At 38.7% G+C, this 72089-nt stretch overlaps 2 protein-coding genes and 2 pseudogenes across 2 annotated transcripts; all 4 read right to left on the reverse strand.

Moving 5' to 3' along the window:
* Window positions 1-6710: 6710 nt before the first annotated feature.
* On the reverse strand, window positions 6711-10280 carry LOC142440380 (olfactory receptor 14C36-like; annotated as a pseudogene).
* Window positions 10281-26508: 16228 nt separating this feature from the next.
* LOC142440381 (olfactory receptor 14I1-like) lies at window positions 26509-27473 on the reverse strand (annotated as a pseudogene).
* A 5302-nt stretch (window positions 27474-32775) lies between these two features.
* On the reverse strand, window positions 32776-36799 carry LOC142440382 (uncharacterized). The gene is made up of 2 exons (XM_075542834.1): window positions 36788-36799; window positions 32776-33618 (listed from the first exon to the last, which is right to left on the reverse strand). Exons 1-2 carry the CDS (start codon window positions 36797-36799, stop codon window positions 32776-32778), a joined length of 855 nt encoding a protein of 284 aa, XP_075398949.1.
* Window positions 36800-37885: 1086 nt separating this feature from the next.
* LOC142441198 (olfactory receptor 14C36-like) lies at window positions 37886-41412 on the reverse strand. The gene is made up of 2 exons (XM_075543249.1): window positions 40505-41412; window positions 37886-37925 (listed from the first exon to the last, which is right to left on the reverse strand). Exons 1-2 carry the CDS (start codon window positions 41410-41412, stop codon window positions 37886-37888), a joined length of 948 nt encoding a protein of 315 aa, XP_075399364.1.
* Window positions 41413-72089: the final 30677 nt, after the last annotated feature.

Raw genomic sequence — 72089 nt, forward strand, 5'->3', positions numbered from 1 at the left:
TGCCCTGTCACTCGCCCTGGAATACACTCCTGCTCCCACTTTGAAAACCAGAAACCAATGAATTTAGCCCAGGACCTCAGGGAACTCAATGCCCAGTTAGTCACTTTTCACTCAGTGGTGCCTAACCCCTACACCTTGCTTAGCCTTTTGCCCCCTAGGCTTACTTGTTATTCAGTGTTCGATTTAAAGGATGCTTTCTTTTCCATTCCTTTGTCTCCCCTTAGTCAGCCCATTTTTGCCTTTGAATGGGTTGATCCACTAGGAGATTTCACTGTGCAATTAACCTGGACTCGGTTTGTCCAAGGGTTCAACAATTCTCCAGGCCTCTTTGGGGAGGCACTAAATCAGGACCTCCAGGAATTCAGAATCAACAATCCCCAAGTGACCTTGATACAGTATGTAGATGACCTTCTGCTAGCAGCTGCAGAAAGAAAGAGTTTCCAGGAAGCAAGCAAGAACCTACTTCAGCACCTGACCCTCCTGAGGTACTGGGTATACAACTATGCATCACAACAGTCAGGTACTTGGGTTATCAGCCCCAGCTGGACAAAGAAAATTGCCAGCACAATCAATGCAGTCCTGCAAATACCCTTCCCAGAGACTAAACGCAAGGTATGTGAATTCTTGGTGTGGTAGGATATTGTGGATACTTGATTTTGCAGAGAGCACCAAACCCCTGTATGAAAGCACCAGAGGAGAAGGGCAGGAAGTAACAAAACCCCCTGAGTGGGAGGCTGCCTTTGAAAAGCTGAAAGGGGCCCTCTTGTGAGCCCCAGCCTTGACTCTTGTAGACCTGGAGAAGTCGTTTGAACTCTATGTGGCAGAAGGTAAAGGGGTAGCCAAGGGAGTCCTTACACAATGCATAGGACCATGGAGAAGACCCATCGCCTACCTATTTAAAGAGCTGGACCAGTTGCTGCTGGCTGGCTAGGAGGTATGCTTGCCATAGCGACCACTGCAGTGCTGGTAAAAGATGCTTCAGCGTTCACTCTGGGCCAAGACATTACAATCACAGGAGGGCACTCAGTCTAGAGCCTGCTAAAAAGCCCTCCTGACTGCTAGATGACAAATGCCAGCGTGCTCCAGTACCAGGTACTATTCCTCAATCCACCCAGTGTCCAGTTTTCCAAAACAGCTATACTCAACCCCACAATCCTGCTGCCGGTAGAGTCTGGGGAGTAGCCAATCCACAACTGTGTGGGGAACTTGGAAACCATATCCAACATCCGGCCAGACTTAACTGATAAACCTTTGACGTCTGCAGACCTGGAGCACTTCTCAGATGGCAGCAGCTTCATAACGGATGGCATCCGGCAGGCAGGAGATGCGGTCACCATGGAAACTGAGGTACTGTGGTCCACCGCCCTGCCCCCAGGGACCTCAGCCCAAAAGACAGAACTTATCGCCCTGACACAGGGATTCAAGTTGGAAAAGGAAAGTCCGTCAAAATATGGGCAGATCGCCATGATTCTTTAGCTACTGCGCACTTACACGGAGCCTTTATCAAGACAGGGCGCTGCTAACCTCCGCAGGAGAAGACACTAAGCACAAGGCTGAAATACAAGACCTCCTTCTAGCCTCTTGGGAGCCTCAGCGTCTCACTATAATCCACTGCAAGGCCCATCAAAGAGGACACTCAAAGGGGATCAGAGGCAACAACCTGACTGACCAGGCAGCCAAGAAGGCAGCATTGGCATCACCAAGGCCAGGAATGGGACTGGCACAAGCAGAAGGTAAGCGGCCTCTTACCTTGTTACAGCCAAACCTGCCTACTCGCCCCTGCTACTCAAATCAGGAATGGAAACTAACAGAGCAGCGAGGAAAAAAGGCTGGTCAAAAAGCTTGTGTTGAATCCCTGATGGGTGGCTGATTCTCTGTGATCACCTCAAGTTGGATCAGTAGCATCAGACTGCCCTTTTGGGAGGAACCAAACTGTACTTGTACCTGTCTAAATGATAAAGAATTCCAACTATTCTAAGTGGACACAGGCAATGACTATAAAATGCCTCACCTGCCCCCACCCCCCCAACAGAACATGCCAGTCACCCCAGCCACGAGTGCAAGCATGTTCCTGTAGTCAATACTGGAAAGTGGACTTTACGGTAAAGTCAAGACTGTATGGTTATAAATATTTGCTGGTCTTTGTAGATACCTTCTCTTGTTGAACCGAGGCTTTCCCAACCAAGGCAGGAACGGCCACCGTGATTTGCAAATTGCTGTTAACTGAGATCCTCCCTAGATTGGGCATTCCCTGCTCCGTTGGCTCTGATAATGGCCCTGCCTTCGTGGCATAAATTTCTAAAATTATAAGCAAAAATTTATGTATTAACTGGAAGCTCCATTGAGATAATCAGCCTCAAAGCTCAGGTCAAGTGGAGAGATTGAATAGAATCTTAAGGAAGTATTAGTTCAATTATACACAGAAACTGGGGAGAACTGGGTAAGACTTTTGCCTTTTGCTTTAAAGCCTGTCCGTTGCACCCCTGACCTTGAAAACCTTGCACCTTATGAGATTATGTATGGTAGACTCCCCCCCTATACTAGCTAGGGTTGGAATGGAGCAGTTGGATCACCTTATTAATATTGAACTATTAAGTCGATACAGGCTGTGCAGGAAATCGCAACACTAACAATGCCTTGTTGCACCACCTCCACCATCCAGACACCGCAGGATATCCCAGATCCGAGCGGTCACAAGGATCGAGTCCCTAACATGACCTGACCCCAGGCGACTGGGGCTGCGTCAAGCAGTGCAAGACCTCTGCACTCAAGCCAAGGTGGACTGGGCCATACCAGGTAATTCTTACCACTTCCATTGTGGTAAAGGATGCAGGCAAGTTGCCGTGGATCCACTACACCGAAGTGAAGAAAACCATGGTGGGGCATGTTCCCAAGCAATGGACCATACAGAAAACAGAAAACCCACTGAAGGTAAAGCTGTGGAAGCTTTCCTATTTGAACTAATCCTGTTGTGTAGTATCTGGATCAACGCCAACCCCAATCGACCACAATCATACATTTGGACCCTGACATACTTTACTACTGTCACTGTCTTAAGCACCAGCACTCCTACTGTGCTTGCCCCACATTTGAATTTGATTTATGTACCCTGCTCAAGCAAAAAATAGCAATTGAACCCACTTCACATTATGGCTATGGGGTTGGGAGGGGTTGTTCTTTACAAGGGTTTATGGGTGCTGTGTGGATTCAGGGGTAGAATGGTCGCTGCAAACAACATATACACCATATACACGTGCCCAGCCAACGGTGGCCCTTCATGCCAGCCTAACACCAAGTTGTATTGTGCCAAGTAGGGATGAGAAATTATGGTGGCTGGGATCTGGGAGCCTATCCACAAAGATACTTATTCCCATTTTTTTCAGAAAAGGACATTATCACTGGTCTGTATGCCATGTAGGGGCTCACAACCCCATAAAGTGGCAAGTTAAAAACCACCAGTCACCAGAATGGGTAACTGGAAAAACCTGGGGAGTTAGATTATATGTCAGTGGACCAGATCCTGGTGTTATAGCTATGATTCAAAAGCGGCTTGCTCCTACGAAACCTGCCCAGCCTATTAGACCCAACAAGGTTCTAAATCCTCCTCCTGAAAAACCCAGGCCCACGCCGCTCCCTCATGTTACCAGGACTTATACTTCCGAAGCAACCTCCACTCATAACCCAGAGCCTGAGGAAGCAAAAGTAACCCCCACCCCCACACCGTGTCAGCAGAAGTAAAACCCTATAAACGTTTTTTGCTTTCCTATTTGCTACTAACCCAAACTTCACTGGTGATTGTTGGCTATGTCTTAACCCAGCACCACCTTACTTTGTAGGAATTGGATCTAAGGATACCTCCCCAGTAGCCAGCATCACACTGTCCAATTACAATAATAACAGTAGTGTGTGCAGGTGAAAGATAGTCTGGGAAAAGTCTACTTTAACCCTGGAAGAGTTAAAAGGGAAAGGACACTGTTACCAATCTAGGTGGATAACCCAAAGGTAAGGTCAGAATTGTGCCTGTGTTTCTGTTATACCCAGTTCCAAGGAACCCTTTCTGTTAGTTGCCCCACTAGGGATGCGGTTTGCTTGTTCTACTGGAATTACTCCCGCTTGTTGTCTACAAACTTACTCGCCTCTAACCACACTGGACTTTGTATATTAGTGCATATTTTACTCCCAAGTGTTTCTGTATTCCTGGGTAGCTGGGTAGCAGCATTTTAACACTTATTCCAGAGTCAAAAGAACCCCCCTATTGGTCCCTTTACTTGTGGGACTATGTGTAGCCAGGTCAGCATCTGTAGACATGGCGGCCTTAATACAAAGAAATGAAATTATAAAATTCAAAGTCAGCAAATTGATAATGAATTACTGGATTTAGAGATGTTTTTGAGTTATTGAGAAAAATCCCATAATTCCCTTGCTGAATTAGTATTACAAAACAGGTGAGGATTAGACCCTTTATTTCTTAAGCAAGGCAGCCTTTGCATGGCTCTGGGTGAAACTTGTTGCTTCTATGCCAACCATTCAGGGATAAACAAAAATAGCTTAGCTTTAGTCAGAAAAGCATTAAGTGAGCAAGAAGAAAACAGAAAAAGCCAAGAAGTTGGTACCAGCAAATATTATCACCACCCTAATCCCCAGCCTAACAGGCCATCTGCTTTTGCTTTTAACAGGACTAACTTGTGGCCGAATAACCATCCATAACTTAGTGCAGGTTGTACAAGACCAAGTACAATCTGTCAAGTTGTTGGTACTTAGTAAATCATTTAAGTGGTTAGCCCAGAGTGAGCCTCTGCCACAGCCCTTCAAACGCTTGCACCTGGAAGATTCGCAGGTGTAACAACCACAGGGAGGAATGTGATAGTTAGCCGGAGTTGAACCATTTTGTAGCAGTCTCCATTTTGTGTCAAGCTATGGAAATTCTTTGAGGTTAAGGACAAGCAAACATTTGCCAAAAATAGCAGCTGCTAGAAAAGGCCACTCATCTATCTCAAAGGGAAAAAAAGTTTTAAAATGTCAAAGCCAACTGCAAAATCTGCTTCTGTTCTTGCTTGCTTGCTCGCACAGCTGAAAAGCCCCCATTGTTTACCGCACAATATAAAAACCCAAGTCTGTGAACGATGGAGACCAGCCATTCTCCCCCTCTGGGGGGGAGGGGGGGTGGGGCGTGGCCCTGTGTAGGTTCTTTTCTCTCTTTTTGTTGCCCTTAAATAAACTATTTTGCTTCTTACCAGAAACTGAGTTTTTTTTAAATCTGGTTCATGTACAACACCACCTTCATTGAAAGGTAACATTCTACAAGTGAATAAAACAAAAATAATGTATGCCTAACAATTGCAGTAAATAAACTCCTACTACCTAATCCGATAACCCTATGAATACATTCTCTGACCTATGAGAGTTTGTAATCCAGTCATTTAATACCTTTATAATCTCAATTTTGGGTGTCCAATTTCTATACTGAGCACGTACATAAACCCATAACTCTGAGGGGAAAATCATATTCTCTGATGTGAAGTCTTCTTTCCAGGTAGAATCTTCTGAGTCCACATGCAGAAGCAAGGTCAAACCAAGACAGGCTGTCCATAAAATCTGCAGCATTATGCACTAGTTCACAGGCTCAACAAGCTTCTCTTCATCTGGTCAGATTCTGGTCCACTCAATGTGTGCTGCCTCACCTAGCCTCACCAGGGTTTCCGTAGGTCACCTAGACTTTAGACCATGGTCCCATCACAAATTCTCAACAAACCTAGCCCCCTGTGCTAGGTCATGGACTTCATCTTATGCTCTAATTCCAGTAAACCAGGCCATGCATGCCAGTGGCCAGACTCAACCAGTCTCTTTATTGCTGCATTTCTCCCACTTCCACACAATGAGTGGATCTAGGTAGGCACTTAGCAAGCATTCCAGCCTGCCCACAGGTCCCTTTAACATTCAGAGGAGTTTTCTTCATGGCTTCAGAGTTTCTCCAGATGATGACAAAACCAATAGTTCAATATTCAGAAATAGAAAGAATTCCTTTTTTCCCCTTCATGCTTTCAACAGTCCCCTAGACAAGGGTCTTGGAATGCAAATGTCCTGAGTACCCTAAAACACTGGGTGGGGCTTATCTTTTCAGAACCTTCTTTGCAGACATGTCCTAAACCCATTTAACAATTTGATTTTAATGGCTGAAAACAAATGAGCTTACAAGCTCTCTGTTTTCATACCCCCATAATCATTTGCATCAATCCTTAAATAAATAATAATAAGCAGAAAAAATCCTTATTTAGCTTTTCTTAATCCTTATCTAAGCTATTCTATTAATACAAAATATGGGATTAGGCCTCTGATGGCCTCAAGCCAGGTCCAGGACTTCTGTTAGCCATTTTGACCTTCTGTCAGCCATTTTCACTAGGAATCTCTCAGAAATTCAAGAGGTATTTTTGTCCCCCACGCTACACGTATACATCAATCACATTCATTGTCACCATTTCACGCAAGAATAAACCAAAGACTACAACCAAAAAAAATCATCAAAACTTTAACTTCTATGTTCCTTCCTGAAAACAACCTCAGTAAACCACATACCCCTGTCTGATTTCTTTTAGACAAAGAAGAAACTAAGTCAAACAAACAATCACTCTACATCTTTGTGATTTGTTTCTCTAATACCCCACTCCCAAAATACCATAAAATGCTAGTCTGGATAGACTAGAGAAACAAATTCATGGACACTCATATGTGTATAGGAAAGAGACTTGCATGCAAGAGCAATTGAATAGTGAGCAAATATCCCAGTCCAGTTCAGATCAATTCCACAAGTCCAATAATAGCCCATATGTTTGATACCAATCTATAAATTCCTCTTCAGATTCATGAAACATATGCAAGGATGGTGAATGCAGGAAGATCACAGGCCAGTGAGCAGAAAGTGTAGTGGATCTCATGGTTGTAGAAGCATCTCAACACTGACATGGGTCTGAAATTGGCTTCATCAAATGCAGGACGCTAGCATAGCTCCATGTGGCTTCTTAACAGGAACGTCTCTCAGGAGAACTTGCGTCCCAACTCTAGGGGGCTATTTATCACTTTAGTTCCTCCAAATGAAGTCATCAAGCTGCAACCTGATTGACAAACTAAACTCCACCCTTTCACTCTGAAATCTCAAATTGACAAAAGTTTATGCAACTACCATATTTGTTGGCTTTTCCATTTCTCCTCTAATGTCAGAAAGTGTGTGAGTGGTCATGTCAACCAATATATCCCCGTGTCTTCTACTTACTTCCCATACTTCCAACTACTCTCTTCAGAGGGTCCCATTATAATTTTACATTGAAAAAGTAAAATAATTTTCTTGCAAACTTGAAATCAGGATATACTATGTATATGATTTGACAATTATTGATTAAATGTGGCAAACAATGTTTCCCTTCAGCAGATAATATCAGTAACAAACCTGACAGTGTACTGTAAAAATAATGGGTCTACTTAACATGAGCAAACTCTCTCTTTGTTTAAAATATACTTTCATATTTTTCTATTATAACCTTTCAAGAATGTACATCAGAATCATTATTAGAAAAAGAAATTAAGGAACTAAACACTAACCAAAATAAAGAGGAAATTAATTTTTTTCTTGGTAGAAAGCTTTTAATTAACTTCTAAAAAATAATAATACACCATGATTTTTTCTAAACAAACCAATGTTTAACATGCTATCATTTATGTAGTAATTATATTAATATGGAGTATCAATATGCAATCTGAACAAGACATAAGGAAGACAAAAAGAATTAAAGCATTCTAATTATGGTGTTGGCAAAAATGATTGAATGTAATGCCGATTGTCAGAAGAAACTCCAAGGAGGAAGATGCTAAAACGATGACAGACACACTGAATGTAACAACAGACTCAAGCAGAGTACTAATTATGAAGTCGGGGTAGGATTGGGCAGTGTTTCTTTCTGATAGAGAGAAAGTTGGTATGAGTAAGGACAGATTTGATTGTTCTTTTAGCAAATCATCTTATTTTCAAGATTCTTCTCTTACAACACATTTCAAATGCATTGATTTTTCTACTATATGCCTTGACCTCGTAAAAGACAAATCAATCTGCATTTGAAGAAGCAAGACTGAGTGCTCCTTAGACGCAGGCTGACAAAATTTAATTTTGCATAAATTGGACATATTGTCAGGAGAGATCAGTCCCAGGAGAAGATCTCATGCTTGGTCACGTGGAAGGACAATGAAAAAGAGGAAGACTCTCAATGCAATGGATTGACACAGTGGCTGCATCAATGGGACGAGGCCTAGGAATTATTGTGAAGATGGCAGAGGATTGTGTTCTGTTTCATTCTGTTGTGCACAGGATCACTATGGGTTGGAGCCAACTTGGTGGCAACGAACAATAACATGAATAAGAAAGTCGTAGACCTAATATAAAAATAATGCTTTCAATAAAAGTGTTTATAATTTAAATTAAGCTTTTGAAAATTATGGAAAGGATAAGAAGACACAATCAAATTTGCTTAGGAACAGCATTTTTGCCTTGTGATCTCTTAAGGCCAACTTTAGATGTTAATTTTCTCACTGTTAATATTACTTTAAATGGAAGATTCGGAGCTGTTTTGGTTCTAATGACTAAATCTTTAAACTGCTAATGAACAAACAGACAATGTTGGCAGTTTGTAACCATCCAACAGCTACACAGCACATAATCTAGCAATCTGTTCATTGAAGTTTACAGGCAGGAAAATTCTGCAAATATGAAAACATTTAATGCAGTTTGACATTTTTAAAGAGTTCTGTGTCAATACCGACTCCATGGAAATTGTAAACCATAGAATATTTTTAGAGTGTGTCTTATGGCACAAAGAAGTCAAATAAAGCTAATAGAGCTTATCTGTTATTAAATATTAGATATTATTGGCCATCATGTTAATGCTGTCTCACACACCTTAGAGAGGGATTCAAGGTCTGTGATGTTTACAAGATAAAATTGCCAAGGTATTTTCTTTCATGGACTGATTGACAGTTTAGAACAGAGACTTTTGGTTCTTAGTCTAGTAGGTAAATATTCAAGTAAAACAACTCCTTTTAATTCTATATTTAAAAGATAATATATGGAGATATATATTCAGCAAAATATACAATGTTGTATCAATGAAGTACCGTAATGTCTATTTATTTTAGGGAAAAACAAAATCAAATGAGTGCTATTATATCATTCCTAGCAATAAATTCAAGTATTTTTAATTACAATCTAAGCCTTGTCCTTCAAAGTTAGGAAGGGAATAGACCATTTCATTTGAACCATTTTCACCTCTTACATTCGAAGTAGGAATGTGTTGATATAGTGATAATTTTCCTAAATTAAGTGAGTGTTCTCATAACTTTCCAGATAGCTTCCTTTATCTGCTTGTTTCTAAGAGTGTAAATGACAGGATTCAGGAAGGGAGGAACTACAGAGTAAAACACAGAAATGACCATGTCCTGGATCAGAGGGGAGTTGGAGGTTGGCTTCAGATTCACCGCAGCACCAGAGCCGAGGAAAACTATGACTATGATCATGTGCGGGATACAGGTAGAAAAGGCCTTTTTTTGTTCTCTTCTGGTCGGAAACTTGAGCACAGTAGAAAATATGTGAATATAAGACATGGTGATGAAGGAAAATGACCCACCAGCTACTATTGTTCCAGAGAGAAAAATTGTAATTTCATTGGTTAAGGTATCAGAGCAGGAAGTTTCAGCAGAGAGGGGATATCACAGAAAAACTGATGAACCACATTAGAATGACAGAAGTACAAATGGAATGTGTTCCCAGTGTGCACTCCTGCATAGACCAGACCACTGAGCACAGAGGCCAGTGTCATTTGGACACAGGCACGAGGGGTCATGATCACATGGTAGTGGAGGGGCTGGCAGATGGCCACATAGCGGTCACGGGCCATGATGGTGAGCAGCAGCAACTCTGTACAAGCACATAACACCACGAGGAAAACCTGAGCTACACATCCAACCACGGAAATCACCCTGTTGTTTAGCAGGAAGATGACACATGCCTTGGGTACAGTCACAGAAATGTAACACATGTCCCAGACAGAGAGATTCAGGATAAAGAAATACATGGGGGTATGAAGTCTTTGGTCAACAGTGATCACTGTGACAATGAGGAGATTGCCTGTGAGAGTAGCCAAGTACATTAGTAAAAATAACATTGTGTGCAGGACTCTGAACTCCCACACTTCAGAAAACCCTGTAAGCAGAAATTCGGTCACTATGGTAGAGTTAGGCATTGTAGTATAATTTCTTTAAGATTTTGATAAACACATGTAAAATTTTCCTAAAGACAAAATGAGAAGAATCCAAGGAAGAAAGAATTTATAAGTACGATTCATTGATCCCCATTTTCACTATATTTCCTATATATGACATTTAATATTATTAAATAGCATTATATTATTTTATGATTCTTAATATTTTTCTTTGTATAAATTATTTATAATTGGCAGCAAAATAAATTATGCTCATGTTGATTTTCACTCCTATCAATGTTTAGTATGTAAAATTGGTAGTTAAACATCAAAAAAGTAGCTGGCAGATTTATTGACTCACTATAGATAATTTCAATCTATGTATATATTATTAGAACACATTTAGCATATTCTTATTTGGTGACCAAAATTCAGTACACATAGTGATAGTATAAAAAAGCTTTATATGTATAGCCCCATATTTTATGAAGAATTTTAGTTAATTTTCTTTACTGAGGAAAATATCATTATGATTTTAATTACTTGGGATGGAATATATGTAGCATATCATTCAGTATATCAATCATGTCAAGTTAAATTTACAATTACTACCAAAATCAGTTTCCAACTATTCTTTTTTTACTTGGACATCTTAACATTATTCTTTTTTACTTGAACATCTTAACATTGTCTCCCTTTCCCCTCTTCCTCCGAATTGTACCCACCTCTCTGTGAGTCCCTTATTCTACATCTAAAATTTTAAAATATTTTTTCTATTATTTGCTTGGTATTTGTTCATTCATAACAGAGTGTATCTCACAGGTGTTATGTCAATGGAGGTTACCCTATTGAAGCTGTGTTATATGCATTTCCGTGTTTTAATATGTGAAATCCATGATTGATGAATCTATATGGACAGAAAGTAGAATAGGACAGAAAGTAGAATAAGAAAAACATATTATTTTTGTATCCATTTCCACCACTAACATTTTTTATTTCATTTGGAATGTTCCTTGAAGGATTATTTTTTCTGATAATCATTTTCTATAGGAAAAGTATATTTATTCATATTAACAGCTAAGAAATTATTGTTCCATTTAGACATTTAATTTTTTATCTGCTCCTTTAAAAATATTTCTTTACATTTTTAATGGGTAATTTTTATTCTTATTTATCTTATATACCATAATTAACCAAGTGAATCAGAATTGCACCAGGTTTCATTTTTTTGGCTACCATACAAAGTTTACATTACTAACACATTCTAAAATGTAATTATCTTTGTAATTTTGAAATTTAGTAAATTATACTCCTAAGTTAAAATAAGATAACTGTACTACAAGAAGCCCGAATGAGTCCATTAATCTGAAGATGTATTTGCAATGGCACTCCATGATAGGTCTGTCTGCTCAAAGGACAGGTTGCATTACATGGTGCTTTTCCTGATGAACCAGAACTTCAGAGTGAAAAGCTGTGCTGTTTCCCACTAGGACAGAATAGGTTCCCGGGTGACTATTCATCAGTTCTAATCCATTCTAGCTGTCTGCAGACTGCAGGAGCCACAAAAGCCTGATGAGCCGTCAACTTTTAGATCACAGTGATCCCGACCTGAAAGATCAAGCCACTGATTTCCTACTAATTGCTGACTGAGAACAAATTCCTTTGGGAATACTGTTGAAAATGAGTTGTATTTTTATTTTGGATTATATTTAGAATTTTATATCTATAAACGTGTTTTCACCTTAAATATGTATTGCCAGGTTTTAGAACTTAAATATATTAAGAAATAATTATTAACCTGAAAATGTAATTGAAATTCTTTGATCAATTGTTTTATCAATTCATATATACATATAATGCACCACAACTAACACCCCAGTTCTATAAGTTGCAAAGAATGCATATCTCTGTCCTTCATTGCAATGTAAGACGAGTACTATTGGTGGTCATTAGTATTTGTTAAATTATGTTTAAAGCTGACTCAGATGAAGTGAGTTGAATATTCTCTTTTCTGTGCCAAAAATGTCCTGCCACTGAGTTGAGTGCATCCCTCCAGTGACTCTGCAGCTCAGAATGAAAGCGCTCCTTTCATTTTCCGAGGCTCTTGGTCTTTAGTCACCAGAGAGCTTCATCGTTATCCCTTGAGCAACTGTGGTTGTTCGCAGCTTCTCTTGTGCCTCCAACCCGATGGCTACTCCACTGCACCTGCAGGGTTTCCTGTATTTTGTATAGAGCAATTATTTTTCCTAAAACCTGAACATATTTGAAAACTTAAAAGAGATCCTTTTAAATGGTACACTAAATTCCTTTTGTTCATATTGGTGTTTTATATAATCCTGAGGATTGAGAATTTATTGGTAGCAGTATGAAATAAATTTTGTTGAATATGACTACTGAACAATCATAGGTACCTCATTTATGCTATTTTTTCTGATAATTGATATATTAACAATAATTGTTTATCATTACTCCCATTAAAATCAAAGACACTTTGACTTTATACCTTGCCATATTATAGACCTGCAACATGCTTCAAAATTTTGAACAGCTAGTGCTAATCGTTCATAGATACGAATAGTTTTTGGGTTTCCAAAATGAATTTCATATGAAATTTTAGTTAAATTTAATTTCATGATCCTCAGGTAAAGCTATGTTTTGTATTCTGACTGTCACTTATTTTACTGTGTAATCACAGAAATATTTGAAACCTTAGTACCATTATCTAAACAAATTTAACAAAACATTACAAAGTTGGTATTTGTAAAATATTTGAAATAGAGCAATAACTCAAATTGGTTCCTATGTTGAATAAAAGTCACAAGAATTACTAGTGACTCACTGTATGTATGAGCATGTGTTTCATTTGCACTTTCATTTATCTCAGTTTTTATCGACAAACTAAAACGCATTCCTCAAATTCACTACCATGGTGTCAATAACTCTTTATGGGGGAAGCAAGTTCCAACTTTGTCCCCCTGAGCATCTGGTTGTTTTGAATTGCTGACTTGGGGATCTCAATTCCAATGTGCACATATTTGCCTATTGTTAGGTGCCATGTGATTGGCTTTGATCCATAGGGATCCTAAGCACAAGCAAATGAAATATTACCTGGTCCTGCACCATCTTCACATCCTAGCTTTTGCCCATTGTTGCAACTGCAGTGAAGCATACCCATAGTACTGACTGAATTACAACAAGGAAACAAAATTAAATATATAACCCAGCACTCAGCTTGTTCTAGTATAATTATTTATTTTTAAATGAACATGACAATATATAATATAAAATGGGTAGAGTTAGAAAGCTTAACATATTTCTTTAGCTGCATATTTGCAGTTATATTTGGTACATCAGGCCCTCAAGAATGTTTATCGGAGATTAGAGAATTACATGATTCTCTCATGCCTCAAAATGTAAAATCAAACTGTTCTTGGACTGTGTAGAAATACTGATAGGATACTCTTTCAAGCACTCATTGCAAGATATATTTTGTTCCTTGATGGATTTTTCATTTACTCACATATTCATCAATCTATTTCTAATTTCCCCCATTTTCAAAATATTGTGAGATGAATTAAATGCAGATAATAGTCAGGAAGCAGTCTCGAGGGGAGCTCTGTAAATATAGTCATGAACAAATGCTTATCTATTCCATTATATGCTATCAGAAAGTGCTAGAATTATAGTTTAAGTAATAGGAACTGTGTGTATAAAATTTGCACGTATGTCATGTAATCATGAGTTGGGCTGTACAAAAAATACACTATTTGAATGCTTAGAAAATGAAAAATATTTTTAAAATCATTAGTTAAATATTAATAATGAAATATTTTGGTAAAACATAATATATTTGAGTTAGCATAATATTAAAATTAAACTATCAAACTAAACAAATGTGAAGATATCAGCTGTAGGCAGAATATTTCTGCAACGCCTGAGATTTTATGCACAACACTTAATTATACTACATTGACTGGGATGAGTTTCAATTAGATTGAATAAAAAATTAGTTCATGTGTGTGAGTATTTTCCTGATCTATATTTTCTATTTAATCTCATTTACAGTATATATATATATATATATATATATATATATATATATATATATATGCTATTCCAGTAGCAACAATGGGGAAGAGGAGAGAAAAAAGTAAATGAAGAACAAAAAATACTCACAAGATGTGATTTTACTGTTAGGTAGATAATCCAGGATTTCTGGTAAGGAGGAAATCTTTTAAAAAACACAATGATGAGTAGGCTTAGTTTTGAAAATGCTGGAGATTGAGAGGAATCGTTCTGTTTCATAACGAGTATCTCTGTGTGCAGATATATCTAAGACCACGAGGAGGCTGATGGCACTACAGAAACTCTAGGGGATCCATCCCTTGGCATTTAGCAATAGCCTGTTCCCAGGGAGGAATTTCAAGGTCATAATTGGCTCTACCTGGGCAGTGAACAGGTCTCTGAGTATGAATACAACTTATGTATATAAATGTTACATATCAGATGTTTGATATAAGTGGTATGTATCAAGACATATTAGTATATATGATTTTTTAAAAGAATGGTGAAGACTAAGATAATGATATAGACATACACAAAAATTTCAGTTCTTCTAAAATATTTTTATTCCATGAGTGAATATTTTGGATTGTAAGGACATGATCTAAGAAGGAAAAGCAAGGTTCCTGATTTGAGCACAAGCACAAGTTTGTTAGGTGGCATCAAGTTGGTTCTGACCCATAGTGACCTTAAGCCCAATAGAGAGAAACACTGCCTGTACCTCATCCACCCTCACAATTGTTTTTCTGTTGGTTCCATTGTTGGAGTCACAGTGTCAATCCATCTTCTTGCGGAACTTCCTCTTTTGTGCTGCCCCTCTGCGCTTTACCAACTATGGTATCTTCCTCACGGCACTGATATCTCCTGAAAATATGTCCAAAGTATATAAGACGAAGTCTTGTTAGCCTTGCCTCTAAGGAGCTCTCTGGTATTACATCTTCCAATATAGATAGATTTGGCCCTCGAGCAGTCCATTGTACTTTCCAGTAGTATTCTCCAGCATCACAGTGTAAATGCATCAATTCTTCTCTATTCAATGTCCAACTTTCACATGCATATGAGGCCATGGGAAATACCATGGGTTGAGACAAGTGCATTCCTAGTTCTCAAAGGACCATTCTTGTCTTCAGTACACTAAAGATGTCCAGTACAGCAGGCACAGTCAATGTACCACATCTTTTGGTCTCCTGATTGCTGCTTCCATGTGCATAGATTGTGTATCCAGACAATACAAAATCCTTCAAAATTTCAAACTTCTCTCTATTTATCATGATCATGTTACCTATTTGTTCAGATGTGAGAATTTTGGTCTTATTTACATTGAAGTGTAATAAACACTCAGAGAACTTAATTGCAAAGTTCAACTTCTGGTACAAGCATTTACAGCTAAAATGTATACAAACTTTAATCATCCAAAAATACAAAACAGTAAATAAATTTTAAAATTAGCAAAATATCTGAATAGACACTTAAGAAGATAATGAAAGTGAACATAAGTGGATACAAATATTCTCAATATTTTTGTTATTTGGAAATTGCAACTCAAGACATATTGAGATAGCCTATATAACTAAAGTAATGACTAAAAAGAAAATCGCTGACAACACCAAGTTGTTAAAAATATAAATCAACAGAAATGGTCATTCATTGATGGATAAAATCAACAATTCATTAATTACATTAGAAAAAAGTGTGATAGTTTCCTATAAACTGAAATGGACTCTTTATCATACAATCTAACAGGCAGTCTTGGAACCAGATATTTACCCAAATGATAAAAACACATACCTGTGTTAAAAACTAATTAATGGGTACGTTAGCAAATGTGCGGAAGGGAACAGACGGTGCCTGGCTATCAAAAGATATAGCATCTAGACTATAGAGTCTTAAAGGCCTGAAATTAAATAAGCAGCCATCAAAAGGGATGCAAATAAGCCCATGTGGAAGAAGCACCCCAGGCAGCGTGATCAAGAGATGTCACTGGGATTAATATAAACTATCTAAAGATCCAAACAAACAACTATATTGACATGAAAGAGAGGCTGGGAGTGGAGCCCCAAACCCCATCTGTGGACAATTGGATATTCACCCACAGAAGGGTTATAAGGAAGGGATGATTCAACCAAGATTCAGTATAGGACCGAGAAAACACACATCATTCCTCTAGTTCCTGACCCAGGTCTACCTTTCAAATATGTCTAGACAGGAGAACATACATTGGTACACATGAGAACTCTTTCTCAACACATGGAATTCAGGAGAGATAAATGGCTCAGGAACAGTAGTGGAGTGCAGATATCATGACGGTAGGGGGATGGTCAAGGAAGGGAGAGAGGGAGAAAGGGGAAACCATCACAATGTTGATATATAGCTCCACCCCCGAAGAGGTCAAATAACAGAGATGTGAGTTAAGGGAGACAATAGATAGTGTAAAATATGAAATAATAACTATATATAATTGATCAAAGATATGAGAGGACAGGAGATTGGGGGCGGGAGGTAGTAAAAAGGAGTTCATACCAAGGGCTCAAGTAGAAAATGTTTTGGAAATGATGATGGCAACATATGTACAAATATGCTTGATGCAATCGATGTGCAGAATGCTATAGGAGGTGTAAGAGTCCCTTTATCATTTTATTAATGAGTTAAAAATCTTATTTTTTAATTTAAGCTTTATTCAATTTTTTCATTCTCAAGTCAATTTTCACCTGATAGCTTTATTCTTTGCTTTCGCAAATTGTTAGTACTGAAGATCTTAAGAACAGAAGATAGACATACCAGAGGGACTCCACAGAATCCAGCCCAGGCGAGTTGCTTAGAGGGAAATTCAGCGTTGCTGGATCACAGGAGGCTCATCATAAAGATAAGGGGGCACAGATCCATGGGGTTTTGAGGGGTTGGGGGCTTTTGGCTTGCCTCAGTGGAAGCCGGCTGGGGCTTGACCCTAGCCCAGCCTCTGTGTTTGCCGGAGCCAGGACCATTTGGAGCCTGTAGCAGGGCTTGGTCTCAGCACAGCCCCAGTTTTCCCCTACCTGCCTCAGGGCAGGGACAGGACACTTGCGGCTCCACTGCAGGAATCCGGGTTCAGCTACATTGTTGCTTCTGTTTGAGTCTCTGCTCTCTATTCCCACACAGTCTTGGAGAGCTACGCAGGGGCTTTTTCAAGGTACAGCCACAGCTTGCCATGCTGCGTGGTCTTAGCAGGGACTAAACCCAAACCCCCACAGCTTCACAGGCAGAAATCAAGGTTCAGCTACACTGCGGAGTCTGTTAACATCTCTGCTCTCTGTTCCCCCACATCTCTGGGGGATGCTCAGCAGCTTTCTTATGACTCTTCTTGGGGCTCAGCTGTGGGCTACCGCTGGGGCTTGGGGTAGGGAGTAAGTACTTGCAGGTCCACAGACAGGGAGTGGGACTCAGCTACATAGTTGCTTTTGCTTCCCTTGCTTCCCTATACCCCTGCACAGTCTAGTCTCACTTTTTGATTTTTATTCCTCCCCCCCTTGTTCCTGCCCTGCTCTCCCACACTCCATTGCGGACTTATGGGGCACTCCCTTTGCCCTAGGGCATTTGCACCTAGGCAACACCAGCTAGGTGAGCTCCACCCTGCATAGATAGCCCAAGGCTAGGGAAAGGCCTGCTTGCTCTCCAGTGGATACTCCTTGGACTTCTCACCAGGAAGTTCCTGCCTCTGTACCTGGGGACATAAAGCAGGTGAGCCAACACTTATCAATATTCAAAAGAATAGCGGGAACTTCAGCCCAGCCTCTGCAACACAGGGGCAGGCAGCCGACCTGACATCTGGGGCACTCTCCTGATAAGGAAGCCACAGGAAGATAAAGTGGTAGGTTAATCCCATAACAAAATCAGCTGTAGGCAGTTCGAAAAAGCATTCCTAAAAGTCTTCCAGAGAGAGACTAGAAAATGGCACCTGGTCCCTCAAAAACAACTCAACGCAAACAGCCATCAGCCCCAATGACCTCAACGAAAAAACCAGAGAAACAAAAGACAAAGGCAGAAGATGTCCTGAACATAGCAACATAGATAGAAGAAGCAGACATTGAGAAGCCATACAAATAATGCTGCTTGGAGCCATGCAGGATATGAGGGAAACAATACAGAAAAAGATGAAACGATAGAGGAGATAAAGCCATACACCAAAGGGAAATACAGGAACTTAGCGAGGAGATAACGAAAAACAATAGCAGAATCATGTTTCTTGAGTATTGATAGGAGGAATCTGAGAACCGCATCAGTGACTTGGAAGCCAAGCAGACTTTAATAAACGTGAACAAAAATCTGATAAGAGCATCAGAGAAGCCGAAGAAAACCTAAGAGCTATGTCGGGTGCTATGAAGCGGAACAACATTAGCAATATTGTCCTACTGGGGGAAGACACAACAAAGAACTCATCTGCAACAATAGCGAGAGAATTCTTGGAGGAAAACTTCCCCAGCCTAATCAATGAAAACCAGGCAACTTTCCAGGAAGCTGAAAGAACACCAGCACGACAGGACCCCAAGAAGAAATCACCAAGGCACATAATAGATAAACTATCCAACTTTGAGGAAAAGGAGAAAATCATGAGAGCAGCTAGGCAAAAGCAAGCAATCACATGTAAATGTTCCCACATAAGGATATGCTCAGACCTATCAGCAGAAACTATGAAAAAAAGGAGAGAGTGGAGTAACATATTCCAAAAATTGAAAGAAAACAACGCAAATCCAAGAATACTCTACCCAGCCAAATTATCGATCAAGATCGATGGAGAAGTAAAAGTCTTCCCAGACAAGGAAAAACTCAAAAAATACTTTACAACAAACCCAGCCTTACAAAAGATCCTCGCCGACTCAGTATGGGCAGAAGAACAACAATCACCAAGCACAAATAAGAGACCAACATGATAATATCAATAGATGCAGAAAAAGCATTCGACAACATCCAACACCAATACCTGTTTAAGACACTAGCGAAGATAGAAATGGAAGGAAAGTTCCTCAAGACAATACCAGCTATATATGAAAAACCAACAGCCAAAGTGGTAGTCAATGGAGAAAAGACTAACACAATCCCACTGAAAAAGGGGACCAGACAAGGATGCCCCTTGTCCCCACTCTTATTTAATATCGTGCTGGAGGCTTTAGCTAACAGCATAAGGCAAAGAAGTGACATCAAATGTCTTCATCTGGGGAAGGAAGAGGTGAAACTATCATTATTTGCAGATGATATGATTTTATATATGGAAAATCCCAAAAGTTCCATAAGGGGAGTACTGGAACCAATAGAGGAGTTTGGCAGAGTGGCAGGATACAAGATCATCAAACAGAAGTCCATCGGAATGTTATACACATCAGATAAGGCCACAGAAGGAGAGATTAAAAAAGGAGGTACCCTTCACAATAGCCAAACACAAATAGAAATATCTAGGAATACACCTGACTGAAAAAACAAAAGATCTATATAGGGAAAACTATAGAACACTATTACAAGAAACCAAGAGCGACCTCAACAAATGGAAGAATATTCCATGCTCTTGGATTGGGAGACTTAATATAGTTAAGATGTCAGTTCTGCCAAAAGCACTATATAAGTTTAATGTGATCCCAGTACAATTGCCATCATCTTTCTTCAAAGAAATGGAAAAACTGATTACCAACTTCATATGGAGAGGGAAGAAGCCCAGAATTAGCAGAGAACTCCACAAGAAGGACACCGTGGGAGGGCTTGCTTTACCTGATTTTGACACATACTATGCAGCCACAGTTCTCAAAACTGCATGGTATTGGTACAATGACAGATACTCACACCAATGGAAAAGAACTGAAAACCCAGAAATAAAAGCATCAGCGTACACACAGCTGATCTTTGACAAGGGCCCCAAAAAGATCAAATGAGAAGCCGATGCCCTCTTTAACAAGTGGTGCTGGGAAAAATGGATAACAAGATGGAGAAAAATGAAGCAAAACCCTCATCTCACTCCATGCACAAGAATAAACTCAAGGTGGACCACACACCTTGAAGTTAAACCCCAAACTATTAGGGCCATCAATGAGGGAATTGGGACCAACTTGAGAACTTTGGTGCAGGGAATACACTGGCTATCAGAAATAGGGAAGGACACAAGCACAGAGGAGGCACAAATTGACAAATGGGATATACTGAAGATAAAACACTTGTGTACATCGAAAGAATTCACCAAGAGAGTAATAAGAGTCCACAGACATGACACATCAGACAAAGGCCTTATTACTAAAATCTACAATACTCTGCTAGCTTCCAAAAAGAAAAAAACTAATAGCCCACTTGAAAGGTGGGCAAAGCACTTGAACAGAAATTTCACAGGCCCAGAAATCTGAATGGCCAACAAACATGAGACAATGTTCCCAATCTTTAGCCATAAGAGAAATGCAAATTAAAACAACAATGAGGTACCACCTGTCACCCTCAAAGGTAGCCCAATTCAACAAATCAGAAAGCAACAAGTGTTGGAGGAGCTGTGGGGAGACAGGAACTCTCATCCACTGCTGGTGTGCCTGTAAGTACGTACAGCCACTAGGAAATCAATCTGGCGATACCTAAAACAGATGGAAATAGAGTTACCATATGACCCAGCAATCCCCCTACTGGGCATATACCCAGAAGAGCCAAGAAACAAACCAAGACCAGACATCTGTGCTCCAATGTTCATTGCGGCACAGTTCACAATTGCAAGGAGTTGGAAGCAACCCAACTTTCCATCAACTGAGTAGTGGATAAAAAAACTGGAATATACATAAAATGGAGTACTTCGCATCACTATAAAGCAGTGATGAACGTATGAGGCACATAGCAGCATGGGAAGAACTGCAGGAAATCATGCTAAGCAAAGTAAGTCAGGAACAAAAGGACAAGTACAACATGAGCCCGCTGAGGCAAGTATCAAAAAAAAAAAAATTTTAATGCAAAAGTGGCATAAGGGAAAAAGCTACTGTATACAAACAATTTTGGGGTGAAGACAGTGTAGTATTGCAGAGACCAGACCAAAACCAGGTATGCACATGGTAGACAATGGTGAAGGAGGTGGGCAAAGGAAAACAAAAGGATGAATATAAGGAAGAAAAGGGGAGTGGGGCATGGGGCACTAATCCACCCAAAGGGAGGGTCCTGTTTATATCTCCACAGGGAAAGTGGGACCAGACTTCAACCCAGTGCCACAAGGTGTGAATGCAATATCCTGGCGTGGAGTAGGGAACCAGTGGAGACGTCTGGGAGGCTGGTCCCAGCACCAAAAATTAAGTGGTTTCCTGCCCCTCCCCCAAAAATAATTTGTTTCAAAGGACGACATTGATTCTGCAGCTCAGGGAGGTGGACATATCTGATCAGAGCACACGGGAGCAGACCAAAGGGCAGGAGGAGAGAGTGAAACACAGCCTGGCCCACCAGGCCATGAGGATGATGTTCCTGAGTAGAGCAACCAGTCCACAGTGAGAACAACATGGCTGACCCCACTATGAGAAATGATGCCCCTCAGTGACTAAGGGTGATACAGGGGACAGCACCGGAGACACAGTGTGGGAATGGCACCTGACCTGATCCCACCACACCGAGGCAAAGCACTGGGGTAGTACAGAGGAGCAGCAAGGGAATGGAGTGGCAAGGTCCCCAGGGAATGCTGAAACTGGACTTTGGGGACAGGGCATGGTGCCAAACAGACTGGACTGGAAAACGCTGCTAAGGGCCAGCAAATGATCCTTGAATGAACTACAAGCCTTTCTTTTGTGAAGTGTTTGTTTTGTTCTTTGTCAGTGGTTTGTTGTTGTTGTTTTGTTGTCTGGTTGTATACTGTTGCTTTGTTTTCCTCTGTCTTGTTTTCGTGCATGTTAGTATCTCCACAGGTCTGTCTGAATACGACAGGCTGGATGAACTATCTGGAGGACAAACAACGGGACTGACAGTTCCGGGGGGACTTGGGTGGGGGAAGGGGAGGTGGGGAAGGAAGTGGTGTTAACAAACACAGGGACAAGGGAACAACATGGGATCCAAAATGGTAGTGAGGGGGGAGTGGCAGGCCTGGTGGGGAATGATCAAGGGTAAGGTTGCGTAGAGAAGAGGTATAGCTGAGCCCAGGTGGGGACGGAGCATGGTAGTGGGGCAGGAGGAAAGTCAAGGGAGATGGAGGAAGGAGCTGAGAGTCAAGGGCATTTACGGATGTCTAGACAAAGACATGTACATGCAAATATATATATGAGGATAGGGAAATAGATCTAAGTGTCTACATTTATATGTTTAGTATTAAGGTGGTTGAAGGACCTTGGGCCTCTACTCAAACACTCCCTCAATGCATGAATACTTTTATTAAATTTGGACTCTATGATGCTCACTCTCCCGACACAACTGCTGAAGCCAAAGCAGGTGAACAAGTAAATGTGGTGAAGAAAGCTGATGGTGCCGGGCTATCAAAAGAGATAGTGACTGGGGTCTTAAAGGCTTGAAGATAAACAAGCGGGCATCTAGCTCAGAAGCAAGAAAGCCCACATGGAAGAACACACCAACCTGTGTGATCGCGTGGTCCCAAAGGGATCAGTTATCAGGCATCAAAGAACAAAAAATTATAGCATTGGCTGCACACCTCCATGACAGATCGTCAAAGACAAACGGTTGCATAAGCAAGTGTGGCAAAGAAAGCTGATGGTGCCCGGCTATCAAAAGAGATAGTGTCTGTTGTAAAGGCTTAAAGGTGAGCAAGCGGCCATCTAGCTCAGAAGCAAAAAAGCCCAGTTGGAAGAAGCACACCAGCCAGTGCGATCAAGAGGTGCCAAAGGGACCAGGTATAAGGCATCATGCAAATATATATATATATATACCATATTGAATGAAGGGGGAAGTGCAGAGTGGAGACCCAAGGCCCAAGTGTTGGCCACTGGAGATCCCCTCACAGAGGGGTTTAGGAGAGGACAAGGGTCAGTCAGGGTGCCATGTAGTAACGATGAAGACACAGCTTTCCCCCAGATCCTGGATGCTTCTGCCCCCCAACTACCATGATCCAAATTTTACCTTCCAGGGCTTGATAGGGCAGAGATTGTACACTGGTACATATGGGAGTTGGATGCACAGGGAATCCAAGGTGGATGATACCTTCAGGACCCGGGGTGTGAGGGGCGAGGCTGGGAGAGTGGAGGGTGAGTGGGTTGGAAAGAGGGAACTGATTACAAGGATCTACATGTGACCTCCTCCCTGGGAGATGGATGGCAGAGAAGAGGGAGAAGGGAGACTCTGGATAGGGCAAGATATGACAAAATAGCAATGTGTGGACTATCAAGGGCTCATGAGGGAGGAGGGAGCGGGGAGGGGGGGAGGAAAAAAAGAGGACCTGATGCAGAGGGCTTAAGTGGAAAGCAACTGCTTTGAGAGTGATTAGGGCAAAGAATGTGAGGATGTGCTTCATACAATTGATGTATGTATATGTGTGGCTTGTGATAAGAGTTGTATGAGCACCTAATAAGATGTAAAAAAAGAAAAGAAAAAAAAGAAAGTGATTAGGGTAAAGAATGTACAAATGTGCTTTATACAATTGATGTATGTATATGCATGGATTGTGATAAGAGTTGTATGAGCCCCTAATAAAATGTTAAAAAAAAGAACAGTAGATGAACAAAATGAGGAACATGTACGCAATTAAATGTTTTTAGTAATACTAGGAGTATGAATCCACAATCCGAAGGAGAATAACTGGAATTGCATATCGCTAAGTGAGAGAAATCAGCAAGAAGGGCCACGTGTTGCATGACTCTGACTATGTGACAATTTGGTAAAAAGAAAAACAGTAGAATGAATGAAAAAATCAACTCTTTCCCAGGGGCTGAGAAGGAGAAGAGAATGGGAGAATAGGCAGAGCAGGGAAGTGCTAGTGCAATGAGACTGTTCTCTCTTGTGGTGTGGATATTGTAACGTGGGATACATGACTTACGCGTTTTCAAAAATCCAGGTTTAACAAGTATTGAACCAGGATTTTAGAGTGCTTTTAGTTAATAAAAATTGGTCAATAATTGTTCAATTGCAATAAATATACCACACTAATTGAAAGTGTTTAATAATTGAAGAAGTTGTTAATGGGCAAAAGAGTTGAAAGGAGACTACTATTTGCTCAATCGTTTGAAAAATCTATAACTTTGCTACAATTTAAAGTCGCTCTATATATTTTAATCTCTACTATATATTTTGGCAAATTCCAAAATTCTGTGGTAATGTACTTTGTGAATTTTGCAATCAGTGGGTTTTAAGCAAGTCATCATGTTTCCATTTAGAAGGCTTAAAATCTATTTTTCTTATTTTTTCAGTATGTTATAGATTTTTGTAGACTATTTTTTAGTTTCACATATACATCTTTAAATTATCAATAAAGCTGTATTGTTTTTACAAAGCAGATCTCTCCCCACCTCTATCTCATGAGGTGACCACACTGTATATAGAGAATCACCATGGAAAATTCATCTATAAGATGTATTAGGCCAAAAATCAAATAAGCAAAATTAGCCACATATATAAAGGGTTTAATAGAATATTGCTGGTGATTTTCTGTCTTGAGAGTGTCTGTGTAAATATATATAAGAATGTTTCTTAAAAAAGAATAATCCCTGCAGATACTTCTTATCCTTCAAAATCAAATAGTGTTTTGAATGACTTGAAAAAAAAAGTCAAAAATAAAATTGACATAAACTGTAGCCTTTAGTGAAAAGTTCATCTCAAAGAAACAATTAAGTAAACAAAAAAGAAACATATATCAAAACATACACATCAAGATTTATGATTTTCTTGTCAAATGTGTATGATTAAGTGAAAGAGTTAATTTCAAGAGATGACATATTGTATAATCGGTATGTCAAAGATGATTAGAGATTATAATCAAGGAAGAGACTGGCAACAAATGCATAGTACAAGAGATGTTTGGGGAGTGATACTACACTGTTGTGTATTTAAATATGAAAGTGGGTAAATCATGCTAGCACTTTGTAAAACTCATAGAACTATACCATTTTTAAAGTTATTTTTTCTGTAAATATAATCCATAACAAATACTTAAAATATCCAAATACATTTATGTAGCAACATCAATTAATAACTATATTCTTTGGGAACCCTGAGAATTAGATCATTGTGTCTGAGGAAAAGTGTTAGAAGTAAAGTTGTAGGTATTATTTCAAATACTCATGCGCTCAGAAATCCAGAAAAAAAGATTATATGATGTACAAAATTTGGAATTTACATAGTAAAAATTTAGAAAAAGAAATAAACATACTGTCATGAAAGTATGATATGTATAATTAAAAAGTTTAATATTAGCCTGAAGAACCAAGTGTATGAAAGTGGCCTATTGAGCATATGAAGAACAGACAATTATTTAAATAATTTTGGAGAATAAGAAACATGTAAAGAACGTCAGCATAACTCTGAGAAGGAAATGGAGCAATACAAAGAAAATTATATTATATTGTAGCCAGTTTTTATATACTTTTTTAACATTGATGTTAGTATGCTTAGTAGATAAATTAATCAAGTTCTTGGTATGGTTTGGTATATGGAACATTAAACACTTCTAAAACCTCACAAAACTGTGCAGTGTGCAGACCAACACTGTACCATCTTCACCTTTTAACAGAGCAGCCTTTGCAAGTAGCACAGTACTTTATGAGCTTACTCTGCAGCTTTACAATCTCAGAACTGTAGAGGGGAGGGGGACATTGAAGGAAATTCCAAGGCGATTGCAGTAAATATTATCCATGATACTCCTGGTAGGAATGCACTACAGAGAATCTCACAATGTGAACAATACCATCATGGTAGAACTTCCAATCTGGGCTATTGAAATCTACAGCTAACCACTTAAAAAAAAAACAACAAACCTATTATGATGCTTTGACAAACCATCATCTCAGCATCAATTCACAAAATCATTTATCTGTAGTCTTACCCGAAAAAAAATTATAAACCGCGGTTGGTTTTTGACTGTTCTGTTACTTAATGTGTTCTAACCCATTTTAATAAATAAAAAATGAGAATAAAATCTGTGTATATAGGTTAACAAAAAGGCAATTAACTTAGGATTCTGAATTGGAAATGAATAAAGACTTCGCTTAAAAACAGCAACAAAAGCGTTATGGGACTTACACAGGTATAAAGGATGGTTCTCTGACAGCTGTTTGAAGACTAAAGTCAATAGCTGAGGAAAAAACTAAACTTCTGATATGGAGCATTGCCAAGTAAAAGCCAGTTGATACTTTTGCTAAGGATGCATTTTGTTAAAGAGTCTCCACAGGGAAGCTCTCCTCTCTTCATTCCTCAGACTGTGTGTGATGGGATTCCAGAAGGGGAGTTGAGTACGACACAGCAATCACTAAATCTTGAATGGAGGACGCTGTGGGACTTGGTCCCAAGGCAGCGAAGAGCCCGGTGGTGAGAAAGAGCACGGTGACAATCAGCTGTGGGGAGCAAGTGGAACCGGCTTTTGCTCTACTTTCTACTGAAGGGATCCTGCATACTGCTGAGAAGATCCGGTAATATGAGATGATCATAAGAGCAGAGGATCCAACGACCAAGCATGAGCTGAGAGCCAGAGACACAGACTCAACAAGGAACATCTCACAGGACACCAGGGCCAGCACATGAGGGATGTCACAAAGGAACTGGTGAATCCTGCTGTGTCTGGAAATGGGCTCCCAATACATGTTCCCAGTGTGAACGGTAGCATAGGAAAAACAAATGAACCAGCTATAGTTGATCTGGAGGAATTTCCTGAAGTCATACCCTAGCTATAATGTAGGGCACGGCAACGGGCCACACAGAGGACATGACACTGAGAAAAGCTAACTCAGCAGATGCAAAAGCAAAGAAAAAATAGATTTCAGCCACACAGCTAGGATAAGAGATAGAGTTGTTGTGTGTCAGGGAGCTGTGGATGGATTTAGACATGGTGAATGAGTTAGAGGAAAAATCCAAAAATGACGGTTCTTCAAGAAGCAGTACATGGGTGTGTGAAGACACCGAATTACCATCATGATGAGAGATCCACCATCCTTTCTGCCGGGTAAATCAGCAGGAAAAGTCCAACATGTAATAGTTCCAGCTCCAAGCATCAGAAAACCCTGTGAGCAGGAAATCTTTAATTTGTGAGGCCATCCACTTGGCAGTGAGATCCATGTTCTTTCTAATTGCTGAAGAAAGAAGATGAAGAGAAAGGAGGAGGAGAAGAAGAAGGAGGAGGAGAAAACATCCATTGAAATAAAATGTAATTTTTATAATAAAATATTGGAATAAATTTCACCTTAATTTAATAAGTAGTCCTATGAATATCTTCAGTTCTGATGAACAAATGGGATCACAATTAATAGGTTCTTCAAGGTGATATGATTCTAAATGGCCATGGCTTAATCCTTTGGGACTTCAGTAATTTTAAAGAGCTTCTGACTAGTAGTATGTATCCATTACATAGCACATATATGAGTGCCACTGGAAGGACCCATATTGGAAATCTTGGAATATCCCTAAAATCACTCAGAAGAAAGCTGTCCTATCACTGGGACCTGAAATGGAGCAGGCTACGTCTAAATTGCAGTAAATGGTATAATCGTTCGTGACCCTTAGGCCCTTGTCATTCACATTCAGACATAATTTTGGAGTTGTCTGTGAGTTGGCATATTGTTTTTCACGTAGATTATATTTGAGTAGTTGCCAGTGCCTGTCATGACATGGACAGTGTCTAATGAATAACTTTCGGCAGATGAGTAAAAGGTGGCATAGTTCAATCTGTCAGTTCTGGGTACATCGAAGATGGAAAGACCGTGCTAGAACAGAAGGAGTGGATGCATAGAGACAATTCCTGAGGCAATGGTTTATAGGGAATAGAATGGGGGAGTGATGGGTGGGTGAGTGCTTTGGGGGAGCAAACAATGGATTCTGATGAGACAGGGCTCTTTATACCACATTCATTTTAAGAAAAATTAAGGGATTCATCGCATTTTAAAAACCATTTTATTTATTAATGCTGCTACCATTTATTATATATAGGAGCCCTAGTGGGGTACTTGTATTTATTGGGATGCTTATCACAAGACCAGCAGTTAGAAACCACCAGCCACTCTTCAAGAAAAAGAATAGACGTTCTACTCCCAAAAGATTTACAGTCCCAAAATGACAAAAGCAGTTTCACTCCGTCCTATAAGGTTGTTATAAGTCAGAATGAACTCTCCAATAGTGAGTTGGTTTTATTTTTATTATTGTAAAATTAGTCAAAACAGCAGAAGGTACCTACTTTGGTTACAATGACACAACCAAAGAATGGGAGATGTCAGGTCATTCTTAACACAGTGCAAAAGCATCTCAAAGCATCAATCAGAGAGCAGACTTATGTCCCCAAATAACTTGCTCACATAAAACACAAAATTCAATGCAATGCCAGTGACAGATTCCTCATCATCTATTGCTTACATGATGATCAAATAATACTGATATATTTTAATACTAATAGTCAGATTTCATGTTTAAAAGAGGCTAAATATTATTTAAAGTTCATAGTTTAGATATTAGCTATTATTAAATCTATACAATTTTCCTACCATCATTAATTTATAGTTGAGGATATATAATAAAATATTCAGAAATATGCAAATATGTGAATTTTCTTTTCTATATATAATATAAATATATGCTGTATATACATATATACACACAACTCTAATATTGTCTTATTGAGCAGTGCACTACCAGTTGATCATTCCTTTAACAAAGGTTTAATATTTATATCAACAACAAAGGTAAAATTCCCCTTCACAAGTATACTTACATCATTAAATGGTAAATACAACTTTATATTTTAATGAATTTTTAAAAATGTAGATTACATAAAATACAATATTTAATACAACTCTTCTTCTTACAATGGTATCCACTTAAATTCACACATCATTCAAGGAACAAATGGATTAATTCTCTTTAAGTCAGGATAAAAATTGGTTGGTGATTTCACGTACTTGAATGAAAGTCAGCTGAAGTGAACAGAACCTTGTATAAATACACCTCAGTTGCTGAATTGCTGCATGGGACACATATATCGATGGAGAGAGAAACATAATGACATTCTCATTTCAGCATGGTGTTGCTGTTGTCTTAAAGACTGCTCATGGTCAAAGTCACAGTAGGCACCTGGCTTCTGGGGAGTAAATCCACGCTCCACAGCAGTTTTAGATCACTCACCCTGTAGTCAGAGCTACAGAGAACCTCTTATTGTGGTGCCTCTGGATGCCGCCAATAGGTGTTTCTGATGTCTGCAAAGGAGTCCCTGATACCATTTATTTCGCCGAGTCAAGATCATCACTGAGAACAAACACATTAATGTGTGACCTCAGATCATGAGCTAATTCCTTTTCCATATTCTAGTAAGCAAAGTCTGCTAAATTATTTTGTGTGAGTGTCCTTCAATAGATGTGAAAACGCATAATCATTGTGAGGAAAATCCATTCTCTTTAATAGAACATCTTTGTTGAAAGACAATGTTTTCAACAAAAAGATATTCACTGGTTGAAATTGTTGATATCAACTACATCATTTGCAAAAATTTATTTTTCTTGTAGGATAAAAAGAATGAAAAGTACAATAGTATTAGTACCTTGAAAAAAGGACTTCTTTGTTCCCAATATTGTGCACATTCATTTTCTGTAACATTGATGGAAAGACTGTATTTCTGTTTCTGTCAGGTTGCACTAGAAGAAATGGCTTCATTTAAGGTAGAAGCCCAGTGATGAAGGAAATGAATGCATGGTATGTCACGGATAAAATCTTCTCTGCTGGGTGTTCACAGAGACTGTCCCCCTAGAGCAGGGAATGGGATGCCTTCCATAGAAAATCCTAGGGGGTGCTGTCTTCATGTGGATGCAGAACCTTTTCCAACATAAATGGAAAAATATCTGCTGGAGAGATCCACAATCTGTAGTAGATGGTAATTGAACTCAAATTCCAAAAGAAAATGTGCATTAAGGACAGCGATTTGAATTTAAAGAAGAAAATCCAATAGTGATAAAGAAAACAAAAACTGATTTGCAATCTCATTCTTCACACAACAATATTGGACTAAATTTAAAATTTCATCAAATCATATGGTCATACAATGCATTGCTGTACTGCACAATTTTCTTATTAATAAACAGGATACCCAAGGAACAGATAAATGCATATCAAGTTGACTTTCTAATTTTAGCATTCCATTTTTATAATGAAACTTAACTATCAGAAGTCCCATCTTGATGAACTCAATTGGTGCACTAGTACACAATGAATATATTTCAACGTGTATCTGAGTATTATCAACATGTAATATTCTAGCTTTTATGTGAAAACTCTGCTAGATTGAGAATTCCTCTGAAATGAGACCTAATATTCATTCCCCAAATACTTTCTCCCACACTGGGACTAGTGAGCCTGGGAATAATCATTAGAGAAAAAGTTCCTTGTCAGAATTCCTGAAGAATGTAGCCGCTCACAATGTCTGATTTCATAATGTTACGTTCTGTGATCAGCAGCTGTACCACTCAAATGGTCAAAGCTACAATTTCCATAAAACCTTAGAGGGTTGGGTGTTGGGATTCTTGACCTTGCATGACTAGACCTGTAGAGAAGAAAAGAGCAATACATTATCATCACAAAGTTACATAGTCCACCATTTTGGAAAACATTCCTTTATTATATTTCATTTGTGCTTGACCATTATATGCAAAATATTCTAAATATGTTCTTTTGCTATTGCTCTTTGATAGGGTTGTCATGGATTTTGTTTTACTTGGATCTATAATCAATTTCTGTGTGAACAGTCAAGAGATCAAGAGACACATTGCATTGGGGAAATTTGTCAAACAAGACTGTTTTGTTCCTCTCATCAAGTTGCTCTGACTCATACAGTTTCTATTCACAACAGAACAGACCTCTGGGCTTCTCCATCTTCACAATTCCTATGTCTGAGCCTCTTGCTGCAGCCACTGTGCTACTCCGTCTCACTGAGTACCTTACTCTGTGTTGCTGCCCCTCCACTTTACCTAGCATCATGTCCTTCTCCAGGCACTCCTTCCTCTGAACAATATGTTCAAAGACTATAGGAGTAAGTCTAAGTTTGCATCCTTGCCTTATGGCTCTAATTCTTCCAAGACAGATCACTTTGTCATTTCACCTGTCTCTGGTACTTTCAGTATTTCAATACATAATGAGGTCTTGTGCAGGAAACTTACCCCGTGGAAGGAGTATTTTGATCTCATGACTGATGCTTCCAGAAACATTGATTGTGGATCCAAGAAAGACAAAATTGTTGTTAATATCAAGCCACTTTCACTGATGTTGCCTGTCGGTCCAATTTTGAGGATTTGGTTCTTTTTTGTTCTTCTTTGCATTGACAGCAAATCATGCTGATGGCTGCAATCCTTGCTCTTCATCAACAAGTCTTCAAGTCCTCACTTTCAGCAAGTAAGGCTGTTTCATCTGCATAACACAGGTTGTTAATAAGCCCTGAAGCTACATTCTCCTTCATAGAAACCAGTTTCTCTGAAGATTTCCTCAGCATACAGATTGACAAAATATAGTGAGAGGATAAATCCCTGACGTGCACCTATCCTGATCTCAAACCATGCAGGTTTCCCTTGTTCTTTTCACACAGTTGCGTCTTAATTCATGTCCAAGTTCTACATGAGCACACATATACTGGATGTCCTTCTTTTGCTCAAGGTTGTCCATAGTGTGTGAAGATTCCCACACTCGAAAACCTTGACAGAGTCAAGAAAACACAACTGGACATCTTTCTGGTATTCCTTGCTTTCAGCCAAGATCCTTTGTACATCAGCAAAAATATTCCTTTTTTCATGATCTCTTTTAAATCTGGCCTGAACTTCTGGCAGTTTCTTGTCAACATACTCTTGCAAACATGGTTGGATAATCTATAACAATATTTTACCTGTGTAAGGTCTCAGTGATATTTTTGTATAGTTTGTGAACTTTTTAGATGAATATTCTTTGGAAATTGCACAGATATGAGTCTCTTCCAGGCAGTTGGCCTAGTAGCAGCCTTTGAAATTTCAGGGCATAGAGGAGCTGACTGTATCCCGTGCTTCATCAGGTTCCTGAAATGCTTTGATTGGTACTCCATCAATTCCTTAATACTTGTGTTTGGCTAATGCACTCAGTGAACATTGAATTTCATTCTTCAGCACCATTGGTTCTTCCCCATATGTGAACTCCTGCAATGGTGGAATTCAACCAGTTGTTTTTGGTACAGTGATTGGGTATTTCCTTGATTCTTCTTTTGATACTTTGTGCATTTTTAAATATTTTCCCATAAAATCTTCCCACATTGCAGCTTCAGCATTGAATGCTTTTTTGAGCTCCTTTAGTTTAAAATGTTCTGAGCATATTTTCCTTTTCATTGTCATATTCATGTCCAGGGCACATTTCATTACAATATTTGGCTTTATCTTCTTGTGTTGCCTTTGAACTTTTCTACTGAATTTTGTGACTGGATCATTTCTTCCATTACTTTGACCACTTTCTGATCATGAGAAAATTTCAGAATCTCTTCTGAAATCCAAGTTGATCTTTTCTTTCTTTCCTGGCATTTTAATGATCTTTGGTTTATTACATGAAGTATATTCTTTTTTTTTTTTTCAGCCTGGCCAATAGAAACTTTATTACTTTGTATAACAGTGTGTTTTGCTTTCTTGCCAGTTGCCTTGGGGGCGGGTGTTTTCTGGGCTGGAGCCTTCTGGGCTTTCTGAGCTTTCTGAGGCCCACCCTTCTGACCCGCAGCTTTCTCCTTCTGGGCTGGAGCCTTCTCTTTTTGACCCACAGCTTTCTCCTTCTGGGCGGGAGCCTTCTTGCCTGCAGCGGAGGCAGCAGCCCACTTCTTAGCTGGAAACTTCCCAGCAGCTGCTCCCTTCGCAGCACTTGCTTTTTTGGGAGAAACCTTCAGGAGAGCTGCCCTTTGAAGCTTCTTAACTTTGTACTTTATGAGCCGGTTCCTCATTTTCTTGGCCTTCATGACTTTAAAACGATCAAAATCTGTCATCTTGGCTTTCTTTTCTCTGGTTTCGATCTTTTTGGCCCATCTTGTGGCTGCCCATTTTGTATTGATATCCACATTCTGCCAGGCTTGTCGGACATACTTCTGTCGGGCACTGTGTGGGAACTTGAGGATGAAGTCAGTGAGCTGCATGCATTTGAAAGGCATGGCCTGCCGTCTGACTTGAGTGCAAGGGCCCAAACATGAAGTATATTCTTGATGTCGTCCCTTAGCTAGCTCATCAAGTCTGCTGTTCTTTGTGTTCAACGCATCAAATTAATCCTTGAATGTTCGAGAAATTCAGGAGGAATCGACTGGAGGTCATATTTTTGTTTCTGAGACGTGTTTAAGTTCTTCACCTTAATTCTGAGTTTACATGGGAACAATTGGTTGCTGTTTCCACGGTCATTCCCTAGACTTGTTTTAGCTTTTGCTACTGAGCTTCCCATGATCTTTTCCCACAGATGTAGTCAATTTGATAATTCTGTTCCATAGGGGGAATTTCACGTGTACATTCACCTTTTTGTTGTTGAAAAAGTGTATTTTCTATAAATATAACATGGCTTCATAAGGTTTTAGCAAACAATCTACAGCTTTGTTTCCTCATTTTTCTCGGTTTTTATTATAGAAGATCCACTGATCCTGTTCACTTGGGCTAAACTGGTGGTATTTGAAATACTGGTGGCATAGCTTTCAACAGCACCTCAACTCCCAAGCCGCCAAAGCATGACGAAGTGACAGACAAGGGGTGGAAAGCCCTTTTAGAATGTTGAAAAACAAGGATGTTACTTTGAGGACTAAGGTGCACCGACTCAAGCCACAGTATTTTACAATGCGTCAGAGGCTTGTGAAACTTGGACATTAAATAAGGAAGAACAATTGATGTATTTGAATTGTGGTGCTGGATAAGAATACTGACAGTGCCATGGAATCTCAAAAGAACAAATAAACTTATCATGGAAGAAGTATGGTCAGAAGCAGGGGTGGCTTCAACTTCTATGCTTTGGATATGTTTTCATTAGAGTCCAGTCGCTCCTGCAGGAGATCATGCTTGGTACAGGAGAACGGCAGTGGAATAGTGGAAGATCCACAAGGTGATGTTTTGACACAGCGGCTGTAACAAAGGTCTCAGGTACAGGAAATATTGTGAGGATGGAGACGCCCTCTGTCTGTTGTGTCGTTGCTGAAAATCCTTTCGCAGGCAGTGGGTTCTCTTGTTAATCTCTTGGTGAATCCTTTGATGCACACAGGTGTTTCATCCTTAGTATCTCCCAGTTGAATTCAACTTCATCAGTTTGTGTATCTTTCCCTATTGCAATTAGACTAGGGTTTCCCTGGTTCAAGGTTCTTAGGGTGTCCTGATTCCTTCTTTAGTGATCCTGATAGTTTGGGGGTTCTACTTCTAGATGTGTGATCCACCTTGAGTTTGGCTACATGCATAGAGTGAGGTAAAGGTCTTGTTTTATTTTTGTACAGGTGGATATCCATTGTTTCAGCACCATTTCTTAATGAGATCATTCACTTTCCACTTTATCCTTATGGGGCCCTAATTTAAGATCAGTTGTCTATGTATTCTGACACTTTTATTTCTAGGTTTTCTTTTCTTTCTCATTGGTGTGAGTATCTGTCATTACTCCAGTACCAGACTCTTTTGACTAGTTTGACTGCACAGTAGATGTTAAAATCAGGTAAAGCACTTCCCTCTCTAGATGAAATTGGTGGTCAGATTAACTAGGTTTTAATGGTTTCTTCTCTTATTTCCCCATCTTCCTATCAGACATGGACCAACATACTTGTCATTTGAGGTGTATTGACCTCTCAAGGATGCAGGATAGGGATGGAAAAGGATGTGAATTGCCAGTCCCTTACCCCATCTGTTCTCTCTAATCCCTGCCTGGTCTACTTGGGATTTGATAGCACTTTTGTCAATAATTATGCGTATTCTATTTTGAGTTTTTCCTTTCTTTTTTCCGGTGTGCCTCTGGGTAGTTGCTGTCTCTCTCTGTGTCTCTCTCTGTCTCTCCCTCTTTCTCTTTCCCTCCCTCTCTCCCTCCCTCTCTACCTCTCTTTAACCCAGGAGGAGGGAGGAGTAACATAAGGGAATCAAATATTCAACCCATAACAAGATTTGAGAATTTGGGTGAGTAGGAAAGGCAAAAAGTATACATTTAGGGGTGTGATTATTGTGTGAGGCTTTAGCATCTCTTCTACTTCAGAAACTATCAGTGGGAAAAGATATATAATCTCCAGAAGCAGAGTCTTCAGGGAGTCAGGGCAACTAGGAGCATGCAGTTCTAAAGGTGTTTCTTGCGGGTGAGGTAATCCAACATAAGGTCTCCCCATTATCTCTTTTGCCCCAGCACCCCCCACTATAGTTTTTGTCCTTGTTTTCATCTTGGGTGATAGATTAAAAAAAATCCAGGGAGATTCATATGTGCATAGAAAAGATCCTTATATACAAGAGCAATTTAATATTGAGAAAAGATCCAAGCCTAGTCCAGATGAAGTCCAATGTCTGATATTAGCACACATGTCCAATACCAATATGTAAATTCCTCTTCAGACTCACGAAACACATGCAATGACACCGATTGTTGGAAGATCACAGGTCAGTGGGGGGATATCCTGTGGATCTAGTAGCAGTAGAAGCATCTCAGTTCTGGCATGGGTCTCCATTTGACTCCTTCAGCTCCTGGGCTGTAGCAAAGATCCATGTGTCTTCTCAACAGGAATACATTTCAGGCAGTGAGCATGTGTCCTCCCTCCTGTGACTTATTTATCTCCTCAACCCACCAAAAGATGTCATCAAGCTACATGATGGACAAGTTAAATCCCACCCCTTCAATCTTAAGTCTCAAATTGACAACAGATGATGTAACTACCGCAGACCACCTCTCTTCAACTTGACACTTTTACTCAACTCTTTAGCGATATGTAGTTTTCAAAAAAAGAATAGTAAAATCATCTCTACCACACAGGATAACACTCAAATGCATACAATTAAATATGTTCCACCTTCATTTAAACATAACATTCTATAAGTGAACAAAATACATGTACTCTATGCCTAACAATTGTAGTTTATTAACACCACACTTTAATCCTATACCGCTACGAATATATTCTTCCATCTATGGACGTTTATAAGCCAATCAATTCATGCCTTTATTGTTTCAATTTTGGGTATCCAATTTCTATACTGAACCCTTATATCAACCCATAACTCAGAGGGGAAAATCATATTCTTTGATGTGAAGAATCGTCTTTGCACTTGGAATCTTAGGAGTCCACATGCAGAAGCAAGGTCAAATCAAGACAGGCTGTCCATAAAATCTGCAGCAATGTGCTCCAGTTCACAGGCTCAACAAGCTTCTCTTCATCTGGTTCTGATCCACTCAATATTGCCTGTCTCACCTAACCTCACCAAGGTGCTCATGGTCACCTTGATTTTAGACCATGGTCCCATCACAAATTCTCAACAAACCGAGTCCCCTTGTGCTAGGTCATGAACTTCATCCTCTGATCTAAGTTTTGTAAATCAGGTTCATGGGTTTCAGTGGCCAGACTCAACCTGTCTCTTTATTGCTTCATTTCTCCCAATTCTACTCATCAAGTGAATCTAGGTTGTCACTTAACAAGTACTCCAGGCTGCCCAAAGACTCCCTTTAACATTCAGCCCTAGAGAGGAGTTTTCTTCATGGTTTCAGAGCTTCTCCAGCTGCTGAATAAAAACCAATAGTTCAAAATTCAGAAATATAAAGAATTCCTTTTTTTCCCCCCTCAAACTTTCAAAAGTCACCCAGGCAAGGCTCTTGGAATGCAAATGTCCTGAGTACTTCAAAACACTGGATGGGGCTTATCTTTTCAGAGCCTTCTTTTCAGGCATGTCCTAAATGCATTTAGCAATCTGATTTTAATGGCTGAACACAAGTGAGTTTGCAAGCACTCTATTTCCATACTTCCCAATAATCATTTCCACCCATCCTTAAATAAATAATAATGAGCAGAAGAAATCAATATAAACAAAGTAAAATCAGAAACTAAAATCAATTCTTATAATAGTCAAGTTTATCTTATCATTATTTAGTTTATCTTAATCCTTATCTAAACTATTCAATTAATACAAAATATGGGATTAGGCCTCTGATGGCCTCAATCCAGGTCCAGGATTTCCATTCGCCATTTGATCTCCTGTCAGCCATTTTCATTAAGAATCTCTGAGAAATTCAAGAGGTGCTTTTGTCCCCTATGTTACAAGTATTCATCAATCACATTGATAGTAGCCATTTCACACAGGAATAACCAAAGACTACAACCACACAAAATCATCAAAACTTTAGCTTCCCGTGTTCTTTCCAGAAAACAACCTCATTAAACCACATACCCATGTCTGATTTATTACTAGACAAAGAAGAAAACTAATTCAAACAAACAATCACTCTCCATCTTTATGATTTGTTTCTCTAGTACCCCACTCACGAAGTACCATAAAATATTAGTCTGGGTAGACTAGAGAAAGAAATCATGAACACTCATATGTGTATAGGAAAGAGACTTGTATATAAGAGCAATTGAATATTGAGCAAATATCCCAGCCCAGTTCAGATCCATTCCTTAAGTCCAATATTAGCCCATATGTTGGATACCAATCTCTGAATTCCTCTTCAGATTCATGAAGCAAATGCAATGATGCTGAATGCAGGAGGATCCTAGCCTAGTGTGCAGAACATGTAGTGTATCTCGTCTTTGTAGAAGAATCTCAGCACTGTGGCTTGTTAACAGGAATGTCTCTCAGGAGAACTTGTGTCCCAACTCCAGTGGGCTATTTATCACTTTAATTCCTCCAAGTGAAGTCATCAAGCTGCAACCGGATTGACAGGCTAAACTCCACCCTTTCACTCTTAAGCCTCAAATTGAAAAAAAAATTATGCAACTACCACATTTGTTTGCTTTTCCATTTCTCCTCCCATGTCAGAAACTGTGTGAGTGGTCATGTCAACCAATATATTCCTGTGTCTTCTGCCTATTTCACATATTTCCAACCACTCTCTTCATAGTGTCCCATTATAATTTATTTTACATTGAAAAAGTAAATTAATAGTCTTGCAAATTTAAAATCAAGATATAATATGCATATGATTTGAACATTTTTGATTAAGTGTGGCAAACACTGTTTCCATTCAGAATATAATATCAGTAGCAAACCTGAAGGGGTACTGTACGAATAATGAGTCCCCTTAACATGAGCAATCTCTATGTATAAAATATATTTTAATATTTTACCATTGTAACATTTCAAGAATATGCATCAGAATCATAATTAGAAAGATAAATTAAAGAAGCAAATACTAACCAAAATGAAGAGGTAAATGTATTTTAATTTTATTTTCTTTGCAGAGGAAGTTTAATGGACTTTTAAGAAATAATATTAAACCATATTTTTTCTATACATACCAGTGTTTAACATGCTATCATTTACATAGTAGTTGTTTTACAATTCAGTATGAACATGCAATCTGAACAAGACATAAGGAAGACAAAAGAGAGCATTTAAATTGTGGTGTTGGCAAAGATAATTGAATATAATGTCAATTGTCAGAAGAAAATGCAAGGAGGAAGACGCTAAAAAGACGACTGACACACTGAATGTGACATTAGGTGCAAGCATGGTAATAAATATGAAGACGGTGTAAAATTGGGCAGTGTTTCCTTCTGATAGAAAGAAAGTTGCTATGAGTTAGAACAGATCTGCTTGTTCTCTCAGCAATTCATGCTATTTTCAATATTCTTCTCTAGCACCACATTTCAAATGCATTGATTTTTCTTCTACATCCCTTGACATCATAAAAGACAAATCAATCTGCATTTGAAGCAGTAAGGCCGAGTGCCCCTTAGAAGCAGGGTGGCAAAATTTCATTTTACATAATTCGGACATATTGTCAGGAGAGATCAGTCCCTGGAGAAGATCATCATGCTTGGTAACGTGGAAGGACAATGAAAAGGAGGAAGACGCTCAATGCAATGGATTGACACAGTGGCTTCATCAATGGATCAAGCCTAGGAATTATTGCCAAAATGGCACAAGACTGTGTAGATTTGCATCCTGTTGTGCTCAGGGTCACTATGAGTTGGAGCCGACTTGATGGCACCAAACAATAACATGACTAAGAAACCCTTTGACCTAAAATTAAAATAATGCTTTTAATAAAAGTGTCTGTAGTTTAAATTTAGCTTTTGAAATATATGGAAAAGACAGGAAGGCAAAATTAATTTCTCTTACTAACAGCAACTTACCTTGTCAACTCTTATGAGCAACTTCAGATGTTAATTTGCTCACTGTTACTATTACATTAAACATGAGATTAGTAGCCATTTGGTTCTAATAACTAAATCTTTAAACTGCTAATGAACAAACAGTCAATATTGGCATTTTGGACCCATCCAGCAGCTACACAGCATACAATCTAGCATCTGCTTCAATAAAGTTTACAGACAGGAAAGTTCTATAAATGTGAAAACATTCTCAGGCAGTTTGACATTGTCAAAAGAGTTCTGAGTCAAAACTGACACCATGGCAACTGTTAACCTTAACACATTGATAGATTGTATGTCTTATGGTATAATGAAGTCAAGAAAAGCTAATTTAGCTTATCTGTTATTAAATTCTCTAGATAATCATGGCCATCATGTTAATACTTTCTCAATAACCCGAAAGAGGGAATCATAGTCTGTGGTGTTTGTAAGATCAGATTGCCAAGTTCTTTTTTTTCATGGACTGATTGAAAGTTTAGAACAGAGACCTTTTGGTTATTAGTCTAGCAGATAAATATTCAGCCACAAATACTCCTTTGAACTCTATATTTAAAAGATAATATATGGAGATATATATTTAGGAAAATATACAGGGTTGTAGCAGTGGAGGACTGTAATGTCTATTAATTTTAGGGAAAAACAATATCAAGTGGGTGGTATTATTTCATTCCTAGTAATAAATTCAAGAATTGTTAATTACAATCTAAGCCTTGTCCTCCAAAGTTAGGAAGGGAGGAGAGCATTAACTTTGAACCACTATCAGCTCTTACAATCAAATTAGGAATGTGTTGATGTAATAATAATTTTCCTGAATGAAGTGAGTGTTCTCATAACTTTCCAGATAGCCTCCTTTATCTGCTTGTTCCTAAGAGTGTAGATGACAGGATTCAGGAAGGGAGGAACTACAGAGTAAAACACAGATATGACCATGTCCTGGATCAGAGGGGAGTTGGAGGTTGGCTTCAGATACACAGCAGCAGCAGAGCTGATGAAGACTATGACAATGAGGATGTGCGGGATGCAGGTGGAAAAGGCCTTTCTTCTCTCTCCTCTGGTTGGAAACTTGAGCACAGTCGAAAATATGTGAATATAAGACATAGTGATGAAGCAAAAGCAGCCCCCAGCTGATATTGTTGCAGAGACAAAAAGTGAAATTTCATTAGTTAAGGTGTCAGAGCAGGAGAGCTTCAGCAGAGAAGGGATATCACAGAAAAACTGACGAATCACATTAGAATGACAGAAGGACAAACAGAACGTGCTCCCAGTGTGCACACCTGCATAGACCAGACCACAGAGCACAGAGGCCAGCGTCATATGGACACAGACACGAGGGGTCATGATCACATGGTAGTGGAGGGGCTGGCAGATGGCCACATAGCGGTCACGGGCCATGATGGTGAGCAGCAGCAACTCTGTATAAGCACATACAATGACGAAGAACATCTGAGCTGCACATCCAACCACGGAAATCACCCTGTTGTTTAGCAGGAAGATGACACACGCCTTGGGTACAGTCACAGAAATGTAACACATGTCCCAGACAGACAGATTCAGGATAAAGAAATACATGGGGGTATGAAGTCTTTGGTCAACAGTGATTACTGTAACAATGAGAAGATTTCCTGTGAGAGTTGCCAAGTACATTAGTAAAAATAACATTGTGTGCAAGACTCTGAACTCCCACACATCAGAAAATCCTGAGAGTAGAAATTCAGTCACTATGGTAGAGTTGGGCATTGCAGTATGATTTCTTTAAAATTTTGAGAGACACATTTAAAAAATTCCCTAAAAAATAAAAGCAAAAAAGAATAATCAAAAGAGGAAAGATAGTACACTCATTCTTTGACGCCATTTATCCATTATTTTTCCTAAATCTAGCATTTCTTAGTATAAATTACCATGATATTAACCCACCTTCATTTTGTATTTCTACTTGTACAAATTATTTCTGAATTGCACCAAAGTAAGCTGTTCTCATGTTTCATTTTCATTTCTATCACTTATGCGTATGTAATATTGAGCATTAAAGATTAAAAGCCTATCCAGCAGATTGATTGGATCAGAATGGATAATTTCAATGTATTTATATTATTATTTGAATCCATTTAATATTTAATCTGTTGGTGTCCAAAAGACAACACATCTAGAGATACTTTATTTTTATCAGAATATCTCAATTTTTTATGAGTAGCCTTATTTCATTTACTTCCTACTGAGAAAATATATTATTTTAATCTCCATTTGTATCTCCATCTTCCACACAAAAAAAATCTGCTTTAATCGCAAAGTCCTCTGAGGAATTATGTTGTCTGATAATCCTTTTCTATTGGCAATATATGCTTGTTCCAAATAACAGCTAAGAAGTTATTTAGACATCTTATTTTTTCAATCTTCTCTTTTGTAAAATGTTTTATTATATTATATATGGTACTTTTTACATTGTTTAACCTAGATACCACAATAAGCCAATTGAATTATATTTACACCAGGTTTTATTTATTTAAGCTATCAAGCAGTTTGGAATATTCACATATTCTACAATGTAATCCTCATTGTAGTTATGCAACTTAGAAAATTACATACACATGCTAATATGAAATAGCAGTATTATGAAAAGACAAAATAAATGAGTCTATTAATCGATGAAGATGTATGTGTAAGAGCACCCAGTCTTACTTTTGTCTGCTCAAAGGACAGATTATTACATGGTGCTCTTTATCTACCAGGACGTTAGGATGTAACAGCTCTCCTGTTTCCCATCGGGACGTTAATTTCCTGGGGGCTTATTCATCTGTTTTCATCCATTCCAGCTGTCTGAGGATGACAGGGTCCACAATACCCTGTTTTGAGGGCCACTATTATATTTCAGTGACCCAGAGCTGGAAGATTATTGTATTCTTTTCCTATTGATTACTTACTTAGAAGATTACTTACTTACATTCCATTGGGGACCTTACTGAAAAGTAGTTGTATTTAGGTTTTAGCATGTTTTCACCTCAAATACTTACTTAAATATTTTATCAATTAAATATATTACTAAATCAATTACTTTACCTGAAAGTGTGCTTCGTGTATTTCTTTTCTAACTGTTTGATCAATTCAGATATTCATATATTTCACTCCAATTAATATACCCTAGTGTATAAGTTGCAAATACTACATATTTTAATGCTTCATTGAACTGAAAAACCTAAATGTTATCTATGGTAACTAATATGTGTTCAACTATATTCAAGGTTGACTAAGGTGAAGTGCATTGAATACTCTATTTTGTGTGCCAAAAATCACCTCCATTTTTTTTATTAAAACACTATAGTGACCTATAGTGATTTTATAGGTCAAAGTAGAACTGCTTTTCTTTTTTTGCGTTTTGGAGGCCACTGAACTTTAAGGGAGCAGAAAGCCTTGTCTTTTTCCTTGGGAACAAGTGTGACTTTTGAACTGCTGACCTGTGCTTAGCACCCCAGTGCTAGCCCGCGGTGCCACCAAGGTTCCCTGTATTTTATATGGAACACTTATATTTCTCCTAAATTTAAATAAGAACATTTTAAATATTAATCTAAATATCTTTTGCTCTTCTTGTTGTTTTATATACAAATCCTGCTGATTTAGCTGTAACATGAATTTGCTTGAATATGACTATTGAATCATAGTACCTCATTTATGCCATTTTTTCCTGTCAATTGAGATATTAATAAGAAGTGCTTAAAATGACTTCCATTAATGTCAATGACAGATTTCAACTGCCATATTATAAAGCTGCAACATATTGTAGTATTTTGACCTTATACTGAAAAACGTTCATAAACACCACTCATTTTTAGGTTTCCAGCATGAATTTCATATGATTCTCTAATAGAGTTGAATTTCATCACCCTTGGGGAAAGATATATTTTGTATCCTGACTTTCACATATTTAATATGCAGTCACAGAAATATTTGAAAACCGTACTACCATTTTCTATAAAAATTTAACAACACATAATAAAGTTTATATTTGTAAAATATTTCAAATATATCCAGAATTCAAAATGTTGCTATGTTGAAGAAAAGTCAAGAAGAATTAATAGTGACTGACAAAATGGTTGATCATGTGTGGCTTTTTGCACTAAATATTTATTTTTTACTTTATATCTATAAAGTAAAAGCAAAAACAAATCACACATTCAAATTCATGGCTACGGCATCAATTCACACACATAGCGACCTTATAGGGCACCGTAGAACTGCTTTTATGGGTTTCTGAGACTCTAACTCTTCATGGGAGCAGAAAGTCCGACCTTTCTCCCATGGAGTGCTTGATGCTTTCTAATTGCTGACCATTTGGATCGCTAGCCAATGTGTACCTACAGCCACAGTTGTTTGGTAAGTGCACTTTGACTGGCTGTGATCCATAGGTACCCTAAGCACTACAGAATGAATTTTGCCTTGTCCTGCGCCATCCTCACATCCTAGCTTTTGCCCATTGTTGCAGCTACAGAGAACAATATAGATTGTACTGACTAAATTCTAATAAGTAAACCAAAAGTAAATATAAAACAGAGCACTCTGCTTTTTCTAGTGTAATTATTTTTTATAAAATGAACACAACAATATAAATTATCCGATAATGGGTAATGAGTGGAGTCTGGAAAGTTTAAAATATTTCTTCAGCTGCGTATTTGCAGGGAGATTGAATACATTAGGCATGGGAAATTTTTCATATGAGATTAGAGAATCACATGATTCTCTCACCCTTCAAAATATAAAATCAAACTGTTCTTTGACTGTGATAGGACAACTTATGAGAGACTCTTTTAAGACCCAAAATTGTACGATGTATTTTGTTCATGGATGAATTTTTCCTTTACTTACATATCCATTAATCCATTTATACTTTCCTCACATTTCCACAATGTTGTCAGGATAATTACATGCAGCTAATGATCTGGAATCAGTCATGACGGATCTCTGTAAATATAATTATGACCAAATGCTCACATATCCAATAATATGATGTCAGAAATTAGTAGAATTAAAATTTAAGTCAAAGAAACAGTGTGCATAAAATTTGCATGTATGTCATCTAATCAGTCACTTTGTTGAAAGAAAATACAAAATTTCATATTTAGTAAATGAAAAACATTTAAAAATTATTTGTTAAATATTAACAATCTCAAATGGTTTTATTAAAATAAAATGTATTGGAGTAAATATTTTAATATAAATTTGGACTATCCATACTAAGCAGTGAAGATGTAGGCTGTACAGAGATTATTTTGGCATGGTCAAGTTTTATAGCATCAACAAGGTACAGTGCTGTTTCCTACTCCCTTTGAGTTTTTAAGAACAACTATTCATTCTAGATAATGACTGGTCTTGTTTTAAAATAGACTTAATAAAAATTTAGTCCATGCATGTGAGTATTTTTCCTATCTAGGTTTTCTATTTTAATCTCATTTACACTGTTCCTGTATGAAACAGTGAACTGAACAAAGAGTAAATGAAATCCATTATTCAGATAGTAACAATGAGGAAGAAGAGAAAAAAATTAAATTAATAAGCACAAATACTCACAAGATGTTATTTTATACGATAGATAGACAATTTAAGATTTCTGGTGAGGATGAAATGATTGAAGTGAAGACAGAGATGAGGAGGCATATTTCTCGCAATTACTGAGGTGCTTCCAGGACGCATTCGGTTCTCTCACAAGTACCTCTGTTTCCAGGTATATCTAAGGACAGGAGGAGGCTGATGGCACCAGAAACTCCCTGGGAGCAGATCCCTTGGCATTCAAAGATAGTCGCTTCCCAAGGAGTCATTTTGAGAAGATAATTGACTCTACATGGACAGTGACCTGGGCCCTAAGTGTGATCTCAGCTGTTATGCATCAACGTATTTGTATTATATAGTAATATATTTGAGCATTTGAAAAAATGAAGATTGGGATGATGACTTAAACGCACACAAAACTCTCAGTTATAAACTCTCCTTTATTCATTGAGTGAATTTTTGTGGATTGTAAGTACATGATCACAGGAGGGAAAGTCAAGGTTCCCATTGATGAGTTGATTACATTGTTGTGCTTGTGAGGTGCCCTCAAGTTGGTTCTGGGCCAGAGTGACCTCAGACACAAGAGAAAAATGCACTGCCTGGTCCTCAACCTCCCTCACCATTGCTCTTATGCTGTGGTCTCTGGTTGCAGCCACGGGGTCAGTGCACCTCCTGGAGAAACTTCCTCTTGTTCACAGTCCCTCTACTTGACCTAACACCATACCTTCCCCAGTCATTGGACTCCTGACAGTACACCCAAAGCATGTAAATTAAGTCTTGTCATCCTTGTCTGTAAGGAGCATTCTGATGTTACTTCATCAAATACACATCTGTTTGTCCCTTTAGCAGAACTTGAACTTTCAATATTTTTCTCCAGCACCACAATTTAATGTGACTCTTTTTCAATCTTTTAATTCAATGTCCAACTTTCACATATAAATGAGTCACTGGAAAATACCATGACTTGGGTCAGGTGAACCTTAGTCCTCAAAAGATCCTCTTGTTTTCAGTACTTGAGAGATGTCTGGGGCAGCAGCTATAGGCAATGGAAAGCAACTTTGGCTCTGACTGTGCTTCTATGTGCATTGATTGTGGATCCAAGTAAGAAAAAATTCCTCGACAACGTCAGCACTTGCTCCATTTATCATGATCATGTTATCTATTGTTCAAGTATGAGGGCTTTGTCTTATTCATGTAATGAATTGTCATCCATACTGGGAGATATTAATTGCAGAATACACACTATGGTATATGTACTTGAATTTAAAATATATAAACACTTTAAAAATTCACAATGCAACAAAGTAAATTAATTTAAAGATTAAAAACAAATTTTAATATACACTTTATAAGATATACATAGGGTAGCTAAGTGGATAAAATATTCTTAATACCTTATGGTTTAGGAAATTGCAAAAGAAGACGTTGAGATAACCTAAATAGCTAATATAGTGAGTAAAATGAAATTCACTGACAACATTGAGATCTTAAGGATAAAGGGAAATAGAAGTTTTCATTCATTTTTGGAGGAAGTGAATAATTCATTAATGTCTTTTGTAAAAAATTTGATAGTATAAAGCTGAAGTTCTCTACTTGTGGTTTGCGACCCCTTTGGTGACCAAATGATACTTTCACAGAGGTCTCCCGATTCATAATAGTAGCAAAATTACAATTATGAAGTAGAAATAAAATGAGTTTATTTGGAATTACCACAAAATGAGGAACTGTATTAAATGGCCACAACATTAGGAAGTTTGAGAACCACTGGTACAAAGCTAAATATTCTTTTACTCTACAATCTAGCAAACAAACATAGATTCAGGCATTTATTCAATTGGATTAGGAAAACAAACTTCATTAAAATATTGCAACATATATTTATTAAAGCTTTGCCCATTTTCATTATCATTAAGGCAATTTTAACTTCACAGCTTTATTTTGATTTGCTCCAAATTAGAAGTATTGAAGACATTTTTCCAAAGACCAATGGATGAACACAATGAAGTATACGTGTGTAATGTAATATTACTTTAATAATAAAGAAGACTGTGATTCCATAAACAAAAGCACAATAGGCTGAATTGCCTATTGATAAGTGGAAGGAACCAGCATGCTAAACTACATGTGTATGTCCTTGACATTAGGACAATCTGGTAGAAAGAGAAAAGAAAGAAAGAAAGAAAGAAGTATAAAGAATGAAATATCAATGATTTCTCAGGGGTTCAGAAGAAGAGGAGGGGTGAATAAGTAATACAAAGAAACTATTCTCTTTTGTAATGTGGATATTTTAATAGTGGATACCTGCCTTAATGCATTTTCAAAAGCCCTCAGTTTAACAAGTATTGAATCATGATTTCGGAGTGACTTTAGTTAAAAATCTGTAATTAATTGTGTTATCCTCGGTAGTCTAGAGAAACAAACACATGGACAACCATATGTGTATAAGAAAGAGCATTATGTAAGAGCAGTTGAATATAGAGAAAAAAAACCCAGTCCAGTCCGGATCAATCCGTAAATCTAATATTAGCCCATATGTCTGACACTGATCTATAAAATCCTCTTCAGACTCATGAAGCATATGCAATGACACTGAATGTCGGAAGATCACAGGCAGTGGGTGGAAAGTCTTGTGGATCCAGTGGTGTTGTAAGCATTTCAGTGCTGGCAGAGGTCTCCTCATTGCTTCTGCAGCTCAGGTCACTAGACTTGTTCCATGGATCTTGTTGGTAGAGTGTCTCTCAGGGAGTTAGCAGAGAGAGAGTGTCTCCTGCTCCAAGGAGGAAATACAGGAATTCCCAGAATCCTTAGAGGAAGGCCATGCCCACAGAGAAGCGTCATTTGCTAGGACCTGTTTGACCAAAAACATTCCACCCCTTCACTCTTGATCCTCTCAAGTCCTAAATTGACACCATATTATGTAACTACCAGAGTAATGGTCCATCATTTATAACATATGTACCACACTATCTGCAAGTTGTTAATAACAGATGAAGATATTAATGGAGTAAGTTGAAAGGGAGACGCTTGCTATTATAAGCTTCATTTCATAATAAATCTAAAACATTTCTAATATTTAGAGTCACTCAACATACTTTTAATCTCCATTATATATTTTGGCAAAGGCTACACTTTTGTGGCATTGTGTTTTGTCAAGTTTTTTATTGAGTAGGTTTTTGATCATGCCATAATATTTCAATCTAGAGTGTTTGAAATCTAGTTTTCTTATTCTTTTAGTGTGATATAGATTATTGTAGACTTTTTTAGAGTTTCACATATACATCTTTAAGTAAACAATCAAACTGTATTGTTTTTAAAAACTGATCTCCCTGAACCTCTGTATCATGAAGTGACCACTCTGTATTTAGGGAACCACCACAGAAAATTTATTTATTAGAAGAAGTACTAAGTCAAAAGTCCAACAAGCAAAAGTTTCCTCACCTATCTGGAAGGTTTGGTTAAATACTGTTGTAGAATTAATATATTCAGATTGGCTGTGAAAATATATATAATATTTTTTAAAAATTCTTTGCAGATTCTTTTAATCCCTCAATCCCAAATAGTGGTTTTAAAAACAGAGGAGACAGAGTAAAATTGACATAGACTTGGAGCCTTTAGTAACAAAAATTTCATCTCAAGCAAACAAACAACACACAAATAACTAAATAAAGAAGAAGTAAGAAACACAAGGCCATACAAATCAACATGTATGATTATCTTATCTTGTCAAACATATTTTATTAATGAAAGAAGCTAATCTCAAATATGATATATTAGTATATTAAAGATGACCAGAGATTATACTCAAGGAATAGACTGGTAACAAATGTGCATTGCAAGAAAATTGGCAGGAATGGATCTATAATCAATGACCGAGGAAACAGTCAAATGATCAAAAGACACATTGCATTGGAGAAATTTGGCGCACAAGACGTTTTTGTTGCTCTTGTTATGTGCCATCGAGTTGGTTCTATCTCGTACAGGTGCACTTCACAAGAGAACAGAATTCTGGGCCTGCTCCATCTTCACAATTGTTCCTATGTCTACATCCTTTCTCCTTCCTTTGTTTCAGCTTCCTTCTGGATCTTGTGTGGTGGGGCAGTTCCTTTCCCACTCCAGACAATCTATTTTTGTTTTCTGTGGTACTCCCTTCGAGTGTGGGGATCGGCCTAATTCTGGTTTGGGCCAGCGTGTCGTCCAGCCTCTTTGTGTAGACCTCTGTACTTTACGTTGCCCTCCTTGTTTGGTGTGTCGTGGTGGGGTCCGTATGCATGTTCCAGATCTGTGGGGACACAACTGATACTCTCACAACTGATACAGGGTCAGTACCCTGTTCCCCCCCATACCATCCACTCAGATTCTCCCCCTTCCGGTTCTCCCTCTCCCTGCCCCACTACTCCTTCTTTATGCTGGGTTCTCATGTACCTCCCTAAGTGTGGACTGCCCTCCCTCCAATTATCTATGCGTCCCCCCGTTTATTGTGGGATGGATGTTTATTCTTCTATTTCTGTCAAGCTGATTGTACTTACCTCAGGGGACTCATGTTGTACCTGTTCCTGTGGGTCTGGCGGAAGGGGGTGTGGAAAGGGAGAACCGATCTCAGAGATCTATGTGTGACCTCCTCTCTGGGAGATGGGCAATGGGGAGGCGGGTGAGGGGAGATGTCGGGGAGTGTAAGATAGGATATAGTAATTATTTATAAACTATCAAGGGACCAGGGGTAGGATCGGGGAGGGAGTGGGAGGGGGGAAAAAAGGGAAACCGAGCTGATTCCAGGAACCCAGGTGGAAGGTGAATTATGAGAATGATGAGTGCAACGAATGTATAGGGGTGTTTTGCTCAATTGATGTATGTACAGATTGTGAGGAAAGCTTTATGAGCTCCAATAAAAAGATTTTTTTTAAAGTATTAAAAAAGAATAAAAAAGAAGACGGAGCAAACATACACAGACACAGTACCAAAAATAAGTAGTTGACATTCCACCACTTCAGGAGATAGCATGTGAGCAAGACATAATGGTACTGTAGAAGAGAAATTCAAGCTACATTAAAATATTAGTCAAAAAAAAAAGAAATTTCAGGGCATAGAGGAGGCGAGTGTTTCCAAAGCTTCATCAGGTTTCTGAACACTTTAATTGGTACTCCATCATTTCCTGAACACTTGTGTTTGGCCAATGCATTCAGTGAACCATGAACTTCATTCTTCAGCACCATTGGTTCTTGCCCATATGTTGACTCCTGCAACGGTGGATTTCAACCAGTGCTTTTTGGTACAGGGGTTTGGTGTTTCCTTTCCTCTTCTTTTGATACTTTGTGCATTAAAATATTTTGCCCATAGAATCTTTCCTGATTGCGACTCCAGGCTAGAATGTTTTCTTGAGCTCTTTTGTTAAAGATATTCAGAGCATATTTTCCTTTCTATTGTCAAATTCTAGTTCTTTGCACATTTCATTATAATATTTGGCTTTATTTTCTTACGCTGTATTTCAATTTTTTATCGACCTTTGTGAGTGGATCATTTCTTCCATTTTTTGACCCCTTTATGATAATGAGAAATTATCAGAATTTCTGCTGAAATCCATGTTGATCTTTTCTTTCTTTCCTTGCAGTTTAATAATCTTTGTTTTTATTTCATAAAGTATGTTCTTAATGTCATCCCATAGCTCATCAGGTCTTCTGTTTTTAGTGTTAAACACATCAAATTTATCCTTGAAAGGTTCTACAGATTCAAGTGGGATCTACTCAAGGTCTCATTTTTCTGAGATGTGTTAATGTTCTTCACCTTAATCCTGAGTTTACATGGGAACAATTGCTGGCTGTTTCCACGCTCATTCCTGGCCTTGTTTCAGCTGTTGCTACTGAGCTTCCCATGGTCTTTTTCAACAGATGTAATCAGTTTGACTTCTCTGTTCCATCTGGTGAAGACCACGTGTACATTCACCTTTTTGTTGTTGAAAAAGGGTACTTTCTATAAATATGTCTTGGCCTCATAAGGTTTTAGCAAGCAATCTACAACTTCATTTCTTCATTTTTGTCTTTTCTGAGTATAGAAGCTCCAATTATCCTGTTAACTTGGGGGCTGACCTTGGTGGTATTTGAAATACTGGTGACATAGCTTCTACAGCAACTCAACTGACAAGCCACCAAAACATTGTGAAGTTACAGACAACAGTTGGAAAATCCTTTTAGAATTTTGAAAAACAAGGATGTTACTTTGAGGACTAAGGTGCACTGACTCAAGCAATGATGTTTTACAATGCCTCAGAGGCCTGTGAAACTTGAACATTAAATGAGCAAGAACAATTGATGTGTTTGAATTGTGGTGCTGGAGAAGAACACTGTAAGCACCATGGAATTTTAAAAGAACAAATAAATTTATCACGGAAAAACTTTGGCCAAAAGGAGGGATGGCTTCAACTTATATGCTCTGTATGTTTTCATTGGAGTCCAGTCCCTGGTGCAGGAGATCATGCTTGGTACAGGAGAAAGGCAGTGGGATAGTGGACGGTCCACAAGGCGATGTTTTGACACAGTGGCTGTAACAAAGGTCTCAGGTACAGGAAATATTGTGAGGATGGAGACACCCTCTGTCTGTTGTGTCATTGCTGAAAATCCTCTCCTAGTCAGTGGGTTCTCTTGTTAGTCTCTTGGTGAAGTCTTTTGATACCCACAGATTTTTATCCTTAGTATATTCCATTGGTTGAATTCAACTTCATCAGTTTGTGTATGTTTCCCTATCACAGTTAGCCTGTGTATTCCCTGGTTCAAGTTTCTTAGGTTTGTCCAGATTCCTTCATTGATGATCCTGATAGTTTGGGTTCTATGTCTATATCTGTGATCCAACTTTAGTTTGCTTATGTGCATTGCGTGAGGTAAAGTTCTTGCTTTAGTTTTAACAGGTGGATGTGGATGGTTTCCAGCACCATTTGTTAATGAAAGCGCTCATTCCCCACTTGATTCTTATGACACCCATGTTAAAAAGCAGTTGTCTATGTTTGCTGATGCTTTTATTTCTAGGTTTTCTGTTCATTCTCATTGGACTGAGTATCTGTCTTTATTCCAGTACCGGGCTGTTTTGACTAGTGTGACTGTTAAAATCAGGTAAAGCACTTCCCACTCTAGATGAAATTTGCGGTCAGATTAACTAGGTTTTAATGATTTCTTTTCTTATTTCTCCAATCTTCCTATCAGACATGGAGCAACTATTTGTCACTTAAGTTGTATTGACCTCTCAAGGATGGTGGGCAGGGTTGGCAGAGGATATGAATTGCCAATCCCTTATCTCCATCTGCTGTCTATATTCCTTGGCCATGTCTACTTTTGATTTGATAGCACTTTTGCCAATAGTTATGATTATTCTATTTTGAGTTCCTTCCTTTCTATTGTCCAGTGTGCCTCCTTGGGTAGTTGGTCTCTCTCTCTCTCTCTCTCTCTTTCTCTCTCTCTCTCTTTTAACCCAGGAGGAGGGAGGAGGAATAAATAAAGGAATCAAACACTCAACCCCTAACAAGATTTGAGAATTGGGATGAATAGCAAAGGCAAAAATTATACATTCAAGAGTGTGATTATTTGGTCAGGCTTTGGCATCTCTTCTACTTCAGAAACTGTAAGTGGGGAGAAGATATATATTCTCCAGAAGCAGAGTCTTCAGGGAGTCAGGGTAACCAGGATCATGCAGGTCTAAAGTGTTTCTTGTGGTTGAGGTAATGCAACATAAGGCCACACCTTTACCTCGTTTGCCCCAGCACCCTAAGTTCTAGTTTTTATCCTTGTGTTAGTCATGGAGGGCTAGAGAAACAAAACTAGGGAGACTCATATGTGTATAGGAATGATCCTTATATACAAGAGCAATTGAGTATTGAGAAAAGATCCCAGCGTAGTCCAGATGAAGTGCAAAAGTCTGAATTAGCGCATATGTCCAATACCTATCTAGAAATTCCTCTTCAGACTCACAAAACACATGCAATGACACGAATGTTGGGAGATCACGGGCCAGTGGATGGATATCATGTGGATCCAGTAGCGGTAGAAGCATCTCAGTTCTGGCATGGGTCTCTACTTGACTCCTTCAGCTCCAGGACAGTAACAAAGGTCCATGTGTCTTCTCAATAGGGATATTTCTCAGGCAGTGAGCATGTGCCCTGCCTCCAGTGACATATTTATCTCCTCAACCCTCCAAAAGATGTCATCAGCTTCAAACTGATTTACAGGTTAAATCCCACCCCTTCACCCTTAAGTCACAAACTGACAGCAGATTATATTACTACCACAGACCACCTCTCATGAATTTGACAATTACACTCAACTCTTTAGTCATATGTAGTTTTCAAACAAAGAATAGTAAAATCATCTGCTCCCTACAGGGTAAAATTAAAATGCATACAATTCAATATGTGCCACTGTCATTGTTAGCCTGAGTGGAACCATGTTGCAGCAGTGTCCATTTTGCATCAAGCTATGGAAATTCCCCTGAGGTTAATGTCAAGAAAACATTTGCCAGAAAACAGCAGCTACAAGATAAGGCCACACATCTATCTCAAAGAAAAAAAAAAAGTTTTAAGATTTCAAGGCTATGACCCTCCCCCCAGGAGAATTTGTTTCAAAGGATGACATTGATTCTGCAGATCCAGGAGAAGGACATATTTGATTGGAGCAAAGGGGAGTAGATGAAAGGGTGGAGGAGAGTGTGGAGCACATCCAGGCACACCAGACCATGAGGATGATGTACCTGATTAGAGCAACCAGTCCAGAGAGAGGACCATATGGCTGGCCCCACTATGAGACTTGATGCCCCTCACTGACCCATGTCCCTGCATTGATAGCACCAGAGACACAGTGTCAGAATTGTGCCCATCCTGATCCCACCACACAGAGGCAAAGCGCTGGCGGAGTGCAGCAGAAAGGCAAGGGAATGGAGCAGCAAGGTCCCCAGGGAATGCTGAAAGTGAACTTTGGGGCCAGGGCATGGTGCCTCAAGACACTGCACTGGAAAACACTCCTAAAGGCCAACAAATGATCCTTGAACTAACTACAAGCTTTTCTTTCTTGATGTGTTTTGATTTGTTCTTTGTCGGTGGTTTGTTGTAGACTGTTGCATTGTTTTCCTCTGTCTTATGTTTGTGAATGTGATTATCTCCACAGGTCTGTCTAAATGACAAGGCTGGATGAACAAGCTTGAAGAAAAACAACGGGACCAACAGTTCCAGGAGACATGGGATAGGGGGAGGTGAGGGGTAAGGAAGTATTGCTAACAAACCCAGGGACAAGGGAAAAACAAGGGATCCAAATTGGTGGTGAGGTGGGAGTGGCAGGCCTGGTAGGGAATGATCAAACGTAAGGTAAAGAAGAGGTGTAGCTGTAACTCAGGTGAGGAGGGAGCATGATAGTGGGACAGGAGGAAAGTCAAGGGAAATAGAGGAAAGAGCTAAGAGGCAAAAGGCATTTATAAAGGTCTAGACAAAGACATGTACATATGCAAATATATATGAGGATTGGGAAATAGATCTATGTGCCTATATTTATAGGTTTAGCATTAAGGTGTCATGGTGGCAGGACCTTGGTCCTCTACTCAAGCAATCCCTCAATGCATGAATACTTTCTTCTATTAAATTGGCATTGTATCATGCTCACTCTCCCAACAAAACCACTGAAGCCAAAGTGGGTGAACAAGCAAATGTGGTGAAGAAAGCTGATGGTGCCCTGCTATTAAAAGAGATAGCATCTTGGGTCTTAAAGGCTTGAAGGTAAACAAGTGGCCATCTAGCTCAGAAGCAACAAAGCCCATCAAAGAACATACCAGTCTGTGGAGTCACGTGGTTCCAAAGGGATCAGTTATCAGGCATCAAAGAACAAAAAATCATATCATTGGGTTCACACCTCCATAATATGATCACCGAGGACAAACGGGTGCATAAGCAAATGTGGCGAAGAAAGTTGATGGTGCCCGGCTGTCAAAGGAGATAGTGTCTGGGGTCATAAAGGCTTGAAGGTAAACAAGTGGCCATCAAGCTCAAAAGCAATAAAGCCCACATGGAAGAAGCACACCAGCCTGTGTGATCACGAGGTGTCGAAGGGACCAGGTATAAGGCATCATCAGAAAAAAAAATCTTACCATAGTGAATGTAGGGGGAAGTGCAGAGTGAAGACCCAAAGCCCATTTGTTGACCATTGGAGATTCCCTCACAGAAGTATATAGGGGAGGAGATAACTCAGTCAGAGTGAAATGTAGCACGGATGAAGACTACAGCTTTCCTCCACTTCCTAAATGCTTCCTTCTTCCCAACAACCATGATCTGAATTCTACCTTGCAAATCTGAATAGAGCAGAGAATGTACACTGGTGCAGACAGGAGCTAGAGGCACAGGAAATGCAGGGCAATGATACCTTCAGGACCAGGGGTGTGAGGGGTGATACTGGGGCAGTAGACGGTGAGTGAGTTAGAAAGAAGGAACTGATTACAAGGATCTACATGTGACCTCCTCCCTGAGGGGCAGAAAACAGAAAAGGGGGTGAAGGGAGATGTCGGACAGGGAAAGATATGACAAAATAATAATTTATAAATTATCAAGGGCTCATGAGGTAGGAGGGAGCGGGGGGAGGGTAAAAAGAGGACTTGGTGCAAAGGGCTTAAGTGGAGAGCAAATGCTTTGAAAATGAAGAGGGCAAAGAATGTGCAGATGTGCTTTATACAATTGATGTATGTATATATATGGATTGTGATAAGAGTTAAATGAGTCCCTAAAAAAACGTTTTAAAAAAAAAGGCAAGGCCAGCTGCAAAGTCTGCTTCAGTTCTTGCTTGCATGCTTGCAAAGCTAAAAAGCCCCCCTGGTTACCCCACCCTATAAAAACCCAAGTTTGTGAGCGATGGAGACCAGCCATTCTCCCTCTCTTCCGGGGGTGCAGGTCCCTGCGCAGGTACTTTTTTCTCTTTTCTGTCCCCGTTAAATAAACTGTTTTGCTTCTTACCAAAGACTGAGTTGTTCTTGTCCGGTTCATGTACAACATTTTAGAGGTTCCACTGAGATCCGGTGACCATGTTGTTGATTCGCAGGACAGACAAGACCCCAGAATGGGTGTTCTTCTCAAACTGTGCCGCAACTAGGGGAAGGCCTCTGAGAGATGGCCCTCTTCCCCGGTTGTTGGATCGTGTCCAGAGCGCAACCAGGTTGGTGTGCACAATCGTGATTGGAGGATAGGCTCTGTTGGACGCAACTTTAGGGCACTCCCAGAGGGCCAGAGAGACTTCTGCCTCTGTATCCTCCAGTATCTTTAAACTGATGTCTTCTTGATGGCATATTCTTATTTTCTTTATATGTTTAAGTCCCATGATTTTTGTATATTGTTGTTTTCAACTGTGGGTTTATAAGTCCTGGGTTTCTTGTATATTGTTGTTTTCTCTGTTTCTTGCTTGCTTGCACTCCTGGTTGTCTTCCATGGTTGTTTAATTTTTTTTTAACAGGAGAAGTGAAACCACTTCTACTCCAGTGCCTTTTGAATAACTTCTCTGACTTTTCTAAAAGGTCTATGTTAAGTTATGGACAGAGTCCACTCTATTCCAGTGCCTTTTGAATAACTTCTCTGACTTTTCTAAAAGGTCTATGTTAAGTTATGGATTTAAAAAAAAGTCGTCTCATCTCAGGACCTTTTGTGAGACAGATTGAGTTGTGGGAGTGTCAGAGGGCACCTTTTCCCTAATTCTTTTACACCAGGTGGGGAAATATGTCTACAGAAAACCTGGTCACTCAGATCAAATCCCCTATATAGATGTGTGGATTGATATAGTCTCTAATCCTCCTCCATATATTCAGAAGTTTCTTCCCCCCAAGCAGGTCCTGGTGGCAGTGGAAAGGAGACTCAAGTAAAAAATAAGAAGCCCCAATGACTTTACACCATTCTCCAGAGTGTTGAAGGGGAGATTGAAACCCTTCACACACCATGAGCCCCCCTTGAGGCAGCCGGGCCCCCTGCTTGTTTTCTCCTCCATACCCACCTTTTGGGGCAGGCTCAGCAACTGGTACTACGGAAGCTGCCCCATTCATTCCTCCCCACACCTGGGTGTGGGGTGGGGGGGATGTATATGCTTAGGCAATAGGCAAGCAGAGCAAGCCTGCTGAAATCCCAGTCAGTATTTTTCCCTTGAGACAACCGTTCCTCCACGTGCGGTGGACCAAGCAGTTCCTTTCATGGTTTATGTCCCTTTCTCCACCAATGAGCCTTACAACTGGGAGCAACAAAACCTGTCCTTCTCTGATAAGCCCCAAGGCTTAATCTCCTTTGTGGAGACAATTTTTCATACCCACCAGCCCACGTGGGATGATTGTCTGGAAGACTTATAGGAATGCTTCTTCAAACTGCCTACAGCTGATTTTGTTATGGGATTAACCTACCACTTTATCTTCCTGTGGCTTCCCTATCAGGGGAGTGCCCGAGATGGCAGATCGACAGCCTGCCCCAGTGTTGCAGAGGCTGGGCTGAAGTTTCCGCTCTTGGTTTGAATATTGATAAGTGTTGGCTGAGCTGCCTTTTGTCCCCAGGTACACAGGCAGGAACTCCCTGGTGAGAAGTCCCAGGAGTATCCCCTGGAGAGCAAGCAGGCATTTCCCTAGCCTTGGGCTATCTATGCAGGGTGGAGCTCACCAGGCTGGGTGTGACCCTGGTGCAAATGCCCTAGGGCAATGGGAGTGCCCTGTAAGTCCGCAATTGAGTGTGAGAGAGCAGGGAAGGAACAAGGGGGGTGAGAAAAATAAAAAAGTGAGACTAGACTGTGCAGGGGTACAGGGAAGCGAGGGAAGAAAAAGAAACTATGTAGCTGAGTCCCACTCCCTGCCTGTGGATCTACAAGGGCTTACTCCCTGCCCCAAGCCCCAGCAGTAGTCCGCAGCTGAGCCCCAAGAATGGTCACAAGAAAACTGCTGAGCCACCCCCAGAGAAGTGGGGGCACAGAGAGCAGAGATGTTAACAGATGCAGCTGTGTAGCTGAAGTTTGATCCCTGCCTATGGAGCTGTGGGGGTTTGGGTTTCGTCCCTGCTCAGACCACGCAGCAAGGCTGTGGCTGCGGCTGTGCCTTGCAAAAGCCCCTGTGCAGCCCTCCAAGGCTGTGTGGGAATATAAAGCAGAGACGCAAACAGAAGCAGCAATGTAGCTGAACCCTGATCCCTGCCAGTGGAGCCACAAGCGTCCTGTCCCTGCCCTGCGGCAGATAGGGGAAAACTGTGGCTGTGCTGAGACCAAGCCCTGCTACAGCCTCCAAATGGTCCCGACTTGGGCAGATCCGGCAGCTGGACTAGGGTCGAGCCCCAGCCAGCTTCCACTGAGGCAAGCCAAAAGCCCCCAGCCCCTCAAAACCCCGTGGATCTGTGCCTACTTATCTTTATGATGCACCTCCTGCGATCCAGTGGCATTGAATTTCCCTCTGAGCAACTCTCCTGGGCTGGATTCTGTGGAGTCCCTCTGGTGTGTGTCACTCCATCGCCATCTTCCCAGAAGTCTCCAATGCCAACTCTTTACGATGCTATAGGGACATGGAGAAGTGCACCTGGGGGTTTCTGAGACTCTAACACTTTATGGGAGCAGGAAGTTCCAGCTTTGTCCCATGGAGCATCTGGTGGTTTTGAACTGCTGACTTTGGGCATCGCTATTCCAGTGTGCACATGCATGCCTGTTGTTAGGTGCCATGATTGGCTTTGATCCATAGGGATACTAAGCACAAGTGAACGAAATATGGCCTGGTCTTGCGCCATCCTCACATCCTAGCTTTTTCCCATTGTTGCAGCTACAATGAAGCATACCCATAGTACTGACTGAATTCCAACAAGGAAACAAAAGGTAAATATATAGCCCAGCACTGGGCTTTTCTAGTGTAATTATTTATTTTTAACATGAACATTACAATATATAATATAGTATGAGTAGAGTTTGAAAGCTTAAAATATTTCTTTAGCTGCCTATTTGCAGGTAGATTGGGTACATCTGGCCCCGAAGAATGTTTATAGAAGATTAGAGAATTACATGATTCTCTGATGCCTCAAAATGTAAAATCAAGCAGTTCTTTGACTTTGTAGAAATACTGATGTGATACTCTTTCATGCCCCCATTGCAAGATATATTTTGTTCCTTGATAGATTTTTCATTTATTCACATATTCATCAATGTATTTCTAATTTCCTCGTTTTCAAAATATTGTGAGATAAATTAAATGAAGATAATAATCTGGAAGCAGTCTTGATGGGATCTCTGTAAATATAGTCATGAACAAATGCTTATCTATCCAATAATATGCTATCAGAAAGTACTAGAATTATAGTTTAAGTAATAGGAACTGTGTGTATATAATTTACATGTATGTCATGTAATTATGCGTCACGCTGTACAAAGAAAAGATAAAATTTGAATGCTTAGAAAATGAAAAATATGTTTAAAATCATTAGTTAAATATTAATAATGAATGATTTTTGTAAAACATGATATATTTGAGGTAAAAATTAAACTGTCAAACTAAACAGACGTGAAGATATCAGCTGTATGCAGAATATTTCTGCACCCACTGAGATTTTATGAACAACACTTAATTGTACTATGAAGATTGTGGCTGAGTTTTAATTAGATTGAATAAAAAATCCATTCATCTGTGTGAGTATTTTCCCTATCTATATTTTCTATTTTAATCTAATTTATAATGTTTATATATACGTCTATGAACCACACAAAACGTTAGTGAATTCAGCCATTCAAGTAGCAACAATGAGGAAGAGGAGAGAAAAAATTAAATGAATAACGAAAAATACTCACAAGATGTGATTTTATCTGTTGGGTAGATAATCAAGGATTTCTGGTAAGCCTACAATGTTTTTAAAAAGACAATGATGAGTAGGCATAGTTTTCAAAATGGCTGAGATTGAGAGGAATCATTCTGCTTTATAACAAGTATCTCTGTGTTCAGATATATCTAAGAACACGAGGAGGCTTCTGGCATTCAACATGAGGAGTGCATTCCATGGCATTCAACAATAGCCAGTTCCCAGGGAGGAATTGCAAGAAGATAATTGGCTCTACCTGGATAGTGAACAGGTCTCTGAGTATGAACCTAGCTTTTGTATATATGTGTTATATATCAGATGTTTGCTATATAAGATGTTATATATCAAGACGTATTAGTATATTTGAATCTTTAAAAGGACAAAGATTAAGATAATGATTTAAACATACGCAAAAATCTCAGTTCTTCTAAAATATTTTTATGCTTAGAGTGAATTTTGTGGATTGTAAGGACATGATCAGAGAAGGGAAATCAAGGATCCTGGTTTGAGCACAAAGTGGTTGTGTTTGTTAGTTGCCATCTAGTTGGTTCTGACCCATAGTGACCTTAAGCCCAACAGAGAGAAACACTGCCTGTTCCTCAACCACCCTCACAATTGTTTTGATGGTTGATTCTATTGTAGTCACGGTGTCAATCCATCTCCTTGAGGAACTTCCTCTTGTGTGCTGCCCTTCTGCTTTACCAAACATGGTATCTTCCTCCAGACACTGATATCTCCTGAAAATATGTCCAAAGTATGTAAGACGTAGTCTTGTTAGCCTTGCCTATACGGAGCTCTCTGGCATTACGTCTTCCAATATAGATAGGTTTGTCCCTCGAGCAGTCCATTGTACTTCCAATAGTATTCTCCAGGATCACAAAGTAAATGCATCAATTCTTCTTCCGTCTTCTTTAGTCAATGTCCAACTTTCACATGCACATGAGGCAATGGGAAATACCAGGGGTTGGGTCAGGTGCATTCCCTACTATATAGAATTGATCAAGGATATAAGAGGGTGGGAGAGTAGGGGAGGGAAGCGGTAAAATGGAGTTTATAACAAGGGCTCTAGTAGAAAAAGTTTTGGAAATGATGATGACAACATATGTACAAATATACTTGATACAATTAATGTGTAGAATGTTATAGGAACTGTAAGGGTCCCCTTATCATTTTATTAATGTTTAAAAAAAACTTTATTTTAAATTTAAGCTTTATTCAATTTTTTCATTATCATCAAGACAATTTTCACCTCATAGCTTTATTCTTAGTTGCCCGAGATTGTTAACAAAGAAGATCTTAAGAATAGTAGATAAACAAAATGAGGAACATGTATGCAATGTAATGTTATTTAGTAATAATAGGAGTCTGAATCCACAAACCAAAGGAAAATAACCTGAATTGCCTATCGCTAAGTGAGAGAAACCAGCAAGAAAAGCCACATGTTGCCTGACTCTGACTATGTGACAATTTGTTAAAAAGAAAAACAGTAGAAAGAATGAAAAATTCAACTCTTTCCCAGGGGCTCAGAAGGAGAAGAGAATGGGAGAATAGGCAGAGCAGGGAAGTGTTAGTGCAATGAGACGGTTCTCTCTTATGGTGTTGAGATTGTAATGTGGGATACATGACTTACGTGTTTTCAAAAATCCAGGTTTAACAAGTATTGAACCGGGATTTCAGAGTGGCTTTAGTTAATAAAAATTGGTCAATAATGGTTCATCAATTGCAACAAATGTACCACACTAATTGAAAGTTTTTAATAATAGAGGAAGTTGTTAATGGACAAAATAGTTGAAAGGAGACTACAATTTGCTCAATTTTTTGATAAATTTAAATTCTCGCTAAAATTAAAGTCACTCTATTTATTTTTAATCTCTACTCTATATTTTGGCAATTACCAAAATTCCGTGGTAATATATTTTGTCAATTTTGCATTGAGTGGGTTTTTATTCAAGATAATATTTCCTTCCCTCTAGAAGCTTAAATTCTACTTTTCTTATTTTTTCAGCATGTTACAGATTGTTGTAGACTCTTTTTTAGTTTCACATATACATCTTTAAATTATCAATAAAGTTTTATTATATTTACAAAGCTGATCTCTCCCCACCTCTGTCTCAAGAAGTGACCACACTGACTTTACAGAATCACCATGGAAAATTCATCTATAAGATGTATTAAGCCAAAAATCAAATAAGCAAAATATGCACATATAAAAAGGGTTTAATAGAATGTTGCTGTTAATTTTCTGTCTTGAGAGTGTCTATGTAAATATATATGAGTATGTTTCTTTTAAAAAAATGATCCCTGCAGATACTTCTTATCCTTCAAACACAAATACCGTTTAGAATGACTTGAACAAAAGAAACTATAAAATAAAATTGAAATAAACTTGGAGTCTTTAGAGAAAAGTTCATCTCAAACAAACAAATTAGTAAACAAAAAAGAAACATATTCAAGAGCATACACATCAACATGTAGGACTGTCTTGTCAAACGTGTTTGATTAAGTAAAAAGAATTCATTTCAAGAGAAGACATATTGTATAATTAGTATGTCAAAGATGATTAGAGTCAAGGAAGAGACCGGCAAGAAATGTACAGCACAAGAGGGATACGTTTGGGGAGGGATACGTTGTTGTGTATTTAAATTTGAATGTGGATAAAGCATGCTAGTACTTTGTACAACTCATAAAACTATACCATTTTAAAAGTTATTTTTTTTCTGTAAAATATTCCAAAACAGATATATAAAATATTCAAATATGTTTCTGTAGCAACATCTATTAATATCTATATTCTTTGGAAACCGTGAGAATTAGATAATTATATCTGAGGAAAAGTGTTAGAAGTAAAGTATGAGTACTATTTCAAATACTCATGCACTCAGAAATCCAGGGAAAAAATGATAAAATTCTATGATGTACAAAATTTGAAATTTACATAGAAAAACTTTAGAGAAAGCAAATAAACCTACTACCATTAAAGTATGAAAAGTATAATTAACAACTTTAACATCAGCCTGTAGATCCAACTGTATGAATGTGGCCTTTTGAGTATATGAAGAACAGACAATTATTTAAATAATTTTGGAGAATAAGAAACATGTAAAAACATCAGCACCACTCTGAGAATGAAATGGAGCAATCAAAAGAAAATATTCTTTTAATGAAGACAGTTTTTATATACTTTATTAACATTGATGTTAGTATGCTTAGTAGATAAGTTAATCAACTTCTCGGTCTGGTTAGGTTAGTAGAATATTAAACACTTCTAAAACCTCACAAAACTGTGCAGTGTGCAGACCAACACTGTAGCATCTTCACCTTTTAACAGAGCAGCCTTTGCAAGTAGCACCATACTTTATGAGCTTCCTCTGCAGCTTTACAATCTCAGAACTCTAGACGCAAGAGGAAGGGGATATTTGAGAATGATGATGGCAAAAAATGTCCAAATGTGCTTGAAACTAAAGATGGATGTATGCTTTGTGATAAGAGTTGTATGAGCCCCAATACATTTTTTTTAAAAAAGAAGAAGAAATTCGGAGTGGATATCAAAGATTCAAGTAGAAATAGAACGTTTCAAAAATGATGGCAAAAAAAGAATAAAAGAAAAAGTTAAAAAAGAGAAAAAGTAAAAATAAAAAAGAAAGAGAGAAATTCCAAGGGCATTTGCTGAAATATTATCCATGATGTTCCTGGTGGAAATCCACTACAAACAATTCCACAATGTGAACAATATAATCATGGTAGTAGTTCAAAATCTAGGCTATTGAAATCTACAGCTAAATTCACTTTTTTTAAAAAAGCTAATGATGATGCTTTCACAAACCATCATCTCAGCATGATTCACAAACTCATTTATCTGTAGTCTTACCAGAAAAAAAATTTAATAGACGGTTGTTTTTTTTTTTCACTCTTCTGTTACTTAAAACTTTCTAACTCATTTTAAAAATTTAAAAATGAGAATAACATTCATGTATATAGTCAGGTTAACAAAAAAGCAATTAACTTCAGTTTCTGAATTAGAAATGAATAAATACATTGCTTAAACACAGCAACAAAAGCAGTATGGGACTTAAACAGATATAAATGATGGTTCTCTGACAACTGTTTTAAGACTAAAATCAATAGCTGAGGAAAAAACCTACACTGATATAGAGCATTGCCAAGTAAAAGCCAGTTGCTACTTTTGCTAAGGATGCATTTTGTTAAAGAGTCTCCACAGGGAAGCTCTCCTCTCCTCATTCCTCAGACTGTGTATGATGGGATTCCAGAAGGGGATTGAGTAGGACACAGCAGTCACTAAATCTTGAATGGAGGACGCTGTGGGACTTGGTCCCAAGGCAGCGATGAGCCCGGTGGTGAGAAAGAGCACGGTGACAATCAGCTGTGGGGAGCAAGTGGAACCGGCTTTTGCTCTACTTTCTACTGAAGGGATCCTGCATACTGCTGAGAAGATCCGGTAATATGAGATGATCATAAGAGCAGAGCATCCAACGACCAAGCATGAGCTGAGAGTCAGAGACACAGACTCAACAAGGAACATCTCACAGGACACCAGGGCCAGCACATGAGGGATGTCACAAAGGAACTGGTGAATCTTGTTGGATCTGGAAAGGGGCTCCAAAAACATGTTCCCAGTGAAGAGGGTAGCATAGGAAAAGCAAATGAACCAGCTATAGCTGAGATCAGGTGGCATTTTCTGAAATCATCCTCGCTCCATTATGGAGGGGATGGCAAATGGCCCCATATCGGTCATAGGACATGGCAGTGAGAAAATCCAACTCAGCAGATGTAAAAGTAAAGGAGAGATAGACTTGAACACAACCAAGATAAGAGATAGAGTTGTTGTGAGTCACGGAGCTGTGGATGGATTAAGACATGGCGACTGAGTTATAGGAAAAATTCAAAAAGAAAGGCTAATCAAGAAGCAGTACATGGGTGTGTGAAGACACCAAATGACCATCATGGTGAGAGGGTCACCATCCTTGCCTCCAGGTAAATCAGCAGGAAAAGTCCAACCTGTAATAATTGCAGCTGCAAGCCTCAGAAAACCCTGTGAGCAGGAAATCTTTGATGAGTGAGGTCATCCATTTGGCTGTGAGATCCATGTTCTTTCTGATTGCTGAAGAAAGAAGATGATGAGGAAGGTGGAGGACAAAACATCCATTGAAATAAAATGAAAAAAAAGAGGAAAATTTTAATAATAAAATATTGGAATAAACTTCGCCTTAATTTAATTAGTAACCCTATGGATATCTTCTGTTCTGATGAACAAATGGGATCATAATTAACAGGTTTGTCAGGGTGATATGATTCTAAATGGCCATGGCTTAATCCTTTGGGACTTCAGTAATTTTAAAGAGCTTCTGACTAGTAGTATATATCCATTATGTAGCACATATATGAGTGCCACTGGAAGGACCCATGTTGGAAATCTTGGAATATCCCTAAAATCACTCAGAAGAAAGCTGTCCTCTCACTGTGACCTGAAATGGAGCAGGCTACCTCTGACTTGCAGTAATGGTATAATATTCCATGACCCCTTTAAGCCCTTGTCATTCACATTTCGACATAATTTTGAAGTTGCCCTTGAGTTGGCATATTGTTTTTCACATAGATTATATTTGAGTAGTGGTCAGTGCCTGTTATGACATGGACAGTGTCTAATGAATAACTTTTGGCTGATGAGCAGAAGGTGGCATAGTTCAATCTGTCAGTTCTGGGTACATCGAAGATGAAAAGACCCTGCAAAACAGGAGTGGATGCATAGAGACAATTCCTGAGGCAACGGTTTATAGGGAATAGAATGGGGGAGTGGTAGCGTGAGTGATGGGATTTGGGGAGGAAACAATGGATGCAGATGAGACAAGGTACTTTAAATCACATTAATTTTAAGAAAAATTAAGGGATTCATCGCATTTTAAAAACCATTTTTATTTATTAACCTTGCTACCATTTATTATACATAGGAACTCTGGTGGGGTAGTTTATTTATTGGGCTGCTTATCACAAGGCCAGCAGTTAGAAACTGCCAGCCACTCTTCAAGAGAAAGAATAGACTTTCTACTCCCAAAAGATGTACAATCTCAAAACTGACAAAAGCAGTTTCACTCTGTCCCATAGGGTTGTTATATATCAGAATAAAGTCTCTAACAGTAAGTTTGTTTTATTTTTATTATTGTAAAATTAGTTAAAACAGCAGAAGGCACCTACTTTGGTTATAAATGTCACAACCAAGAATGAGAGTTGTGAGGTCATTCTTAACACAGTGCAAAATCATCTCAAAGCAAAAATCAGATAGCAGACTTGTGTCCCCAAATAACTTGCTCACATAGAACACAAAATTCAATTCAATGCCAGTGACAGATTCTTCATCATCTATTGCTTACATGATGATCAAATAATACGCATATATTTTAATAATAATAGTCATATTTCATGTTTAAAAGAGGATAAATATTATTTACTTAAAGGTCACAGTTTAGATATTAGCTATTACTAAATCTGTAAAATTTTCCTATCTGCAGTAATTTATGACTGAGGATATCTAATGAAATATTCAGAAATTTATATGTATATAAATATATGAAATTTCTTTTCTATATATAATATAAATGTATGCTGTATATACATACATACACACAACGCTAATATTGTCTTATTGGGAAGTACATAACCAGTTGATCATTCATTTAACAAAAGTTTGATATTTACACCTACAACAAAATGTAAAATTCCCCTTCACAACTGTGCTTACATCATTAAATGGTAAATATGACTCTTGTATTTTAATGAGTGTTTTAAAATGTAGATTGCATAAAGTAAAATATTTAATACAACTCTTCTTCTTACAATGGTATCCACTTAAATTCACACATCATTCAAGGAACAAATGGATTCATTCTCTTTAAGTCAGGATAAAATTTGGTTGGCGATTTCACGTACTTAAATGAAAGTCAGCTGAAGTGAACAGAACTTTGTGTAAATACACCTCAGTTATTGAATTGCTGCATGGGACACACATGTAGGTGGATAGAGAAACATAATGACATTCTCATTTCAGCTTGGTGTTGCTGTTGTCTTAAAGACTGCTCATGGTCAAAGTCACAGGAGGCACCTGGCTTCTGGGAAGTAAAGCCAGGCTCCACAGCAGTTTCAGATGACTCACCCTGTAGTCAGAGCTACAGAAAACCTGTTATTGTGGTGCCTCTGGATGCCGCCAATAGGTTTTTCTGATGTCTGCAAAGTGTCCCTGATATCATTTACTTCGCAGAGTGAAACTCAACACTGAGAACAACATATTAATGTGTGACCTTAGATTGTGAACTAATTCCTTTTCCGAATTCTGGTAAGCGAAGTCTGCTAAATTATTTTGTTTGAGAGTCCTTCAACAGATGTGAAAAAACATAATCATTGTGAGGAAAATCGATTCTCTTTAATAGAACATCTTTGTTGAAAGGCAACGGTTTCAATAAAAAGATATTCACTGGTTGAAATTATTGATATCAACTACATCATTTGCAAAAATTTAGTTTTCTTGTAGGATAAAAAGAATGAAACGTACGATAGTATTAATACCTTGAAAAAAGTACTTCTTTCTTCCCAATATTGAGCACATTCATTTTCTGTTACATTGATGGAAAGACTGTATTTCTGATGGCTATCTGTTTGTGCTAGAAAAAATGGCTTCATTTAAGGTACAAGCCCAGTGATGAAGCAAACAAATGCATGTTATATCACAGATCAAATCTTTTCTGCTGGGTGTCCACAGAGACTGGCCCCCAAGAACAGGTGATGGAATAATTTCCACAGAAAATCCTAGGTGATGTTGTCCTCATGTGGATGCAGAACCTTTTCCAACATAAATGGAAAAAAATCTGCTGGAGAGAACCACAATATGTAGTAGATGGTAATTGAAGTCAAATTCCAAAAGAAAATGTGCATGAGGGACAGTGATTTGTATTTATAGGAGAAAAATCCAATAGTAATGAAGAGGAAGAAAAACTGATTTGCAATCTCATTCTTCACACAACAATCTTGGATTAAATTAAAAATTTCATCAAATCATATGATCCTACAATACATTGCAATACTGTACAACTTTACTTATTAATAAACAGGAAACTCCAGGAGCAGATAAATGTATATCAAGTTGACTTTCTAATTTTAGTATCCCAAATTTATAATGAAACTTAACTATTAGTTAAAGCCCCAACTTGATGAACTCAATTTGTACACAGGTTCCCAATGAATATATTTCAACATGTATCTGAGCATTATAAACACATAATTTTCTAGCTTTTATGTGAAAACTCTGCTAGATTGAGAATTCTTCTGAAATGAGACCTAATATTCATTCCCCAAATACTTTATCCCACACTGGGACAAGTGAGCCTGGGAGAAATCATTAGAGAAAAAGGCTCTTGTCAGTATTCCTGGAGAATGTAGCCCCTCACAATGTCTGGTGTCATAATGTTACGTTCTGTGATCAGCAGCTGTACCACTCAAATGGTCAAAGCTACAATTTCCATAAAACCTTAGAGGGTTGGGTGTTGGGAACCATTACCTTGTCTGGCTAGACCTGTAGAGAAGAAAAGAGCAATACACTATCATCACAAAGTTACATAGTCCACCATTTTGGGAAACATGCCTTCATTGTATTTCATTTGTGCTTGACCATTATATGCAAAAATATTCTAAATATGTTCTTTTGCTGTTGCTCTTTGATAGGAGTTTTTATGGATTTTGTTTTACTTGGATCTATAATCAATTTCTGTTTTAACAGTCAAGAAAGAAATCAAGAGACACATTGAATTGGGGAAATTTGTCAAAAAAGACTGTTTTGTTCCTCTTGTTATGTACCACCGAGTTGCTTCTGACTCATACAGTTTCTATTCACAACAGAATAGAAATCTGGGATGCTACATCTTCACAATTGTTCCTATGTCTGAACCTCTTGCTGCAGCCACTGTGCTAACCCATCTCACTAAGTACCTTGCTCTGTGTTGCTGCCCCTCCACTTTACCTAGCATGATGTCCTTCTACAGGCACTCCTATCTCCGAACAATATGTTCAAAGACTGTAGGAGTAAGTCTTAGAATCCTTGCCTCTATGAAGCTGTCTGGCTTTACTTCTTCCAAGACGGATCACTTTGTCATTTCAGCTGTCTCTGATACTTTCTGTATTTCAATACCTAAAGAGGTCTTGTGCAGCAAATGTACCCTGTGGAATGAGTATTTTGATCTTTTCACTGATGCTGCCATAACATTGGTTGTGGATACAAGAAACACAAAACTCTTGTTAATATCAAGCCACTTATACTGATATTGCCTATCGGTCCAATGTTGAGGATTTGGGTTTTTTTTTGTTCTTCATTGCATTGAGAGCAAACCATGCTGATGGCTACAATCCTTGATCTTCTTCAGCAAGTGCTTCAAGTCCCCACTTTCAGTAAATAAGGTTGTGTCACATGCATAACACCGGTTGTTAACAAGCCCTGATGCTACATTTTCTTTCATAGAAGCCAGGTTCTCTGATGATTTGCTCCGCATACAGATTGACAAAGTATAGTGAGAGGATAAATCCCTGACGTGCACCTATCCTGATCTCAAACCGTAGAAACCATAGAGCATTCCCTTGTTCTGTTCACACAGTTGCTTCTTGATTCATGTCCAAGTTCTGCATGAGCACAATGAAGTATTCTCGATGTCCTTCTTTTTCTCATGGTTTTCCATAGTGTGTGAAGATTCCTATAGTTGAATACCTTGAAAGAGTCTAGAAAACACAAGTAGACATCTTTCTGGCATTCCTTGCTTTCAGCCAAGATCCTTTGAACATCACCAATGATATTCCTTGTTCACGATCTCTTTTAAATCTGGCCTGAATTTCTGGCAGTTCGCTGTCAACATACTGCTGCAAACATTGTTGGATAATCTTGAACAAAATTTACGTGTGTGTGGTGTCAGTGGTATTTTTCTATAGTTTGTAAATTTTTTAGATGACTATTAATGGGAATTTTCACAACTATAAATCTTTTCCAGGCAGTTGGCCTAGTAGCAGCCTTTGAAATGTCAGGGCATAGAGCAAGTGAGTGTTTCCAGTGCTACATCAGGTTTCTGAAGTGCTTTGATTGGCACTCCATAAATTCCTGAACACTTGTGTTTGGCTAATGCACTCAGGGAACGATGAACTGCATTCTTCAGCACCATTAGTTCTTGCCTATATATCAAGTCCTGAAATGGTGGAATTCAACCAGTTCTTTTTGGTACAGTGATTGGGTGTTTCCTTGCTTCTTCTTTTGATGCATTTTAAAATATTTTTTCCCATAGAATCTTTCCAGATTGCAACTCCAGGTTTAAATGCTTTCCGTGAACTCTTTTAGTTTAAGATATTCTGAGAATACTTCCCTTTTCATTGTAAAATTCCAGTCCTTTGCACATTACTTTATAATATTTGGCTTTATCTTCTTGTGTTGCCATCAAAATTTTCTATTGCGCTTAGTGACTGGATCATTTCTTCCATTTCTTTGGCCACTTTCTCATAATGAGAAACTTTCAGAAATCCAAGTTGATTTTTTCTTTCTTTTCTATCATTTTAATGATCTTTGGTTTATTTCATGAAATATGTTCTTGATGTCCTCCCGTAGCTCATCAGGTCTGCAGTTTTTCGTGTTAGACACATCAAATTTATCCTTGAAATGTTCTAGAAATTTGGATGGGATCGACTCAAGGTCATATTTTTGTTTTCGGAGACTTGTTTATGTTCTTCACCTTAATCCTGAGTTTACATGGCAACAGTTGCTGGCTGTTGCCATGATCTTCCCTGGCCTTGTTTCAGTTGTTGCTACTGAGCTTCCCATGGGCTTTTTCTACAGATGCAGTCAAGTTGATTTCTGTGTTCCCTCTTGGAAAGTCCATGTGCACATTAAACTTATTGTTGTTGAAAAAGCTATTTTCTATAAATTTGTCATGGCTTCATAAATTTTTATCAAGCAATCAATAGATTTGTTTCTCCATTTTTGTCTATTCTTGGTATTGCAGCTCCACGGATCCTGCTAACTTTGACTGACCCTGGTGGTATTTGAAATACTGGTGACATAGCTTCCAGAGCACCTCAACTGACAAGCCACCAAAACGGGATGAAGAGACAGAGAAGTAGTGCAAAACCATCTTAGAATGTTGAAAAACAAGCATGTTACTTTGAGGACTAAGTTGCACCGACTCAAGCAATGGTATTTTACAATGCCCCAGAGGCCTGTGAAACATGGACATTAAATAGGGAAGAACAATTGATGTGTTTGAATTGTGTTGTTGGAGAAGAATACTGACAGTGCCATGGATTTCAAAGGAACAAATAAATTTATCATGGAAGAAGTGTGAAGCAGGGGTGGCTTCAACTTCTCTGCTTTGGATATGTTTTCATTAGAGTCCAGACGCTCCTGCAGGAGATCATGCTTGGTACAGGAGAACAGCAGTGGAATAGTGGACGGTCCATAAAGCGATGTTTTGACACAGTGGCTGTAACAAAAGTCTCAGGCACAGGAAATATTGTGAGGATGGAGAAGCCCTCTGTCTGTTGTGTCGTTGCTGAAAATCCTCTCCCAGTCAGTGGGTTCTCTTGTTAGTCTCTTGGTGAAGTCTTTTGATTCACAAAGGTGTTTTATCCCAAGTATATCCCATTTTTGGATTCAACTTCATCAGTTTGTGTACCTTTCCTATTGCAGTTAGTCTGTGTATTCCCTGGTTCAAAGTTCTTAGGTTTGTCCTCATTCCTTCATTGATGATCCTGATAGTTTGGAATTCTACTTCTAGATTTGTGATCCACCTTATGTTTGTTTGTATGCATGGGGTGAGGTAAAGATCATGGTTTATTTTTGTACCGGTGGATATTGTTTTGAGCACCAGTTGTTAATGAGACTATTCACTTCCCACTTGATGCTTATGGGGCCTTGTTGAAGATCAGTTGTCTATATATGCTGATGCTTTTATTTCTAGGTTTTCTGTTCATTCTCATTGGTCTGAGTATTTGTCATTATTCCAGTACCGGGCTGTTTTGACTACTGTGGCTGCATAGTAGATGTAAAAATCAG

Source organism: Tenrec ecaudatus, chromosome 2 (assembly GCF_050624435.1).
Source record: "Tenrec ecaudatus isolate mTenEca1 chromosome 2, mTenEca1.hap1, whole genome shotgun sequence".
NCBI lineage: Eukaryota > Metazoa > Chordata > Mammalia > Afrosoricida > Tenrecidae > Tenrec > Tenrec ecaudatus.

Coding starts and splice junctions, on each gene's coding strand:
- LOC142441198 (XM_075543249.1), bottom strand. CDS start 41,412: ATGCCCAACTCTACCATAGTGACTGAATTTCTACTCTCAGGATTTTCT. Junction 37,926..40,504: donor GAGGCTATCTGGAAAGTTAT/GAGAACACTCAC, acceptor CAATTGCTCTTA/TATACAAGTCTCTTTCCTAT.